The 72,089-nt window shown below is 35.9% G+C and overlaps 2 long non-coding RNA genes across 2 annotated transcripts; one reads left to right on the top strand and one right to left on the bottom strand.

Annotated features, from left to right (window-relative positions):
• Positions 1-25,543: 25,543 nt before the first annotated feature.
• LOC127552375 (uncharacterized) lies at positions 25,544-52,557 on the bottom strand. The gene is made up of 3 exons (XR_007951347.1): positions 52,168-52,557; positions 51,851-51,904; positions 25,544-26,156 (listed from the first exon to the last, which is right to left on the bottom strand). It is a non-coding gene; the product is annotated as an uncharacterized LOC127552375 (long non-coding RNA).
• A 926-nt stretch (positions 52,558-53,483) lies between these two features.
• On the top strand, positions 53,484-68,375 carry LOC127547993 (uncharacterized). The gene is made up of 4 exons (XR_007950300.1): positions 53,484-53,822; positions 55,544-55,762; positions 57,373-57,530; positions 68,119-68,375. It is a non-coding gene; the product is annotated as an uncharacterized LOC127547993 (long non-coding RNA).
• Positions 68,376-72,089: the final 3,714 nt, after the last annotated feature.

Genomic DNA, 72,089 nt, shown 5'->3' with positions numbered 1-72,089 from the left:
CTATCCATCATTGATCAATTGAAACTGAGTTAGATCTCTTTGTCAAAGAGATCCACTTCCATCAGAATACATCCTCAAACAGTATCGGTGTTGAGGTATATAATGATCTCCTGGTTCTGCTCATTTCACTTAGCATCAGTTCATGTAAGTCTCGCCAGTCCTCTCTGTATTCATCCTGCTGATCCTTTCTTACAGAACAATAATATTCCATAACATTCATATACCACAATTTACCCAACCATTCTCGAATTGATGGGCATCCATTCATTTTCCATTTTCTAGCCACTACAAACAGGGCTGCCACAAACATATTGGATGACCCATTTTTTAAAGGAAAAATATTTTCATGTGCTTTGTTTTTTTACATTACCTTTATTCATTTTTTTCTTTAAAAAGTCTTATTATCTTTTACCATTATCTTATATTCATTTCTGACTATACTACTATCTCATCAATCTAATATTCCCTTTAGCAAAGAAAAGAAAAGTTTAGCAAACCTCATTGAATTGACATCACATACAATATTCTACATCTACAATATTCTACATTCATCTCTTTAGTGAAAAAAGGGAGGTTCATTTACTCATCTCTTATTTGGGACCAAGCATGCTCTGTTTTTACAGAAGGTTTAGCTTTGTCATTGATTTCATTTCATAGTCTATATTTGGTGTGTATATTGTTTTCCTGTACAACTTTAGCAAGTGAAACTGATGTTTTACCATGCTTCTCTGAATTGTTCAAATTAGTCATTTCTACTTTTAAGATTTCTTTTTAAAGATGAATTCATTACCTCTGGATGTAGTGGTGATAGAACTCTAATCTTCTCAGTGGACCAGGCTGGGTCAGCAACATGGTATTTCCATGACTTTGTCTCATTCTGACAGATTATCTTTTTCCTATTCTTTCATCTTCCTTGAACTGGCCAGGTACCTGTTTTCAGCTTTTGGATAATTCTAGCTTCTTGATGTCTCTTCAGGCTTTCATCTAACTGCTTTGTTCTCTGTCTTCTGACAACTAGCAGGTCATTCAAGTGTTCTTTATCAAAAAGAAAAGTAGTTTACTATTTACACATATGCTGCCATGTTTTCATCATTTAGAGAACAGTGGTTTCCAAACTTCTTTAATTTGCCTATCAGCAAAACATTTTAAGAACAAACCTCTGATGTGTGCATGTTTACTTATTTATAAATTATATACATGTACTCATAACTGAAAGCATGATAAACTTACACAAATACACATTTAACAGAATGAGACAAAGATGAAATTAAATGCATAATAATAATACTAACTAGCATTTATATAGCACTTTAAGATTTGCAAAGCATTTTACATATGTTAGTTAATTCATTTAATTTTCACAATGACCCTCTGAGGAAGGTGCTATTGTTATGACCATGTTGCAGATGAAGAAACTGAGGGACAAAATGGTTAAATGATTTGTCCGAGTCACATGGCTAGTAAGTACTCTGACTCCAACTCTGGTACTCTTCTTACTATGTCATCTCTTATTGGCAATGGGAATGTTCCTGGAGTTTACTGAGTAGGAGAGTGACATAGTCACCCCAGTGTTTTAGGAAAAATCAATATGACAATTGTGTGGAGGATGAACTGGAGTGGGGAGATACTTGAGACAGGGAGCCCAATGAGGAGACTATTATAATAGTCCATGTTAGTGGTGATTAGGGATTGAACTCATGTGAGTAGAGAGAAGGGGATAATGAAAGAGATGTTATGGAGGTAGAAATGATGAAATTTGATAAATGGCCAGAAATGTGGAATGAGGGAAAACAAGAAGTCAAGGATAACCCCAACATTTTGAACCTGTGTGACTAGGAAAGATTGGAAGATTGTGTTTATTTTTTTTTTTAATTCTTAAAATTTGAGATTTATTTTTTATTATAATTCAAATTTCGATATATTTGTAACTTAAGAGTTAACTCAAGACATCCTAAGCATCTTAAGCATCAAAAAAAAAAAATTCTCTCCCCACTCTGTTTGGGGAAGATAATTCTTTTCAATATTATATTGCATTGTGAATTCCCTTTAGTTATATTTTCACCCATTCAATATTCAATGTTTAACATTCAATATAGCAAGAGTTATATCTTCTATTATTTTTACACACTGCCTATTACAAAATGGATATCATTAAGCACAAATTTTGAAATGTTACTGGATTTTTGTAATAGAAGAATTTCAGTTTTTGTTGTTTTGAGTTATGGGAGGCTGATTAGGTAGCGGATGTTAGTAATAATTGATACTGGAAGACCAAACAGAATGGTCATATGAACAAATTCTAATTTTTAAGGAATTATTTTCCTCAGTGAGCTTTTGTACCTCCTTTTCCAATTGGCCAATTTTACTTTTCAAGACATTCTTCTCCTCATTAGCTTTTTGCATTTCCTTTTACACTACTCTCAATTCTCTTCCTGATTTTTCCTCTATCTCTCTTCCTTGATTTTCAAAATTCAATTTTCCAGATCCCTTTTGAACTTTTCTATGGCCTGAGCCCAATTCTTATTTTTCTTGGAGGTTGTGGATGTAGGAGCTTTGACTTTGTTATCATCTTGAGTGTGTGTTTTGATCTTCCTTATCAGTATAATAATTTTCAATGGTCAGAAACTTTTTCTGTTGTCTGCTCGTTTTCCTAGTCTACTACTCAGTTTTTAACATTTTGTTAAAGTAGAGCTGTTTTTCAAGGCTGGAGGTTGCACTGTCCAAAGCTCAGAGATTTTGTGCAGCTGTTTTCAGAAATCCTTCTAGGGACTTAACCACAAGCTCCCTTTTCTGCTCTGGAATTGTTAAGAGTATCCCTCCCCTACTATGACTGTACAATCTAGTATATTAAAGCAACAGAGTTTTGTTTTGCTGATGCTGGGGAGGGGATATGCTGAGGTAGCTTATATTGAGACTGCATGCCAGACTCCCATCCCATTGGCACAGATCTTCTCTGCTGATCTTCCAAGTTCTCCTAGTCTCCAGACTGAGGTAGTCATACTACTTAGGAAGTGCTTGCAGGAACTATGCCAAGTCCCTGGGATTTAAAGCAAGACAAAACATAGATAGTCCTTTCCTCTCGAGGACTTCCCTTTCTAATGGGAAATTTGCATTCTCTGTCCATTATAATTTGGTTAGGATTATTGATGAGAGAAAGGATTTTTTCATTCTAGGCATTTCTATTTTCAGTGTCTCACACTGATTAGGAATGCCTTCTCATAGGAGATGGAACATAAATCACAATATTTAGAGTTAGAACTGACCATTCCAATTGACTTAGAATGCAAAGTGTCATCTATATCCAGAGAGAGAACTATGAATGTGGATCAAGGCAAGTATTTTTACCTTTTTTTGTAGTTGTTTGCTTGTTTTTTCCCCCTCATGTTTTTTTCCTTTTTAATCTGATTTTTCTTGTATAATATGATGAATATGGAAATATGTTTAGAAGAATTGCACATGTTTAACCTATATAAGATTGCTTGCTGTCTTGGGGAATGGGGAGAGGGAGAGGAGAAAAATTTGGAACACAAGATTTTGCAAAGGTGAATGTTGAAAACTATCTTTGCATGTATTTGGAAAAATAAAATACTATTAAAATAAACAAATTTTAAAAAAAGAATTAGAAGTGACCACAGCAATAGCAAAAAAAAAAAAATCCCAATAAGATACTTTACATGTCATGGAGCCATTATTTAGAGACTTCCATTAAAGAGGAACCTATTATCTTCAAGGACTGGAATGCATTATTTCCTTATCTCTGACCAATGAAATCTTTCTCTTGTTTCAAGGCTAAACTCAAGTACCCCTGCCTCTATCAAGCCTTCCTTGATTTACTTCCCCATTCACCAAATAAAGATGTCTTTTTTTTTCACAATCCCTCCTACTTCATTACCTTGTTCCATCATATTCAACCCTCAAATGAGATAACATAGTAAAGTACTTTGCAAACTTTACAAGACTAGCTATCATCAATTCCTATTGTTATTATTATCTTGTATCATACTTACTTGTATTTCTTTATCTTTTTATCCCCAGAATAGAACACAAAACTTCACACATAATAGGTCCCAAATAAATGTTTGGTTAACTGAATAACCTTGGATCTTAAAATTATTTGATTCTGTCCTTGACCTGAGAACATCATGCAAGCTAAAAAGATACACGGTAAGGAATAGAGGTAGTTCCTTCAGCATTTCTTTTTATCCCCTCGTTTTTATGTACTGCCCAAAGTTGACAATCCTAATCTCAATTGACCTCCATCTCTATTCAATAAACAGCATTTTACTCAATCTTATGACCCCATATCTTCCAGAGCCTTTTGCCACTGTCTCTGTTTTTACCCTCCAGATCAAAAAAAAGAAAAAAGAAAAAAAGAAAAGAAAAGAATGTAAAGTGCTTTAGCACAATGCCTGGCACATATTGGTGCTATGTATTTGTTATTCCTTTCTCTTGTCCTTCTATCTTCCCTTTTCTTTTCCCTTCTCTCCTTCCCCTTCCCTCAAGATTTGAGCTTGAATCCAGCCTCAGAGGATGGACAGCTGCTGTGGGACTCAGCCAAGTCCCTTATCCTTGCTCAGATGTATTTTCTTTATCTTTGAAATGGGGATAATAAAAACACCTAATCCCAAGGTTGTGGTGAGGATTAAATGAGATAACATATAAAGAACATTTTGCTAACCTTAAAGGACTATATAAATATCTATTTAAAAAGATTAATACTATTAGTTATAAGTGCATATGTATAATAAAATGCTATGGAAGGAAATTGTTCAGAAAGTTCAAAATTCAGCTTTCCAAATGATAACACAAGGATTTTTAAAAACCAAAACCAAAAATAATGAACATTTCATCTGCATTTACATTTTTGTCTTCTTCCCTCCCTCTCTCTTTTTCTATTTCTCTCTCCTTCTCTCCCTCTCCCTCTCTTTTCCTCTTTTTCTTTCTTCTTATTTCTCTCTCCTTTTCTCCTTCTTTCCCTTCTTCCCTCCCTCCCTCTCTCTTTATCTCTATCTTTTTCTTTCTATCTCTCTCTGTCTCTATTTGTTTCCATTTTCATCTCTCTCCTGTACTGATTTTGTAAGACTTTGTAGCAGTGAAGAAATTATCCTAATTGAAAGAAAATTCAGAACATTGTATCTAGTTAAGTTTCCTTGCTAAGAAAAGTCCATATTTCAAAAATTATGTAGTAGTCTTTTCTGAAGACTCTTTAGAAAAGGAATATTCTATAGCATAGAAGCATTCTTTAGTATCTTAGGACTTTGAGGTTATGGAGATAAGTTTGGGTGACATTTTGGTGTTTCAGAAAGCGTGGGAACAACAGCCTGGCAGAGAATTCCAGAATGACAGGCACTGGGCCAAGATAGCAGCTGTGTAAGATGAATCTTGAGTATTTGAACATCTTTGCCCTGTACCCTTCTGAATCCCCTGCTTCTGGGAATTGCTGGGATTCCTGGTATGGGGCAATGCCAAAAAATTCTATATATCAGAATATTAGCTAAAATTTATATGGCTCCTACAATGTGCTAGGTACTATTCTAGATGTTTCACATTTATTATCTCATTTGAGTCTCACAACAACTCTGGGAGGTAGCTATTACTGTTATCTCCATTTTACAATTGAGGAAACTGAGGCAGACAGAGATTGACTTGTCAGGGTCATATAACTAGGAAGTAAGTTCAGATTTTACTTCATACCTTTCTAACTCCAGGGCTAGATTGTATGCTTTGCATTCTCAGCTGTACTATATAACTTCTCTTACAAGTTGGAGGCCACAGGGAAACTAGGAAAGTTTTAAAAAACCACAGCTCATCCCTTAAGTACACTGTTAGAAGTTGTGGGGAATCTCTTAATCCTGGTATCCAAGGCATCTCTATTCACTCCCTTCAGTTTCCTATAACAACAAAAGTTAAAACAGAGGATGAAAAAACTATCCAGGAACGGTAGTCTGATGGTGCCTTCAGTTATAGCTTTCTCCCAGCCTAAGAGATGAGAAATGTGTGCCTTGACTCCCTCCCTTTAGCTCAGACCACCCTGTACAGAAGGTCATAACAGCACCCATGGGGCCAGCAAAGGCACGGACTGATAATGGTGATGACTGAGCTCTACCATTTATCATTTTTCAATGAAGAATTATGCCAGTGTTTGAAGCCTGAAATGAAAGTGTCAGATCTTCTGTGAATTATAGGTTTCATTATATAACTTCATTATTGTCCCCTAAGGCAATTTGAGATGCTGAAATCTTATAATCTCATACTTCCTAAAATTTATTACCAACTCTTGCCTTCCAACTTCCTTCCCGGCCCCAGTCCTCAACCACAGACCAATTTATAGACTCTAGCTTTTTTGTCTTTGTCACTGGATCCCCAGATGAACACAGTGCCTTGTATGTGGTAGGCTCTTAAATGCTTCTTAAAATGAATTGTGAAGTGTCTGTATTGCCATGAATTCTAATTACTCTGTAGAAATTTGTATCTGAGAATTTTTACTTCTCTGTTTAAAAGCCCTGGAGGGTGCTGGCAAATAATAGGTTGGAGAAATCATGTCTATTCCTATCCCTGCTCAAATACTGGGTGTAAATCTCGTATCTGACCTTAATGTACTTTCTCAGGAATCTGTGTGTCAGATTTGACTTTTTTTCCCTCCCTTCAGATGTATGGTTATTTAAATGTTGATGCAGTAATATTCCTCATCTGATTTACTTTAGGAACCAGTGTTACCACTGAAAATGTATTGGAGTCCAAGAAATAGTTATGATGTATGTATCACACACATATGTATGTCTGTATGTACACACATATAGTATTGTAATCTTATATGTGTGAATATATATATATGTAATTCCTGACCCCTAGTTTGGAACTCTGTCCCCTCCTAAGGTAACTCGGTTATGCTTATTCTTACCTCTTAGTTTATATTATATTCACTTGTTTATGTATCTTATCTATTTTATGTAAAACCTGAGCTTTGAAAGGGCCTTGACTATGCCATAATTTTTTTTTTTTTGTATCCCTAGCTCTCCAATACCTTATAGCAGTTTTCATAGAGTGGATGAAAAATAAAAATTTACCAAATTGAATCTGTTGAAATAACTACCCAATAGAACAGCACAGACCTACAGAAGAGAAATAGACAAATCACAAGAGGCTAAGATTTGGATGTGGAAAGATGGTGGGGATTTCCTGAAGCAATGATTTGATCTTGTTTCTAGCCCAGACCATTTTCTCTGGGGGTTGTACCTGCTGCTTGAGAAGAGCTGAAAGCAAAGGGACAAAACATTCCAAACATAGTTATTATATATGAGTAGAGTTTGAGACTCTAGCTAAAGGAGGGAAAATTTGACTGGAGACCAATTAAAAGCTATTTCCTTGACTGAAGATAGTAATATCAAGAGTGAGAAGGTTGTTTGTGTGTGTGTGTGTGTGTGTGTGTATGTGTGTCTGTTTTTTTTTTTTTTTTTTTGGGAGGGATGTTCAAAAGTCTACCTTGGGAGGTCATTCTTAATAATACAACAGTGAGAATAATAGGTTTGATCTGGATACTGTTAACTTTGGGATATTGCAAAAGAAAAAAGTGCCAATAAGAAAGGAAAAGAATAAGCACCTATTCTCTCCCCCTTCTCCCCCCATTTAATAGTAGTTTATTTTTTTCCAATTACATGTAAAGATAGTTTTCAACATTCATTTTTGTAAGATTTTGAGTTCCAATTTTTTCTCCCTCTCTTTCTCCTTCCCTTCTTCCCTCCCCAAGACAACAAGTAATCTGATATAGATTATACTTATACAATCATGTTAAACATATGTGCACATTCATCATGTAGAAGAATCAGAACCAAAGGGGAAAAAACCATAAGAAAGAAAAACCCAAAACCAAAAAAAAAAAAAAAGTATGCTTCAATTAGCATTCAGACTCCACAGATCTTTCTCTGGATTTGAAGCATTTTCCATCATTAGTTTTTTGGAATTGTCTTGGATTATTGTAGTGCTGAGTAAAGCTAAGTCTACTATAGTTGATCATCGTACAATGTTGCTATTTCTGTGAACATGTTCTTTTGATTCTACTCACTTTACTCAGTATCTGTTCATGTAAGTCTTTCAAAGTTTTTCTAAAATCTGCCTGCTCATCATTTCTTATAGCAAATAACACTCTATTATATTCATATATTACAAAATGTTCAGCTATTCCCCAACTTGGGAACTTTTCCTCAATTTCCAATTTTTTGCCTCCACAAAAAGTGTAATAAGTATTTTCACACATGTGGATCCTTTTACTTTTTTATGATCTCTTTGAGATACAGACCTAGTAGTGATATTGCTGGATCAATGGATATATACAATTCTATAACCTTTTGGGTGTAGTTCCAAATTGTTCTCTAGGATAGTTGGATCAATTCATAACGCCACTGATAATACATTATTGTTTCAATTTTTCTACAATCCTCCAACATTTGTCATTTTCCTTTTCATTCATATTTGATAGTACTTAAAAGTTGTTTTGACTTGTATTTCTCTAATCAGTAGTGATTTTTGAGCTTTTTTTTCCCCATAAAATTGTAGATAGCTTTAATTTTTTCATCTGAAAATTGCCTGTTCATATCCCTTGACCATTTATTAATTGGGGAATGTCTTGTATTCTTATAAATTTGACTCCATTCAATATATATTTGAGAAATGATACTTTTATCAGAAATGTTGGCTGTAAAAATTGTTTCCCATCTTTCTGCTTTCCTTCTAATCTTATTGCCTTGGTCATTTGTGCAAAATCTCTTTAATTTAAAATAACCAAAATTATTCATTTTGCATTTCATAATGTTCTTTCTTTCTTGTTTGGTTATAATTTCTTCCCTTCAGAGATCTGATAGGTGAACTATTCTCTGCTCTTCTAATTTGTGATATTATCCTTAATGTCTAAATTATGTACCCATTTTGACCTTATCTTGGTATACAGTGTGAGATGGTGGTCTATGCCTCGTTTCTGCCATACTATTTTTCAATTTTCCCATCCATTTTTGTCAAATAGTGAATTCTTACCCCAGAAGCTGGAGTCTTTTGAGTTTATCAAACAGTAGATTACTACCAGCATTTATTACTGTGTCTTGTATACCTAATCTATTCCATTGATTCACTTGATTTCTTTTTAAAATTTTAAAATAATAGCTTTTATTTTCAAAATATGTATAAAGGTAGTTTTCAACATTCATCCTTGCAAAACCTTGTGTTCCAAATTTTTATCCCTCCCTTTTCCCCATCCCTTCCCCTGGACACTAAATAATCCAATATAGGTTAAACATATGCGGTTCTTCTAAACATATTTCTATATCATGTTGCCCAAGAAAAATCAGATCAAAAAGGAAAAGAAATGAAAAAGAAAAAGAAAGCAAACAACAACAACAAAAGGTAAAAATACTATGTGATCCACATTCAGTCCCTATAGTCCTCTTTCTGGATGCAGGTGCCTATTTCTCCTATGCTGCCCCAGGAAGCAAATTCAAAGATATTTTTGTATTGTTAATAAGACAGAAAAGATGGCATAGTGTATAGAGTGCCTAGCCTATGGCCTCAGGCACTGACTAGCTGTGTGATTCTGGGCAAGTCATTTACCTTGTTTGTTTCAGTTTCCTCATCTGTAAAATGAGCTGGAGAAGGAAATGGCAAACGATTCCCAGTATTTATGCCAAGAAAACTCCAAATGGGGTCACAAAGAGTAGAATAAGACTGAACTGACTGAACAACAACAACAGTATATAGAAATCTCAACAACCATTTGAAAGAGACTTTCACAGATCTCCCTCTCTCTCTCTCTCTCTCTCTCTCTCTCTCTCTCTCTCTCTCTCTCTCTCTCTCTCTCTCTCTCTCTCCATCTCTCTGTCTTTATTAGTATTTAATTGTTCCAAATACATGCAGAGAGTTTTAAACATTTGCATTTGCAAAAATCTTTTGTTCCAAATTTTTCTTCCTCCCCCTTCTGCAAGACAGCAAGCAATCTGATGTAGATTAAACATATACAATTCTTTTAAACATATATCCATATTTGTCATGCTGTGCAAGAAAAATCAGATCAAAAAGGGAAAAAATATGAGAAAGAAAAAACAATAGGCAAGCAAACAAACAACAACAAAAGTTGAAATACTATGCTTTGATCTACATTTAGTTTCAATAGTTCTCTCTTTGGGTATGGATGTACTTTTCATCAGATCCCTATCTCTACACAAATAATTTGTTTCTTTTTGGTACATTTGCAGAACAAATAATTTTTTATTCCTCCATTTGATAAGTTCTACCTTTTTCTCTCTGAGCATGTGCATTATGGAGCCTGGCTATACTTCCAGACCTTAATTTCTGAGCTGTTGTAGTGGGGAATATTATGTATTTTGTCAATTGTGATCATTCCTTCATGTGGTTTTATCTAATTTTTGTTGATGTGGAAGGATTGTTTTTTGGGTGCTATGGTGGGGAGAAAAGGGTAGACTATTGGAAGGTGATTGTGGTGTCAAACACATAATCTACTAATAAAGCATATTCTCCCCAATTATAAAGAAAAACCATTTATCAAAATTTTTAGGAACTAACAAATTGACCTTTTTATAATCCTCAAGTTTCTAATTTAGTATTTTTTTGAGAGAGTTGGACATTTTAATTTTCTTTTCATCACTTTGTTACAATAGTAATTTGAATCATAGAATCTTAATGTTGGGATGGGACCTTTAAGGCTATTCAGTTCAATCTATCTTTGGAGCATCAATCTCCCTTTTAAGTGGCCAAACCTCTGCTTAGGTATATGAAGTAACAGAGAGTCTCATCTCTAAAGCATTTCTTTCTGATGCAGTTTGAACGGTCTCAATTTCTGGTGGTCAAGAGGTTAGTGGCAATAAGAGTTGGTAAATATCCCCTTTAAATTGGCCACAGGTTTAGGAGTGAAGGAATTCACTCATTCCTGAATTATTAATTGCAAACTGAAAGTTTATTATTGGATAGAAATCAGTTTACAAGGGACTGACTTCTGTAGTGACAGAGATCTATTAAGGAAATAGAGTTTTGGCACTGAGAATGCTTTCTCAGTGGGCAGAAAAGTCCTGGCATATGAGCAAGCCACCTAAAGCCATTTGCAAAGACTTAGTTGAGGGAAGCTGTTATACTGGGTATCTTGATGGGGGCTGAGACAGCCTGAGCTGACCAGATCAGGATTCTTCAATTGAATGAGAATTTAGAATTTCTATGGGAATTGATTAGTCCCTGAATAGTATTGCTTCTCTTATCCTGGGAAGATGGGGCTCTGTCTCTGACTTCTTGGAGCCTGAGAGATCCTGATCTCTGAGATCAGAAAAGGAGACACAATCTCTAAAAGTGATAATCTTAAAGGGAACAGTTCCCTTCTCCTTCATTTCCACTTTTAGATAGGTTTGATCATTGGAAAGTTCTGCCTTACATTGAGCTCCAAATATGCCTCCCTCTAACTTATTCCTCATTTTGTTCTCTAGGTAACTAAGAAAAATAAGACTACTCTAAAGGTATGTTAGTAAATGTTTAACAATTAGTTCTCTGAAAAAAAAAGTATACATGACACAAATTTAAATTTCATTGTTCTTATAAACACTGAAAAAACACCCAAAGGTTCTAAATTTGATTCTTACACAAAGTCATTTATGAACTGTGAAGCATTGGTCATGTCACAATCTCTGTGAGCCTCAGCATTTTCATCTGCAAAATGGGCATAATAGAGTCTCTACTTTAGAGCTGTAATGAATTGTGCTGGTTGTGCCTAGATATTGTCTTGGGTTCTTGTTGTTTCACTGATGAGGACTTTGTTCTGGGTGATGTCTCTCCTTAAGCTCTCAAAATTCCTTTTGATTATATCAACACTTCTATAAGTTGAAAAATGATTTTTTTTCTGCCCTAAGTACTCTTTGAAATGACACTTTGATGCCAAACTTTGATTTCAAGGTTAGCTCATATACTTGAGCTATGTACATTCCTAGTTTTAAAAAGTTCTGAAAGTCCCAAATATCAAACAGAGATTAGAGGATTATTTCCTTGGAGAGAAGCTTGTGGAGCTGGGACCACAGAGATGCTTCAGGGAGCAAGTACCAGTGGGGATATCTAGGCAGCAAGATGTAACAATTCAATTCAATTCAATAAACATTTATTAAATGCTCATTATGTGCCAAACACTTTGCTAAGCACTGGGGATACAAAAAGAGACAAGAGACAGTTCCTGTCCCCAAGGAGTTTAATAGATTAGATAATATGCAAACAAATATTTAAAAAGGAAGTTTTATAAAGGATAAATAGGACATTATTAAAAGAGGGAAAACACTGGAGTAAAGAGAGTTTAGGAAAGATAGGATCTTAGTTGGGGTTAAAATGAAGCCTGGGAGGTCAGTAGTCAGAGCAGAGGAAGGAGAACATTTCAGGCATGGGAGACAGCCACAGAAAATGTTCAAAGAGTACCTGTCAGGGAGTAAGGTATAAGGAGACTAGAAAGATAGAGGAGTCTAAGTTACAAAATGCTTTAAAAGCCAAGCAGAAAATTTTGTATTTGATTCTGGAGTTGATTTGGAAGCTAATGGAATTTATTGAATAGAGAGATGACATAGACAGATCTATACTTTAAGAAAATCACTTTAGTGGTTGAAATGGAGAATGGGTTGGGTAGGGAAGAAGGTAGTGAGAATGATGAGGTACAAATGATGAGGCTAGTGGTATGAAGAGATGGGAGAATTGGGGTGAGGAATCCCCTTTGGTCAGCACCGGTCCAATGCAAAAAGTCTGTGTGACAAAAGAAGGGAATTTTATTGGCACTAAGAAGCCAGACTTCTTAGTGGATAAAAAGGTCAATAACAAAGGTTAACCCTGAGAAGAGAATATCTTCAAGTGGGCAAAAGTCCTGGCAGACAGCCTTGCCAAGAAGAGAGCTTCCTTGGCAAAGCAAATTCCTGTTTTGGACTTCTGCAAAGATTCAGGGTTTAGAGTTGTCTTTTATTAGCAGTCTGAGGCTTGGGCTTTCATTCAAAACTGAATGAGATTCCTTCAATGTTGTTGATATCCCAGGCCTAGATTTCCAGTTGAAAAGAGATTACTTATCTTGGAGTTTCCAGCCACTCAATCAGGCTGAGATCTCCAACTGAATGAGACCACTTAATTTGGGGAGGGCATTGTCTGGGAAAGGTATGCTTTTCCCAGGGAGAGTCTGAGACCCCGAATTTCCCTTCTTTTAAAGGGTACACAGTTTCAGGGTTCACCCTTATCAGTAAGAAGGCAGGCAGTCCCAGCAGCAAGCTATTACAATAGCCCAGGAGTGAGATGATGAGTGCCTGCATTAGGGTGGTTGCAGTTTCAGAAGAGAGAAGGAAGCCTATTTGCTTGATGTTTGAGAGATGTTCCAAAGATGAAATCAATAGGCTTTGGCAACAGCTTGGGTATGGGGGCTAAGAAACAGTGAATAATCCAGTACAACTCCTAGGTTGTAAACCCAGAGAATTGGGAGGGCGGTGTTGCCCTCTGCAGAAACAGGGAAAGTAGGAGAGCAGGATTTAGGGGGAAAGGTAGTGAGTGAGTTCTGGTTTGGACTTGATTAATTTAAGAAGTCATCTAGACATCTAGGTCAAGATGTCTGCAAAGCTGTTCAAGATGTGAGACTGGAAGAGGTCTGTGGAAAGGAGAAAGGAAAGGTGGATTTGAAAATCATAGGCATGGAGATGTTAATTAAATCCATGAGAGTTAGTCATTCTGAAGTGTGGGGAAAGAACAGACTCCTTTTCTTTTGACATTTCAAAATGATTAACCTGGAAATATCTCAAACTTAACATGTCAATAGGACATCTAAGATGCACAATACATGCCCTGGAGTCAGGAATGACTGAGTTCAAGTTTGACCTCAAATACTTGACACTTAATAGCAATGTAACTATGGGCAAGTCACTTATTCTTGGTTGTCTCTCCCCCACAAAACCAAAATTATAGAAAACTTAACATGTCCAAAAACTGAACTCATCTTTTCCCTAAACCTTTATAAGCCAGGAAATTATAAAGACCCAGAAATAGCAGTTGATGGGATAGTAGGAAGAAGGCAAGGATTTCTCTCTAGTGGTTGGACTTTTTATTTCAACATTTTCTCATCACTTTCTTAGGGATGTGTTAGTATAGCTTAAAAGTCTAACCAATTTCCCAGGAAAAGTATATGGAGGTAGTGTGTGTGTGTGTGTGTGGGGGGGGGGGGTTGGGGGGGGTAAAAACATCACTAGACACAATGTAAAACATGAATCAAACATAGAATGGGTGGTTATTATGTCCTTTGACAGAACGATTTAAACAGGATTCAGTAACTTAATTTATAGCTGCAGACACAGTTGTCTGGGAGACTGATACATCTTATCAGAACAAGTAACATTTGTTTGTTTTTTTAAGGTTGCTAATGAGGCAGTTTACCTCTGCTCTGGGCATTGATCAAACAACTAAGCTTAATCTTTCTGGGAGTCCCCTTCTCTAATGAAAACATTTCCCTTGATTTTGGCCCCATTCCTGCTACTGCAAACTTTATTACTTTAGTAGATGTTGCCACTACTATTCATGGACCGAATGGAGCTGTTGAAGCTCACATTTTGTTGTTTGCTTGTTTTCAGTGGTGGCTAATTCTTTGACTCTTTATGAATTCTTTCTTGGCAAAGATAATAGAATGGTTTGCCTTTTCCTTCTTCAGCTCATTTTCCACATGAAGAAATTGAAGCAAATAGGGTTGAATGACTTGCCATGGGTCACACAGCTAATAAGTATTTGGGGCTTAATTTGAACTCAGGTCTTCCTCACTCCAACCCTGGTGATTTATCCACTGTGCCACTTCACTGTCCTCAAACTCACAATGCTACTATTAAAGGCAGCTAGTAAAAAATACAGTAAATATTGTGTTAGGCTTGAAGTCAAGAAGACCTGCCTTCAAATCTAGCTTTAGACTAGTTGTGTGATCTTGGGTAAGTCACTTAAACCTTAGTATCCCCATCTGTAAAATGGGGATAATAATAGCAGCTAGCTCCCAAGGTTGTTGTGAGCTTGTATTAGAAATACAAGGACATGATATTTGTAAAGCGTGATTCATAGTTTGTGCTACATACACAAAGTTGTTATTATTATTACTTGTTGGTTTGTTTAGTTGTTGTCCTTTGTTCTCGAAGAGGATCAAAATGATATTACTATGTTAGAGTTAAGTTAGTGTGTCCAACTATGGTTGATTAGACCAATACAAGTTTGAAATGTTCTGTCACTGATCAGACACAAATTATTACAGTTAGCACAGTATCTGATGCACAGTACATTCTATACAACAAATGTTAGCTATTATTATAGGCAAGGAAACACAAAAGCAGAATAACCATGGTCTCCCTGTGTTGTCTGGTCTGATTAAGGTCCCTCAGGAAATCGCCATTGTGTGGGCTAGATCTGAGAATTGTATTCTTATATGATCCTTCATTGTTGTCACATATTGCTGCCCAGAGAATCATTTCTAAGAAGAGATCAGTTGGAAACCACCTTGTTTTTTAAAAGGTCCGCTGAGTCTTTAGCTCTCCCAGTTCTTCAGTTAATCAGAGAAAGCTCAGTGATGAGGCCCACAAGGCCAGAAAATTGCCTTTAGATTTCCTTAGTTGCTGATAAAAAGTAGACATTATCTGTGAGTATTCTAGGGGATGGTGACTAATTAGAGGAAGATTAGGGGAAAGGTTCCCATTTCTTTAGGACAACTCTGCTAGGTAGAGAATACAAAGATTGTAATCCCTGTTTTAATAAGGAAAAAACTGAGATTCTGATACTCCAAAGTATCTGAGGTAGAACTCATAACTTCTGACTCCAAGGCTTTTCTCCCCTCTGCTTTGCTTTTCGACCATACCATAAATTGCCATGTTATTGCTGAAATTTCTGTCGATTAATTTTTTAAAAAATTCTTTAAAATTTAATTTAACTTTAATTTGAAATTAATTTAATTTAATTTTAAATTGAGATGTTGCAGGGTAAGAACCATTCTTTTACTTTTCTTTATCTTCCAAGGAACCAAGCACATGAATGTCTGCCCTCTATATCCAGAGTAGGCTAGGGATAGACATGAGATTTGTGATTTCATCCATGTTGGGAATTCCTGGTAAGAAAGTTCTCTCCATCCATGCAGGTCAGAAAATTCTAGAAAATTTCCCTGAGTACTCAGAGATTAAAAGACTTGCTCAATATCATAAAGCTACTCTGTCACAAACAGAACTTGAACTCAGGTCTTCCTGACCTTAAGACCAGCTCTCTATCTACTCTGGAAGTGTCCTACACACTGCAACACTCCTGAGTGTGGTTAAAATCAGATTAAAATATAATTGAGAAATATTTAATAAAATAAGAAAATACAAGAAAATGTTGATAATATTACAATTCAAAACTGAGTAACTATGCAACACACTGGGATCCTTATATATGGATCAGTAGTCCCCATTTTGAGGGGTTTGACATTTGACATGACATATATGACCATGTTGACTTTCCTATGCTATGGACCTTTAATTCATATTCTAAATGACTTAATGTCCTCAATAAAAAACAAATCTGACTAAAACCCACCATGTCAATTCCATTGTCATTTGTTTGACAATTAAAAAACATGTCCTTGTATTTCTCAGCATTGGAATTTAGCAGTGTTTTTCACTCTCTTCCTCAGAAAATGGAATACTTTTTGAAGTTTACTGATTTTACAGAAGTCTAGGCTTTTAGTTTGTGAATTTGCAATACAAAATATGATATTGAATCCCAAATTTTCAATGTACCCAAAGCAATGCAAATGGACCTTTAAATTAGATCATTGACAAATTCATACATAATTGGAAAAGATTCCTTTTGGATTAAAAAAATAAAGTATCCATACTGCCCTTTGGGAGGTTTTCAGTGCAGCCACCTGGGGTCAGGATGTGTGTAGATGGGAACAGAGTTTGAAGGCACAAGCTGAGAATATTTCCAGTTTTAAATTTCAGTGAAAGGGCAATGAAGCCTGTTGTTTTCTTCCTATTCTATTGGGGCCGCCAAAGCACTATTAAAAAAAAAACAACAAACCAGGCTTGTATTTGGTTACAAGAAATGAGGAAAACAGAAGAGATTGCATTTCAGAAAGAAGGGAAAGGAAAAAGCTGAAGGTAATCTGAAGGACCCCTGTCTATATTATTCTGTTCAGGGAGTTCTCCCTTCTACTCCCCCAGAAAAAAAAAAAAAGGCTCTTTTTTAAGTCCAACAGGAGAAGTGCGGATTGGTCCTTCTAGGCAAGAAAGCACAATAACTGTTGTTTAACAAAATTTTCTTTTAAATTATGTAAAATTTGCATTTATATTTTTATGATTAGATCACTTTCAACTCCAAAAATATCTTTTCCTCCTTCCTTTACCCTATAAGCCATGGATTGTCATCAAGAATTTTTTTAAAAGAGGAAAAAAATCAATTAAGTTAAACCAATCAACATATCAACATATCAGCATAGTCTAACTGTATGCAGCTTTACATATCTATTGTCTTCCACCTCCTCAAAGAAGAAGTAGGAGGGGAGGGGATTTTCTCAATTCTTATCTAGGACCAGGTTTCTTGGTCATTATAATTATACAGTGCTCTGGTGAACACTTTCCTTTAAAAAAAAAAAAAAGAAGAAAAAATTCACACACAACAAAACAAATGACATATAATTATATATAAATATAGTTATGCTAAAATTGATAATAGGATAACAGGTAGCTGGGATAAAATGAGAAAAGGAAATGGGACACCATGTGAGACACAGTTTGATGTGATCTAGAAAAGAGTGTTGTCTTTAAATCACACAGGAGGATATACTCCTCAATTCTTTTGAAAATTAAGAAACTCTTCTCTGGTGTGTCTCGGGATCTCTGAGGACTACCGCTTGTTATTCAGTTGTGATTGACTCTTCTTGTTGTTCTTTGGGGTTTTCTTGGCAAGATATTAGAAGGGTTTAGCGTTTCTTTTTCCAACTGTTATACAGCTGAGAAAACAGAAGCAAACAGGGTTTCATGACTTGCCCAGGGTCACATGGCTAGTAAGAGTCTGAGGACAGCTTTGAATTCAGAAAGATGCACAGTCTTGATTCCAGGTCCAGCACTCTATACAAAAGGGAAACCAGCTACCCCACCTGGCACATAAATGCTTTATCTCTCTGTTAAACAAGACTGAGAGAAGAGACATACTGGTCATTTGGCTTCCAATTGCTAAAGAGAAATTGTGCCATTACAAACTCTCTTCAGGTTTCTGAAAGAAAAGAAAAATTGAAAAGTTGACACATAAGGAGCTACCAACCTGTATCATGCTCCTAATTTCAGCTTGTACCCTTGAAATTTTGGGGAATTTCCCCTTGGATGAGATATGAAACTCCCAGTTGAACTGAGTTGTATCATTCCCAATGGAAGAGCATATTCACTCTGTAATATCTGGAGCACACACACACACACACACACACACACACACACACACACACATATTTCATATGCATACTTCCTTTGATTTCTGTTTGTGAAACTAACTAAATATTTGCTATTACTATACTGGTGCATTGTAGAACTGGTATCAGGTGGGAACAGAGTCAAGCTTTTGATATATGGCTTGGGACCCTCCTTCCCCATTAAGAGATACGGATTAGCAGTGCAGTTTGAAACTAAAACAGAAAATAGGTATATCTATAGATAATGATTTAAGGCAATAAAGAGATTTCATTTTAGCCTAGTACATTTTCTCTGAGGAGAGCAAAGTGGCCAGTTTCTGTCTGCAACCTTCTATGGAGAAGGGGAGGGGAAACTCTAGATAGAAACTCTTGCTTCCCTATAAGCTGCATCTAGAGAAAGCCAGGTGCATATTCATAACCTATGTGGGCAAAAATAACACAGTCCCACCACCCACCCCCTATATATGTATATAGAGCACTGAGCTGGATGAGAGAGCAAATACAAAGTCAAGTTAAGATATGTTCCCTGCCCTTTCATTATGTTAGTAGAAAAACCAGGACTACTCAGGTAAAAATTCCCTATTAGGTCATAGGATATTAGATTTGCAGTTGGAAGGGGCCTTAGGTGCCAAGGACCATGCTAGGTGCTGTACATATAAAGGCAAAAATGAAACAGTTCCTGTCCTCAAAGATTTTATAGCCACTGGGGAATATAACATGTACATGTTTAAATATATGATATAAATACTTTCTGGCCTATTAAAATGAAAAACCTAAGACTTTTGGGCCATCTTACATGAATAGCTATAAGTATTGATACATATATGTAACATGTATATTTTATATCTACAGATCTCTATAGGTTAAACAGGAGATAATTCAAGGGTCCCTGTCCTTAAAGACTGTACAGTTGATCTAAGGAAACAACATGCAAATGTTTTGTTGCTGATTCTGTGACTTTCTTAGGGTTTTTCTTGGCAGAGATACTAGAGTTGGCCATTTCCTCCTCCAGCTCATTTTACAGATGAAGAAACTGAGGCAAACAGGATTGTGACTTGCCCAGTGTCACACAGCTAGTCTTAGACCAAATTTGAACTCAGGACCTTCTGACTCCAAGGCTGGTGCTTTAGCCATTGGTATGACCTAATTGCCCCATCAACATTTAAGAATGTAACATTTAAGTATATACTATATAGGAGAAAGAAGATATTTCACAAAATGTACAGTGTATATAGAGATTAAAAATACATATTTATTTTAAAAAAAGGTAATTACAAGGAGGGGTAGGCACTAGTAGCTGATGCCATTATAAAAGACCTCATGGAACAAAGAATTCAGAAGATCTGAGGATGTTGACTTCAAGGGCAGCTTCTGTGGACAGACTACTACTGAATCCTTTTCTCCTGCTCTAGCCTGGCAACCAGGGCATATATTTCCTTCTTTGGCATCTCTGATCTCTTGGAATCCAGCTCTAGTTGATTCATTTTAGGTCTTGAGCCTCTCCCTATGTAAATTGAAACATGCCATAATAAAAGACCAATTGTGTTCTGATTCTTTTGTGAGATACCCTCCTTCTCCCATAACACCAACTCATGCTTTCCTGCCTCAGTTCATTTTCTTTTTTACTTCCAGTTTAATTTCCTCTTTTCAGTCTTTGGTCTATGATAGTTCCTGCTATTTGTCATTTTGGCAAGCTAGAAAGAATCTCTGAACCAGTTTCCTTGGTTCAATTGCTATGCTGGTAAAACATGGTAGTTTGAAGTTCAGAAGGCTTGTTGCTGACCATAAAGGAGGCAAGAATGTTGGCAGAAGATGGAGGATAATGTTCTAATATCTTCTGCTTTAACTTTTTGGGCTCAAATTCCTTTGTGTGCTATGCCACAGTGAATCTTGGGACTTCTAATTCTAAATCGGATAGTTGTTTGGAACAAAGGACTGCGATTTAACCCTAGAGACCAAGCTTTCAAGGGACAGACTTATCTTAGCCTGGGGCTATCCTGTTTTAGTCCTAAATTGGGTATGGTGACTCAGCCTCAGTTATAATTGAAGAGCTATCAAATAGGCCTTTATCAGAGAAAAATTTTCTATATGGTCAAAGCACCTCAGCAGACATAAACTGGATGATCAAGACGTACCCTTTTGAGATGAGGTCCAGAAATTGAGAGTAGAAAGAAGCTCAGCAGCCAGGAGACCAGTGAAAACACAAAACTACAAGTCTAAGGGACCCTCATTTAATAGGTACCATACAAGCCTAAAGATGATCAAGGAGGAAGTCTATAAGACTATGAGTCTGGAAGATAATAGTAGTCATGGTTGACAGAGACTATATGTCCTACCCAGTGAGGAGCATGATGATATTGCCAGAAGATACTGATAGCTTTGCAGCAGGCAGAGATGCGTCATCTCTGCAAGAATGAGTCCTATGTACATGCTCTTTCACAAGTATGCACTGAAGATCCATGTTTCCTGCCTGCACACCTACCCAGACCTTTTTCTTAGGCATTTCTATCCTTAGTAATACTGTGTAACTACAGAGCAAATATTTTATCAATATTTGTCTTTCCCATTTTATTAAATGCTTCAGTTTTTAACTAATGGTATCCTCTGGCTGACTCAGAAGTAAACCAACCACTGGAGGCTTGGGATTTTTTTTCCCTATTTTTTAGTTCATATAGATTTCTAGAGTACTTTGACCCTGAAGTAGTTTTCTTGGTACATTCTATACTTGAGTGGGTAGGGTGCTCCAGAAGCTACAATAATAATCAATAGGGGGTAAATTTATGATGTAATTGGCATTGGGAATTCCCAGATGAAGAAACTTTCTTCCAATGCAGGTTGGTGCCTTCTATGCAACTTGTAGTCCTAGAAAGTTCCTTAGAGCATTGATAGACTTAAGTGATTGGCCCACGACAGATAGTATGTATTGGAAGCAATATTTCAATGTAGGTCTTTTTGTTTGTGAGACCACCTTTCTACAATAATAACAATAATGCTAATAGTAAGAATAATAGTTAATATTTAGAAAGCTCTGTTTCTTTATATACATTATCTTCCTTAATCTTCACAATAACCTTGTCAGGCAGGTGCCACAAGAGTAATTATTCTCATTGAGGTGTAGTGACTTGCCTATAGTCACATAACTAGCAAGCATCAGAGACTTGCTTCATACTAAAATCTTTCCAGCTTCTCAGTCCAGAACACTTTCCATCATTGTACATTGCATCTTATAGAAGTGTCTACTTTCTTTCCTTTATCATCCATGTAATTGAAGGGAAGAAATGATAGGGGAAAGCATGGTGAGAGATGGAATTATTCACATTCATGACCACACTGCCCATTTGGGAATTACCAGTCCCCAGGAGGCTCTCTTGAGTGGGAAAGGTGCTGAAGATATGTAAAGCCCAAACTATATAAATAGTTATTTCTCTCCTCCTCCTCCTCCTTCTCCTCCTTCTCTTCTTCTTCCTTTTCTTTCTTTTTCTTCTTTTCCTCCTCCTCCTCCTCACTCTCTATCCAACTTTCTGAAGAACTATTTGGTCCAGGATGCAAAGAGTCTCTTGGGATGGAACAGGGAGAGATTAGAGAGGAGGGAAATGGGAGTGTATGTGTAAAAAACCCAGATTCAGTACTTTCTCTGATCTGAAGCCAGCAGGCTACCTCATGCCATCAAGTGGTTTGTATAAACACCTGCTGTGCCAACATTTTTATGTGCATACATCCTAACCCAGGTACTGCAGGTTTCTGTGAAAACCTATGATTTCCTGAGTTATGAGGATGGGGGAAGAAGAATATGGGGGAATAAGCATCCATCAGGCATCTCCAATGTGTTTGGAACTGTGCTTTGCAATTCTTATCTCATTTATATGCTTTAAAATTATTATCTCATTTAATCCTCTCAGTAACTTTGGGAGTGGATAGACAAGTTACTTGTCTCCAACCAAACCAAGTTACATTAGACCAGAGGTCATGATTCACACTAGCATCACCTAACAGCTCCTAAAGCAGCTTGCCTTTGTGATATTCTGAGAAGTTCTGGGCTGGGCTGTATTACTGGAACCTGTTGGCCTCTTGGGCCAATTTAATCATAATCTTTCACCCTTCTTATTCTCAGTTGCTTTCCACCTGCAACAGGAGTGACAGATTTCTGATTGTAGTTATTATCTTTGTGGTCATTTAGTCAGAGCTGTACAAAAACTTGAGTTTTTATATGTATTCTAGATATGAGTATAGGATTCTTCTGCTTAGATTCATAAGATTTCAAATGCAGAGCCTTGAAGGATTTCCATTAGGCAGCTTCATCTTGTCCTCATCAGAAATCCTTGTATTATAGTTTGTGGATTAGCTAGTTTCTTCATATTAATCTTTTGTTTTCCTCAAAGTTCTTAGACCACTCACTGTCTTACACATTAAAAAAGAATCTGGACTTATAAGAGGTCTTACTATTGTAGAAGACTCCTGGTAAGGAAATTTTCCCTCTTGATGAAGAGAAGTAACTTCTTTTTTCAATTTACATTCTTATAAATTGGCAGTGAGTTGGCTATGTAGCTGGTATTCGTCAGAGGCCAGCCTTGAACCCAAATCTCACCTAGGCCGCCTGTTTCCCCACATGAGGAGAATGGAAAATTTTTCTGTTCTCTATGTACCATATATAGCTGGGCTGTACATTATACTGATGGTTGTAATATAGTAATAATGGTAATGTCCTGGTGAGAAGTATGGAAGTACTTCCTAAGCCATCTGAGTTGCTGCAGATTGGAATGTGTTTTGCACATTTAGCAGTGAAATGTCCTCTGTAAGCTTCAAGCAAATAGCCTTCTTCCTGGAATGGATTAGATAGTTGGTCTAGGAGACAGGAAGAAAGACTTGAAGATAATTTAATTAAATCTGGGATTAATTCTCATCCTCCTAAATCTAGCATGCTAGATCCATGTGCAATCAAATTCTGCCCAACAGCAGATTCTTGTGAAGTTAGGATTTAAAAGTGGGATCATTTGGGATCAGTAACTTGGCAGGCCAGGTAGACGAATCTCAGCCAAGATTTAGTGGGAACTAAAAATCAAATTTAGCAAAAGCCACAGACTTCTACAAAGCCCATAAGCCAGCCCCATGCCCAGAAAAAAGAACAGAAGGAAGAACATAGCCTATATAAGGGTAGGAAATCAAATAGGACCTCAAGTTGGGGTGTATGTGGGTAAGGCAAAATGACATATATTTTAAGCAAAGCCAAGTACTGAGAAAAACATATCCAACTCTTGTCCAGGGTCAGATGTTCCTCAATTAAAAATGAGGAATCTAATTCACTCTCATTTTAGTCCTCTCCTCCTTGCCATAGCAATTGCACAATACTCTATGATTTCTGACTTGTCTCAGTCAGTTAAAAATATTCTCCTTTGCTATAAGCTTTGTGTCAGAAAGAATATTGACATAGCTGTGACCTAAGACCCAATATACTCACTCTCTCATTTTGCATTTTGATGTTTTGTAGATCCCAGATGGCTTGACTATGGCATCAGAAAAACTGTGCCCCTAACTACTATTGCAGCAGAACCAGGACTGAACCTTCTCTTACAGAAGGTTTGTGGAAAAACTAAATGAAGAAAGCATATTGCCAGACCTTGTTAGAGCCAAGGCCACACATTTACTCTGAGGGTAGGAAGTACTTCTCCACTGGGGGGAAAAGGTCTATTCTTGCTAGCTGGATGGCTGATATCTTGGCTCACCATAGCAATGGACCTCCCAGACATCCAGTGTGTCGTTTCCAAAGCCGTTAACTTTTTCTCCCTCAGCAGTATTATTGATCTGTCAACCTATGCTTTCAGGGACTATGGGTCTTGGTAAAATAAGGGTTTATAGGATTTTGAGAGTTGGAAGAAATTTTTGCATCCATCTATCTACTCCCAACTGAAAGGAGTTAGAAGCCTCTACAGTAACATATCCCAAAAGTGGTCACTCCATTTGAAAACTTCCATAAATGGTTTGGAGAACAGAATGACATCTTAAGACCTGTAGTTAGAAACACAGGCATTTCCTCTTGTTCTTGAAGATGATTGGTTGACCATATATATTGTTTTTTAATATGGAAGATAGAATTGAGTCAAAGCCAAGTGTCCTTACAGGAACACACACACACAATCTGGGAGACATGGACTGAGAAGATAAAGAGGAGCAGCAGTGGTAGGGAAGTAGCTTCCTCCATCTGATCCAAGACTTACTGAGTTGAGTCAGAAAGACTCAGCAAGGCAGGGGCAACAGGAGTAAGAAGAAAGTGAAAGTGGGGCTGAGCTATAGAAAAGAAGGGAGAAATTGGGAGATTAGTCTCCCCACCAGTGGCATTTTTAGACATCTCAGCACAAATGACTTGAGCTTAGTTGTTGAGTTATTTCAGTCATGACTGACTGTGATGTAATTTTGGGGTTTTCTTGGCAAAGACACTAGAGTTCTTTGCCATTTTCTTCTCTAGTCCATTTTACAAATGAGGAAATTGAAGCAAAGGGTTAAGTGGCTTGCTAAGGATCACACAATTAGTAAGTATCTGAGGCTAGTTTGGAACTCAGGTAATCCTGACTCTAGAAAGCCCTATCCATTATAGCACCTCACTTCCTTTAAGTTTTAAAATCATCTTCTTCAAAGATTTAAGTCTAGTTTTTCTCCAACTTCTCTTAATGACTTCCAGTAATAGACACTATAATAAGCTCTCCTCATTCATTTTACCTAAATATTTTCTATATTTTCTAGGTAAGGCAGAGGAGAGAGTGCTGCATCTGTAATTCCAAATATCTGAGTTCAAATTCAGTTTCAGATAGTTATTGGCTGTGTGACTCTGAGAAAATCATTTAATCTCTATCTGCCTCAGTTTCCTCAACCATAAAATGGGAAAAATGATAGCACTTATGTCTTAGGTTGTTGTGTAGATCCAGTGAGATAGTTTTTGTTAGACAGTTACTATAGTGCCCTGAAACATAATGGGTGCCCAGTAAATATCTGTTCCCTTCTCCTTCTGTATATCCTGATTTTTGCAAGAAGGCAATTTAAATTAATATAGAGAATCAAACCTCTAACAAAATATCAAGAACTTTATTCACTGGGGCTTTTTGTTACTGGGATTTCATTTTATATAAACTACATAAAAACAGTAGAATTGGTGATTTTGTGGATCTGAAGGACCACTATATTGCCTCTAAGCTAAAAAAGGAGTTGATTGTTGCAATATGACTTGATCAACTGACCAAATCTCCAGAGAGAGTGAGGGTAAGCAGAAAAAGATGATGACTGGAGTAAAGATTATACTATAAACCACATATTCTGAAACCTAAGATATGAAAAAACCTGGGAGAGATTCAATTTTGCTCTTATCCAGTAAGGATGAGGAAGCAGAAAGGATTTAATACCAAATGACTATTCTTCACAGTTATATTTATTATATATATTTCTATGTAGGAAAATAAGTTTTTTTTTTTTACAGATAAGTTCCCATCATTGCTAAGAAAAAAAATCAGTTTCTAATTGAGGTTTTAATATGCCATTGTCAATTCTTCCATCCGGCATTTAGAGATGAGGCTACAAATTCACCTTTTTCTTAGACTCCCAACTCCATCATAAGAGGAACCTGAAGAAGTCCAGGGCAGAACATTGTCTGGTACTGGTTTTCATTATAGTCAGCTGAAGCTGATACAGGATTAGGTATACATCTTCTATCTTTAAGGCCCTGGAATAGAAAGAGAATCATTTGATTTTTCCAAGATCCCTGCCTGGAGGAGCTAAATAATGATACACCATTATCAGTTAGCCTCCTCTGTTGATAGAATGAAAGAAAAAAAAAAGGCTTCTACCACTTGAGTAAGCCAAACCACAGATCTTGGCAATGACTTTCCTGAAAGACAACAAAAGACACATTCTAAGGACTTGGCCTCTTTCCTGGCACAATGTACCTTGAGTCAAAGAAATAGTCACGCTATGCTTGCTCTCTGGGTGAGCTGTGAAGCACACTAACAACTACCATGGGGATCTTTATAGAGTTTTTCCTTCCTAGGGATCGTCACCTCCCCCAGCTTGAGCCTGCTTTCCATCCATTGACTGATGAGATTCTCCTCCACTAAACTGGATTTCCAAGGGCCTTGCTCAATTGTGTTTGCTCTTCTATTTTATTACAGGGGAGGAACCTTTTTTTTTAATTGCTTGGGACATATTATTGGAACCTCTTTGATTGATTTATTTAGTCCATTATGAATTAGCTATTGACTCCAAACTTGTACTAATGCCATGCATGAGAAGGAACAATCAAATCACAAATGTCAAAGTTTTTATAGAAAAGGAAAACACATTAACAAGTGGGCAAACATTGGTGCACACACATTTCAATGAGGCACTTGTCCACTTACTCACCTTCTGGTGATTTTAGGGGATAGTTGTTTGCTTCATATAAGCTACAGTGGGAAAATGAAATGCAAATGCTAATAGGATCTTTAATTACATTAAGAGAATCACAAGAATCCAGAGCAAGGGAGATGATAGCTCTGCTGTCCTCTGACTTGGTCAGGCCATTTTTAGAATATTCTGTCTAGTGACATCTCAGGAAGGAAATTAAGCTGGAGTGCATTTGGAGTCGGGGCAATTGGAATGGAGAGGGATGTGAGATCAGGATATATAGTTGAAGGAGATGGCCATGTAAACATTTCTTCTTAGAGATGTGACTGAGGGAAGGCATATAGTTATCTTTAAGTATTATGGAAGAGGTTGGTCAATGAATCTAATCTTTATAAGCAATCTCAGCAAACCCAACTGGTGCAGTTCCCCATACGAAATTTAGAATATGGACATCCTATCATTGGTTTTTGATTCACTTGACTATAAGGTGAAACAAAGCCTTTTTGGGTAAGCTTTAGAGCTGAAATGGTGGAGTCATTAAAAGTCACTAGCCAGTTAAAGCATGTCTCTTGGTCTAGTTCTCTTTTGGTTCAAGTAACCTATGAGCAAAGAGCATTAGCTACTGCAGGCTTCTGCAATGAGGAGGGGTCTTATTTTGGTACATGAGCCTGTGTTGTTGCTTCTCTCTCTTTTATGTCTGCTGTTTCCTACTTTTCAGTGAAGGAGATTAAAGTGGTCAATCAGGAGAGTGAGCCTGGAGAAGAATGGGAATTGAAGTCCATATAGTCCAAATATTTGTGTTTCTCTTCTTGCTATAGCTTTACTCCTTTGTAAAAGCTAATTGATGTTACTGCTGAAATGAACCTGAGGTAGCAACCTTTAGTTTTTAAGAATTGGAAGAACATACCATAATAGGGTCTTGAATTGAAAGCAGCAGAGAAAGACAAGCAAAACCTTGGAAGGGTAGAACCTTATCACCCCCGAGAAGGAGATTTAGCTAGGTTTTCTCTGGAACACTGAGTTCAGAGTCTCACAACACATATATTTAAAAGATTTTAATATGATAAAGGAAATAGACTTGTTCTTCTTGACTCCAGAAAATGAAACACAGATTAATAAATAGAAAGTACATGGAGGCAGATTCAGGGTTTGATGTAAAAAAATTTTTTTCTCCATAGTTAAGAGTTATTCCAAAGTGGAATGTGTACCTTTAAGGGTAGTAGATTTCCTAATTCAAGAGTTCTCTACAAAGACCAACTTGTCAGTTATCAGGTGGAAAGGACCCTTGTATAGTTACATTTTTATTTCTTACAAGTTATATTTCTTAGGCCATTTTCTTTACACTGGCAGCATTCTATTCCTTTACCTCAACTCCTTTGGTGAACCAGTTCAACTTTACATTTGAGTTTCTTGTCTCCTTATCCTTTTGTCAATCAAGTCTTAACAAGCTTTACCCATTCATGATCTGCCAAAGAGAACTGTTAAAAAAAAAAACCACTATGCAGATAGATTTAGGCCAAATGTATTTTACATAATCTAAATTTGTTACTTAGCAAGACAATCCCCTCATACACTTCCAAATTGACCCACTGTCTCATTCATTATAGTCTTCCAAATCTTTTCATTCTTCTTCAAGTCTCTCATAGTTCCCCTCTTCCTACTTTCTCACCTGAGAACTTTATCTCATAATTTACTGGAAAAAAAGAGTGTATTTGCTGAGATTTCCCTCTTTATGCTCATCTTACATGACTCAGATGTTTTCTCTCACTATTGCCTTCCCTTCTGCTTCCAATAAAGAAGTGGGTCTCCTCTCTTCTACTCGTCCTTGTAATTCCCTTTTCATCTTGTTTCTTCATAAGAGTTACCATTTTAGCATCCTCACTCTTCATTAGTATTTAATTTTTCCTCATCCACTGACTGATCCTCTGCAATTTAGGAACAAGTCCACATTTCTCTCATCTTTAAAACAACAACAACAACAAAGACACCTCTCTCACTTGGTCCATCTTTTTTCACTAGTTATGATTCTCTATTTCTCCTCCCTTTAGTGGCTAAACTCCTTGGGAAAGCTTTCTATAGCTGGTTCCTCTACATCCTGTCTTTCTATTCTTTTCTAAACTCTCTATAGTCTGGCTTTTCACCTCAATATCTAAGCTCTCCAGAGTTACTTTTGATCTCTTAACTGTCAAATCCAGGGGAATTCTTCTTAATCCTCATCCTTCTTGAGTTCTTTTTGAAAGAAATTGACAATATCAAGTAACACCTACTCTTTGATACTCCCCTCCTATTTCTCTGACACTGCTCTCTCCAGATTCTCTTCCTACTTGTCTGGCCACACCTTCTCCTTTTGCACCTGCTTGTCTACTAACGGTGGAAGTCTTCCAAGGATCTGTCTTGAGGTCTCTTTTCTTCTCCTATTTTATTTTGCTTGGTGATCTTATCAACTCCCATGGATTTACTTATCACATCTATTCAGATCTATTATTTAGCTCTTACTTCTCTCTGGACTTTCCTTTTCAATTTTCTAACTGCTTATTGTGTAACTCATAGTAGATGTCCCATAGACATTAAATTCAAGATATCCATGACTGACCTCATTAATTTCCCCCTCAAAACCTGCCCTGTTCTGAAGTTTCCTATTATTGTTGAAAGCACTAACATCTTAGCAGACATCTAAATTTGCAATTTGAGGGTCCTTCTTAACTGCTCACTCTGGCTGGTCCTATCAATTCTGCTTTTGAAGCATCTGTTATATATGTATGCTTCTCTCTGATACAGATATAACCCTGATGCAAGCTTTCATCTCCAACCTAAGCAAAAGCCAGCTGATTGATCTCCCTGACAGAAATTTCTTCCCATTTTAATTTACCTTTCACTTGAGAATCATGGTAATTTTTATATCACTTCTTACCCAGCCTCCCAACTTAATATCTGCCAGTGACTCCCTATAAATGTGAAAATCCTCTGATTGCCTTTTTTTTGAATGCAGAAAAAAATTTATTTTACTTTCTTGCAAGAATGTGTGCTTAGATTAGTAGATACACTTTTGAAAATGCTAAGATAGTATTTTATTTCCTATCCTGAAGCGCAAACCCTTTCCTTGATTCCTCATTAATTGGATCTTACAGAAGTTACAGAATGTGAATCTCCACTTCTCATTACATAGCCATTCCTTAACCCTAAGGAACTTACATTCTAACATTCTTTTTGGGGAAGATAAATGAGGAGGAGGAAGGGGACAAAGTTCTGAGAGCTCCTGTTCTAATGTAAAACCTCCATGGCGATGGCATTCTTTGATGTCCTATTAGGTCCCTGCCTCCCATTTCTTAGGTTTCAGTTTTCTAATTTAAGTTTCTTTTCTCCAATTAATTTTTATAACTCTGTGGAAACTAAATCCTCATTCCATTCTCACAACATCTCCCCCTTTTTAATCCATAATTTGGTTTCCACATCTTTTTCTAATCCCTCAAATTTGGCTAATACTTTTTATATCCTCTTCATAAAAGTTTATTAACCTCTGCACAGATTTTTTTGTAGGATAGCCTCCTGCTACTGTTAATATCCTAGCAACTGCTGTTAAGAAGGTCAGGATGAGGATTGCTATTTCTTGCCATTTTCTAAACCATGATTCTAGCCTCTCAGTCAATGATAATTAATCCCTGAAATCTCTTCTCTTTCTTTGGATAGTGCTGTACTAGGAGTGAAACTATCTTCTAGCTTCTTCTACCTTTTTATCTTTTTACCCTATATTTTCTGCCATATATTCAATGATCCAAAAACACTATTCTCACTGCTATTTCTCACACAAGACATGCCATCTTCCTACCCTGTGCCTTTCCAAAGACTGTTCCCCATTTGCTAATGCCCTCCATCCTCTGCTGATTCCCTGGCTTCCTTGAAAGACTCAATTCAAATCTCTCCTTCTTTAAGTATTGTGCCACAGTTCTCCTTTTATCATCCTGACTTAGTTTCCCTAATTATCCTCACTCAGTTTTCCTGAATTGTCCTGCCTCAATTTCCCTGAATTGTTCAGCCTCAATTGTTCTGCTCAACCCTGCAAAACTATCCTTCCCTCTCAAACATCAGAATATTTGATAAGGATAAAAGATCTTATATTTTAGAATATCAGAATGCTTCTTTCCATCCCAATCTATCAGAATATCAGATACTGTCTTATCAAGATGCCTCCCCCTATTCTGTCAGAACCAGATTGATAATCCCTTCCTGCTCTCAGTGCTTTGACTCTGACCTCCCTCAATCTGCCCCCTGTGTCTGAGCCATGTATGTATATATATATATATATATATATATATATATATATATATGTCATTGAGAACTCACATTGTTTGCTGGATTCTTGGAGACGATAGTCTCATTCAGCCCTGTGACCAAACCATGGATCTATTTGGTTCTAGTAAATCTCTCCTTTTCAAATAAAATATTAAATACTCTCTAATCTCTATCTTGCCTCAGTTTCTCCATTATTACAAAGAAGCCTTTATTATGGTCTCTTTCAAAGCTAATGACTTCCTTTTGAGATTGACTCTAATTTATACTGTATGTATCTTGTCTGAATGTAGCTGTTTGTGCACATGAGCCTATTAGACTTTGTGCTGTGAAACAGCCAGGAGGTACAGTGAAAAGATTACTATATTTGAAGTAAGATTGAACTGAGTTCTAATCCAGCTTCACATATGTACTAATTGTGTGATCTTGTGAAGTCACTGAACTTCTGTCTGCCTCTATTTACTCATTTGTAAAATAGGGACAATAATAGCACAACTTCTGTTGTGAAGATCAAATGAGATAATATTTGAAAAGTGCTTACCACAATGTCTGGTTTCATAGTAGATGCTATATAAATGCTGGTTTTCTTCTTCTATTCCCTCTTTGAGAGCAGAGACTGTTTTTTGTAACCCTAAGATACAGTGCCTGAGATGCAGTCAATGCCAAATAAATGGTTATTGATGTTAGTTGACTTGCATAAAGTGGATTCTGCCATCTCTTCTACCTTTACCCATCTTTAGAAGCACTACAATGTCTGGCATTTGTTTCGGAGTTCTCTGCTATGCTTTGTTTTCTGTAACCACCTTAAAGGCTGGAAGGAGGGAGAGAGAAGAGAAATGAGTACCTCTTAACACTCTCCAGGGACACCCTGTGGCCAAGGGCAGGCAGCTGCATGATGCTGTAATTCTAGCTTGTGGAAACTTTCTTTTGGGAAGCTCTGTGTAGTTATCCACCTCATCTGGCCATACTCCTCAGGGATGGAGCCAGAATTTCACAACAATTCTGACTTGCTGGAATCTATTCCCTGATGCTTTTCACAGCTGGCTGGTGGGTAAAACTGGGTTCAAAACCCAAACCCCAATTCAGTCTTAGCCCTGTCTCACATCAGCATCTTTTTTGCTGCCCAGAAAGACTACTTCTCAGCCTTCTGAATATTTGTTACATTTTTTTTTTCTTTAGCTGGACTGCCTTCTTGTTATTTTCCATTTAGGGTCTACTTGATAGAATCATTGTTGGAGTGAGCTTGCATAAAAAAGGATTGTTAGATTTGGAAATAGGATAATTTTGGAGATCGTTTACTCTGACTCTCCCATTTTATTTATGAAGGAATAGAGACTCAGAAAGGCAAAATAACCTGTATATAGTGATACAGATAGTAAAAGAGCCAGGTCTTCCATTATTAAATTCAATGCCTTTTACTTTAAATTCAAGGCTTTTCCTTCCCCCTTCCCTCCCCCCTTCCTCTTTCCCTTCCCCCTTCCCCCTTCTCTTCCCCTTTCCCTTCCCCCTTCCCTTCCCTTCCCTTCCCTTCCTCCTGCCCTTCCCTTCCCTTCCCTTCCCTTCCCTCTCTCTTTCAAAAACCATTGATCAAGAACTTACTGTTTTCCAGACACTTTGTTATATGCAATAGATAAAAAGACACATATAAGACAGTCCTTGATCTCAAGGAGTTTGTATTCTATTGGGGTAGGAAGTTTGCACAGAAAGATAAGGGAAAATATGCATTTAGAAAGGCCCTCTCCCCTCCCACCCTCATGGTGTGAGGAGAAAAGATTTTTTTTTTTAATTATAACTTTTTATTTACAAGATATATGCATAGATAATTTTTCAGACTGATCCTTGCAAAACCTTCTGTTCCAACTTTTTCCCTCCTTCCCCTCACCCCCTGTGAGGGGAAAATTTTAAAAAGAAACTGAAACATCTTCCTATAAGAAGCAGACTTTAGCTGAGTCTTAAATGAAGAAGGAAGATAGGGATTTTAAGAGGTAGAAGGAGGAAGGAGAATATTAAAGCTATATAGAAATAGTATAAATAAATGCTTGCATAGTTGTGCCAGATCCAAATACAAGCAAAAATATGTCTCCTACCCTCAAATAGTGTCAACTGAGGGAAGATAACATGTGAAAAGGGAAGTGAAAAGTAGGGGTCAAGTTAGAGAATGAAGGTGTTGAGAGTCAGGCATGATCCATTCATGTTTACTGAAATGCATTGAATTTGGGCCTTCATTCAATTTTGTATCAAATATTCCACTCTTCAAGTGTTGCTCTGTTGAATAATTTGCAAGGTACTCTAGGGGCATACAGAAGAATTAAATACGCCCCATATCTTTAAAGAGCTAATACTCTAGGTGAAGACATAAGAATGAATGAATATAACATTGAATGAAATGAATATGATGATGAAACAGTAACAAGAAATATTTGCTCTGACATCATCATGAAAAGAAATTTAGAATAAAGGGGTATATTATAAAAAGAGCACAGAACTAAGATGAGATCCTATATCACATCTGCCTTTTACTAGCAATGTGACTTTGAATAAGTCATTTCACCAATAGAAGGGCTTCAATTTCTTTATCTGTGAAATGAAAGAATGAAACTAAATGATCTTAAAAATCTTTTGCAGCTTGAAAGAAAGTTTATGATTCTATATGTTAGGAAAGAGAGTGGGCAATAATGATTATTTATAAGATTTATATAGTACTTTGGGTTTATGAAGTGAATTATTTACAAGGTTCTCATTTAAGTTTCATACCAATTCCATGGAGGTAAAATGCTATTATTATTCCCATTTTACAGGAGAAAAAACTGAAGCTGAGAGTGGTTAAATATTCCACCTGTTGTCATACCGCTAGTAAGTATCTAAGGCAGGATTTGAACCCAAGGCTTTTCTTAATCCAAACGCAACACTGTATTCATTGTGCCACTAGCTTGGCAACAAATGTCATAAAAATAATACAATGGAATTTGAATCCAGGTCTTCTAACTACAAATTTCAGCACATAAAGTAATATATTGGTATTAAGTGGCAAATATTTGATAAAGAGTATTAAATTCTCTTCTGATAAATTTAAATTCAATCTAAAAGATGAAAAATTTGATGAGGTCCTAGGTAACTAGGTGGGGTTGGCAGAGAAAGGCTGAAGTAATAATTAATTATTAATGTTGTACTGATAAAATTATAATGCTCCCTAAGACAAGCAGCAAAAGGCGCTGATGGGGATCAGTTCAGCTATACAGTCCCATCCCTGTGGAGGTCTTGGGAAACTTCTTATTTTATTTAATCAGAAAGTCAAGTTATCATGTCAAACCCTCAAGTATTTCCCTTATAAATATGACTATCGCCTAGGCTATCTTTGCTGAATCTATTTTAGGTTAGTCTATTATTAACATTCTGTCTTCTAGTGTCTTTCTTTTCACCCCAACCCTTTCCTCACGGTGTCTTTTTCCTTTTTATATCTAAGGGTGCTAAACTCTTCTATTGATTCAGCCCATCAGTCAATGGCACACTCCCACCTCATGGCATAGTCCCTTTCTTGTGGTTAATTTCTTATGGTTCTAGGGAATTTGTCTTTTTGTTAATGATTAAGCCCCTTTTCTTGCTAATGGTATACTTTCCTTATACTATTTCACATTTACTACTCCTAGTGTCTGTTTTACCCCTTCATTTTGTCTGTAACCTCTTATTTGTTGTCAACCCCCACTAGAATATAAGCTCTTTGAGAGCAGGGACTGCCTTTCTGTTTATATTTCTATTCCTGGCAAAAATAAGAGGTTAACAAATGCCTGTTGATTTGACTTGACTTGATCTTAGTAGTTGTATACAATAGAAACAAACTAGAAACAATTCACACTTATAATTTGGAAGATTTTAAGGACAGACTGATATGCCATTTATGCCTCAGTACTAACTGAAGAAAATGGCCAGTGAGTTGGAAAATTGGATTGAATAATGTGCATCAAGCTAAATTTGTTTGATTTATGCTTTTATGTTGTAATTAGGGTTTGCCTTTATAAGACATATATATGTATTTAAAGTTCAAGATTATTATTAGCATTGGACTAGAGTTTAGGAGATGGAGATTTTGGTTTTAGTTTTGCCACTAGTTTTAAATATTCTATTTAAAAATTCTAATTGGCTAAATTAAAAGTCTTCTCAGACTTTTGGTTTCTTGCCTTTTTTTTTTTAAGAGAAAGTTGTATTTTTCCAAGACATGGAGATCATAATTTTTCTGAGCACTTGGATTTCAAATTTAGGCCTAAAAGAGTGTACATTTTCAGATAGGTTTTTACATTCCTAAATCATGACATCTTAATTAACCATCTCAGGTTATAGAGCAGACAGAGTTAGTTGCATGGTTGCCCAGTTGCACAATGAAAGAAATATGTTGATTATTTTCTTAAGTAAAAGGAACTAGCTAGGGTGATGATTGGAAAACAAAATAGATTAAAGACAATATCAAGGAATGAAAAATTTATAGATTTAGATGGCACAGTTCCAGTGACATTTCTTACATGAAATCTAGTTTATCTCTCAAAATAAAATTGTATATACTTTGCATTTAATTCTTTGTATACATGTAATGTCCTATCAATACACCATAAGTTTTTTTGAGGGCAGAGACTGTTCCATTTTTGTATTTGTAACTATCCTAAATGCTTAGCATAAAGTCTTGCAAATACGATATTAGGGAGTAGTTAGTGTTTGTTAAATAGAATTAAATTCATAGATCTAAACTCTCCCTCTGAGATCATCACTCTATCAACTCAAAATGGGCTAGATTCTTAGAAGATATGACTATTTCAACTTTCAGAATTTTAAAGATAATGGAAACTCAATTGGGCATTTTCTCATGAGCCCCTATCTGGTGTGCTTCTCATTGATGATCAGGCAGTCAGTATTAATTAGCTTTTTAGAAATGGAATTTACTTATGTAAATTAGAGCAGTTGGTAATAAACATTTCAGATGCTCCCCTACCTCCCTGCTCCCAGTAAATCTGTGACACATCTTCCTGAAAAAATATACTAATCCATAGGAAGAGCTGTCTTAAACTAGAGTCTAATGGTAGTGAAACTAGCAGACTAACTTATGGGTTACTAGAATTTTTCTCTCCTTTTCAGGCAGTCCTCATGAAATTCCCTCTAAATATATCTCCATTTTGGGCTCTGAAGATGGTTTCCCTGAAAGATCCTGAAGCTGCCTTCCCTCTATGTTTAGTTTGACTCTGGGTCTTTCACCTTCTGATGTAGAGGCTGCCATTAGCCAAGGATGCTGGGGCTCCAGTAAACACTGCTACCAATAATAACGTTTTGAGGTTCTCGAAGTGGTCATTTGAGAGTGAAGTGGGGAGTAGAAAGAGGTATAACAATAATAAAGAGGCTTATCACCCCTTTGTCTGTTCTACTACCCTCTGCTATGGGAACAAATGCTCTGAGACTGGAAATTCTAGATTTGTCTGCTTGACTGTTGATTTACATGCTTCCAAATTTGTTTTATATATAGACCAGAGGTACCTCTAAATCATTTCAGCCAAATACAAAATTATGTGATATCATCTGCATTCATTTAATGACATAAGTACTTCCAGCCTCCTCAAATAATTATGAACTTGTTCACACCTAGTTTAAACTTTTGATTGACTCAGTTGAGAAATTAGACCATTTGTGTTTAAATATTATTTTGGGGGTAGACTTTCCCATCATATTAAAAATTCACAGTATATCATATGTGGAAAGAACTTTAAAGATGATCTAATTCAACTTTCTCATTTTATATTTCAGAAAACTGAAGCCCCCAAGGAGAAATTAACTTGCTCATGGTTATAGGAGTCATTCCCTTAGACTAAGAACAATTTTGCTCAGGATGGGTCATTTTGCTCAGATGCTCTCCTGTTGCCCTAGCACTGTGTAATTTATGTGGAATGCAAACCCCCATTGGGGAGAGGTTATACTTTGGCTTCCATTACCCTGAGAGTAGTCCAAGTGGCCATTTTCTTCAAGTCATTCCCAACTTTCTCTCATGATGAAGGTTGAGTTTTGTGAAAAGGGGAGGGGGGACTGATTTTTTAGATTTTCATCAGAATAATTTTCCTTCAGGATTTTTCTCATTTCTGGCCTTTCCAAATGAGCCCCAAATATATGTATTGGAGAGTGACTCCTCTGCTGTCATCCAAAATCAACCAGAGAAGTGCTAAAACTGCTTGATCTGAGGCTGTGGGCCATGAAAGATGTCACAGTCCCTGCTGAAGGTATCTGTATTTCCCATCTTTTTCCAATTTGGCTGGTTCTGACCATAGCGTGACCAAACAGGGCCCTGGCACCACTGCACTGTTCCCAGTTGCTGTCTTAAGCAAATTCCGGGAACCAAAAGGCAATAGATGCAAAGGTACCACAGAAATTGGATGGCTCAGTGATTTTCATATTAAACCAATCAATCACTTTTCAGTGAAATGCATGGGTTTGGTGGAGATGTCACTGCATAGATTAAGAAGGGAAATGTTCTCATAGAGTCTCATGGCTAGTCTTGATGAAAGAGAAGGAAAGATATATCCCCAGTTCTTATTTTTGTGGGACCTTTCCTTAGTTTCACTGTCATATTCTATTTGTGATATCCGCTTTCTGGAGCAATTAAGCTACATTCACATATAACACAGAGCTTTAAGCTAGTATTTTTCTATTTTTCCTCTTTGTCCCCAGTTCAATCTATAGTCATATTTAAAACTGGTTTTAAAATTACTTTTATACTAGGAATAAGGGATAGGGGACAAGAAGTAGAACACTGAACTAGGATTCATTGAACTAGAAATTTAGTCTCAGACATGCCATTATATAATAATAGTCCTTTACCTATATGATCTCATTGTATTCCAATAATAAGCCTAAGTTAAGCTATTAAAGCTTAAGCACCCTAAGATTTTTGGGACACTAAGGACTCTTAGACATCCCCATTTTTTGTATGAGGAAACTGAGACTTCAGAGAGGTGAAGAGATTTCCCCATGTCCAAAGGCAAAATTCATACCCATGATACTCCTGATCCTTCTGTTTGCCTCAGTTTCCTCAAATACAAAATGGGACACCTTCATAAGATGATCAAATGAGATAATATTTGTAAAACAATAGCATGTGTCTAGCACATAAGAAATACTATATAAATGTCAGCTGTAATTATTATTATTTCCTCTCTGTAAGATGAAGGAGCTAGACTAGATAGTCCTATTCAAATATTCTTGTTTTATTCTAAACCCTTTTACTCTGTGCTCTTAAGCACCTGCTGTTTGCAATCTGTACTGCAAACTTTGTCTTTTTGCTGAAGCACAGAGCACAGAAATTAACTTCCTTTAGGTCATATGGACAATAAATGGCAGAACTGGGATTTGAGTAAAAATTATTTTATTTTAAATGCAGTACTCTTTTTGTCCTCTTACCCTGGGTAAAGGATGAAGAGCTGACCTTGTGAACTCAGAACTTTGGTTGTGGGACCAAATAATGCCATTTATATGATGCTGGAAAAACTACTTGACCTTGTGCTGCTTCAGGCAACCTTTTAAAATATACCTTACAGTTTGTTGATCTGCTGTGTGACCCTAGACAAGTCACTTAACCCTGTCTGCCTCAGTTTCTTCATTTGTCAAGTGAGCTGAAAAAGGAAATGGCAAACTATTCTAACATCTTTGCTAATAAAACCCCAAATGGGGTCATGAAAAGTCAGATATGACTAAAAAGACTGTTCTCTAGGTGTTTAAAAGTTGGTATATAAGACATCATAATTATGATGCAGAAGGAATTGGGGATGCTTAGTCTACATGAACATGATAAAGGGCTGCTGAATGGAAGAAGATTTAGACCTGATCTGTTTGGCTCCAGATGATACAACTAGGAGCAATAATTGGAAGCAATTTAAGCTCAGTGTTTGAAAACACCTAATAAAAAATGGAATGGACTGCCCTGAAAAGTAGTAGTTCTCTTTTGTTGGAGTCTGTGAAGCAGAAGTTATAGAAGGATTCCTTTCATCTATGGACTAGACAAAATGATAGCTCCAATCCCTTCCAATTCTCTATTTTGAAATGATCAAATAAAGTCATATAATTTGATCAAATTGATATAATTTGACTTATTCTCTAGTTAATTTAAAAAGGGAGGAGAGTCCCTTCTTTTTTGGGGAAAAGGGATCAGAGAAGAGATCAGAGAATGTAAAATGAGAAATAGAAAGAGTTTAATGGTAATAGTCTGAGACTGGGAGAGAACAATCCAGCTACAGAACTTAGCCTGTTAGAAATAAATGTAGCTCAAGTATCTCTTCTACTAGACTCAGTAGATACTAGATACTAGTAGATACAGATAGTAGTAGATACAGATACTAGAAGTATCTGAGGGCAGGATTGTATGTCATTCATTAAATCTCCTAAAAGTCTACCATGGTACCTTGTATGAAATATTTATTTATTTTAAGAATGAATACCTAGCATACTCTTTGATACAGTAATGTCTCTACTGGGCTTGTACCCCAAAGAGATCATGAAAAAGGGAAAAGGACCCACATGTGCAAAAATGTTTATAGCAGTCCTTTTTTGTAGAGACAAGAAACTGGAAACTGAGTAGATGTCCATCAGATGGAGAATGGCTGAATAAGTTATGGTCTATGAATGCTATGAAATACTATTTTTCTATAAGAAATTATCAGCAGAATGATTTCAGAAAGGCCTGGAGAGACCTACATAAATTGATGCTAAATGAAGTGAGTAGAACCAAGAGAATATTGTACATAACAACAACAAGATTATACAATAATCAATTTTGATGGACATGATGTATATCTATATCTATGTTTATATATACACACTTATATATACACATATATGTAAAATCATTCTATAATAGTAGTCCATTACTACCATATATTATAATTTATCCAGATATTCCTCAATTGATGTGTATCCCTGCACTTCCAGTTCTTATAATTACAAAAAAAGCTGCTATAAATATTAGTTTTTATATAAGAAAACTAAGACAGAGAGATGTTAAATGACTTGTCTAAGCTATCACAAACAGTAAGAATCTGGGCCAAGATTTAAATCCAACTCTTCCTAACTCCAAATCCAGTGCCCTATTCACTATGTCCAGCTGTCCCTCATGCTATTTTTTTTAACTGAATTGAAATCAAATTGATAAAAAATATTTAACAGATCTCCATAGTGGATTTCTTGAGTCCTCCTACTAGCTCAAGATCAATAAACTAATAAACATTTTAAGGCAATATTAGCAAGTAGTTCAACCACTATGAATCTACTTAACTGGACCATCATGCAGTCTTCATCTCTCCATCTTGATCACAAGGATATTGAAAAAAAAATGTAATTTTGTATGTATATTTTATATACTATGTCTACAGAATTTCCCTGATTTATTAGCGACTGATTTATCAGGATTTATCAGGAACTGAATCAAAAAAGGAAATGAGTTTTATTTTGCATGACTTGTACTTCACAAACTCATGCTAGAAATTTGAGCTGGTTATAAGTCCCTTAGAATAGAAGAAATGAACTCATTTAAAATGCTCAACTAAGTATTTAAAGAGTAAAAGCACCACAAAAGACACTAACTTGGACTCAGAGGTTCTGGATTTGAAGCTTAGCTTGAACATTTTTTCCCTGTGTGACACTGGCCAAATCACTCACTTTTTGGGGGAATGATGATTTTCTAAACTTTCCAGTAAAGGAATTGACTCACTATGCTTCTTTTCAGCTCTAAATCTATGGTCCTCTTCTAGATAACTTCAATTATATAAATCTTTACTACAACAGCATCTTTACTTCATAGCTCCCATCTTCCTTCATAGTTCAACTTGTGCAAATTCCTACATGAAGCTTTTCAATATTTGCCCAACTACAGGTCCCTCCCTTCTAAATTACCTTCAGTTTATTTGGCACAATTTTGCATTTTTCTAATTCCACATGTGTATATTATCTCTTTCATTAGACTGGAAACTCCTTGAGGGAAAGCACAATTTCAATTAGAATTTTACATTTCCAGTACCTAGCACATAGGAAGCATTGAATACACACTTGTTGATTGATTAAGCTGGTCTTTTAAAAGCAGAATATCTGATAATTACTATTCACAATTCACAATTGAAGACAACTTCATCCTTTCAAAAGTAATGGAAGGGACAAGTGAAAAGTGCTTGCTCCAAACATAATTCTGATTAATAAGAAAGATCTGGTGAAACAGCACTAGCCCCAGAGCAGTTTAAAATCCCTGTTTTTCTTCCTGTAGAGGAAGCTTGGAACAATCTCCCCTTTGCCCCAAGAACAAACTTCAACATTTAAAAATGAGCAAAAATGCAAAAAAGAGCTCTGACCATAGATAGCTATTATGGAAATAGGGAAGAATAGAACTCAAATTCTGAGGACACTAAAGGCAAAACATCTCTAGAAGAAGCTCAAAGGGTGATATGAATTGGTCTAAAAAGGCTGTTTTGGAAGAATTCAAAAAAACATCTTGAAAGAAAGTTAGAAGAAAAATAGGGAAAGGAAATGAGAGCTTCAAACAGAAATTGTTTGAAAAAAAAAACAACTCCTTTAAAAATACAATCAGTGAAATGGGAAAAAAATGCATACTGAAGAAAACAACTCAGGAAAAAAAGATTTGACAAAATGGAAAAAGAAATTGGTGAGTGAAATGGAAACAAGAGACTCTTGAGAAAAAGTGATAATGTTATCTGAATGCCCAAGGATGAAGAACATTGGGCATAATCAACCATGCATAAGGAAGGCAGATTTCAAAAAGTTTAGCAAAAGGATGGACAAGAGTTGAAAATATTAATAATAACAAAAGTTTTCTTTTAAAAATTATCTATGAATTCCATGCATTGGTAATTATTTAAATATCCTATTTCTATGATAGAATTTTTTAAAATGAAATTTTGTACAATAATTTGTACATTGTGGTCTTTACAAATTTAATAAGATTCTTCTGTAAATTCATCAGGATCAGGAATTTTTTCCTTTGTTCATTCCTTTATGGTTAGTTCTATTTTCTTTGTTGACACTGGATTATTTATGATATCGATTTGGGATTCTGTTGATTTATATATTCCTCTATTTTTTTGTGTCCTCAGTTTTGTGAGCATATAACCATATATAATCAGACAGTTACTACCTCTGTGATCCTAGGCAAATCAGTTCATCTTGTTTGACTCAGTTCCTCATCTGTAAAATGAGCTGGAAAAGAAAATAGGAAACCTCTTCAATATCTTTGTGAATAAAACTCAAATGGTCACAGTGAGACATGAATGAGATGATTGAACACTATCACTACCAACTGTGTTGAACAGGTTCTAATTATTAGTTTTTATTGTGAGTTCACTTTGCTCACTTGCTATTTTATTGATTTGATTTTCTGCCCTCTCCTTAATGAAACTAGCTAAAAGTTCATTAATTTTATTAGTTTTTTTTTTTAAAGAATCAGTTTTTAGTTTTCATCATTTCAATAGTTGGGATTTTTATTTCCATTTTATTACTCCTTTAAATTTTAATGCTCTTCTCTTTTGTATTTATTTTAGGTTTATTTGTTGGATTTTCTTGCCAACCAAATTGTGAATTTTTGGAACTGAGGAGCCATGACTTATACTTTGCTGTCACCCCCTTGGTAAGCCAAAAGAGTGTGGGTTCAGCCAATTCAGCAGTATTTGAAAACTCTGTTGGCAATCTATTCTGTCAAATCCCTTGTGATCCCAGTGGTGGCCGTAGGATAGTTGGATGAACTCTAATAAATGTCCCTGTATAGAACACTTTGGAAAACAGAGTACACCCCATACAGATATCTGACTTTGGGAACATTTTAGCCTAAAACAAATAAACAAATGTACCAAAATAGCTTCTATAGAAGAAGAAATTAGCTTTTAATAGGAGATCCTGAAAAATCTAGGCAAACATATAGTCACGGAAACCTTCAGATTCATCTAATACCCCCATTTTAACAAAAGCAAACATTTTACATAGAATTTCAAGGTCTGTAAAGTATTTTACATACATTATTTTATTTGATCCTTGCTAAAATCCCTGAAGTAAATGTTATTATCATCTCCAGTTAATAGATGAGAAAGCTCATCCTGAGAAAAGTTACTTACTTAATATGTCCAAAACAGAATTTGAACCCAGACCTTTTCACTTGAAGTTGGGCAATCACATTGACTTCAATACCCTGTCTCATTTTAAATGTTTTGTAATAATAATAGTTAGAATTTATGTTGAAATTTAAAGCATTTAATCAATATTATTTCATTTGATACTATTCTGTGAGCTGATATTATTAGCATTTTGTAGATGAGGTTCAGAGATCTTAAGTAATTTATTCAAGATCATATGGCTTAAATGTCTGAGGAAGGATCTGAATTCAGTACTTCCTGATTCTGGGACCTGTATTCTATCTACTGTGCCATATGACTTGATAATCAAGGACATATATCATAGGACTGGCATTTGAACCCAAGTCCTTGATTCCAAGTCCATCACACTTTCTACTGTAATACAATATTTATCAGAATTAAATAGAACTGTATTATATAATTCCCTTGTCTCTAGGCAGACAGCTACTTAAAGGTTGTCATCTTAAAGTAGTAACTCTACTAAGACTTGCAAGCTTCTACCACAGTTCTCTGATGGGCTGTAGAGATCCTTATCCCACAAAAATAGAGAGGGGATAGAAAAAAAGGCTTAGGAAAAGTACCCTGGCAAAGCAGTGATTCTAAGTGGAAAATCCACCTCTGTCTTTTCTGCCTTGCCAGAAAAAAGAATATTAGGTCCAGTTTTTATTACTTTTTGTCTCTAAGGATCATTATCTAAATGTTATATAGACACATGAGTTAAAAAACCTTTCCTACTCCTTGACCTACCCCTTCGACTATAGCAAAGGCTGAGGGAGATCCTGTCCCAGCAAAGCTAATGTCAAATAGCTGGAATTTCATCAGTATCCCTTATTTATGTGTAGCTACACTCACAGGCTGATTGATAATTTTTTTTTTCTTTGCCATTTTTGCATCCTGGAAAATAGGAGGTGCTCAGTCATCATTTCTGGACTAATTCTGATAAATAATGTGCAGCCAAAAATTCTAATTAATTGAGATCTGGTTAATTGAAGTTTTAAAAGTGAGAAAAAAGGGCAGTGCCTGATAACCCTTTGGGGATTTGAGCCAATAGCTAGGAGATCTAAATTATTTAATTTGGCCCAGCCACTTAATTTTGCTGATCTTCAGTATCTTCATCTCTATAATGTATGCATGCGTGTGCATGTGTATATGTATGTGGGGGAAAAGATATATTTGGATAATCTCTAACATCTCTTCCATGTTTGACACATGATCCAAGGATTTTCTTATGTTAATCTGATATTTAAAATTTCATTGATATATTTTGTTTTTAACATCAATTTATTTTTACCAATATATTCATCCCTTTTCCCACATCTAGAGAGTCAACTCTTAAAACAAAGGATAAAAAATAAATTTTTTTAAGTTTAGAAAAAAATATTTAATAACATCCACCGGGTATGACATTTTGTGCAATGTTCCACACCCACAGATCCCACTGCTTCAAGAAAAGAAGGGAAGGGAGATGCATTCTTGTGTATCTTCCTTGTTAGTTTGGCATTTTAATAAAATTGCCCATATTCCACTTGTGGGTTTAAGTACATAGGCTCATTCTGGTGGGCAAAGCTACTGAATTAAAATATTTTCTTTTTGGCTTTTTTTGAAACAAGCCTCAATTGTAATAACCACTGATGGGGATTCCCATTGGTCAGGAAGCTCTGTCTGTGTGTGGGATTGCTTATTTGCCTGTGACCTATCTCAGAAACAGGAACCATACGACTCAGGATGGGAACTTCAAATTAGGTCAGAATGTGAACATTCATAGCAGGAGCCAAGAAGAACGCCAACCAGATGGTTTCAATCATGAGTCTGAAATTATCAAGGGTCTCAGGGCAATCTTAGCAAAGCAAAGTGACACTATAGGGACCTGTGGCTCACTCTACTAACTTGCTTATGGGCTAGAGAGATAATCAGAGAATAGTCTGTTCATGGAAAAGAAGGATAATCTCCATGGAGGGACAATCTCCCACATCTTCCATTACCAGCTCTGGAATCCCAGGGTGAAAATGGTAAATTGTAGGAGCCAAGATGGTTAGGTTCACAGTTTGCTCAACACTGATTTGATATTCAAAAATGGAATTATTAGTAGCAAAAGTAGAAAGGAAGAATCAATGAATTAAGTATCAATTGAATTTTCTGCATTTGAGGATTTGAGGGAAATAGATAAATAAAACAAGTCCCCGTCCTTAAGGAGCTTATTATTCAACAGGAGACTCAAGATGTGTACAAATAAGTTGATTCATTTAAATAAAAGTAATAACATAAAATATAATAATTAAATGACTGGCACAAAACTGTGGTGGCCAAGGGAAGTCAAAAGACTTATTAAGTACTTAATTTGGCCAGGTAAAGGGCTAAAATAAATGCTGGGCTACAAATACAATAGAAGATAACATGTTAAAGAGGGAAGACATCACAGGAAAGCTAGCTGAGGAGGGTTTGAGGTAGGACTATGAAGTTACTGATGTAGGAGCTGGTTGTCAAAGTTTGCAAAGTTAAAAACACAGCCAAAAGGGGAATGAAAGGTGGTCAGCCTGAACCCCTCCACAAAATGGACACATCCAATAGGAAAAGATCCTTTTCTAGGATATACTAGAAAAATATTCTAGTATGAGAAGGCCAGGGAGAGGAGATATTCCAGGGAGAGGGTCTCAATTTCTGAGGGAAGTTCAAGAATGAGACAGCCCCTAAAGCATGGTGTGGTAAAATCTACAGTCAGGAGTAGAGCAAGAAGGGGAGTTCAGAAGAAATAAAGCTCAGTTCTGACTAGGAAGAGTCTTAAGGACATTTTCACGGAGTGGATAGTGATGTAATATAGCTTCTAGGGGAGACAGCAATGATTTCTGACCTTAGGGGGCTTCTGTTCTAACAATAAGTCAGTGAGTCCAAGTCCTCTAGCTTTGGAGTCCAGCCCTGGGGACTCCCAGACCCATTCTAAGAACATTATTGTTCTAACCATCTGTCTGGTTCTGAAGTCTTCTGACTTCAGGGTAGTCCCAGAAATCAAATTCCTGAGACAATAGTGAATAGAACACTATTCATTGCTGACTGTCAGATAGATAATCTGTTGGCCAGTGATAACCAGATTCCAGAGACTACTCCTTGGTTCTACCTATGGGCCATAAAATTAGCATATCTATAACCTGAAGAACTAGATAGATGTATCTCTGTTTCTGTTGCTTTGCTAAATTCTCTTGGAATTTAGACCACTTCAGTGTAATTACAATTACAATAAACTTTGCCCCTTGACTTGGAGATGGGTTCAAGCCTGCCAATTATTTTGAGACACCCCGTGACACTGGTCTGTGACCCCCAATCTTTTGGGATCCCTTCCTGACCTCAACAGTACCATTTGAGCAGAAGTTTGAAACATAGACAGGATTTCAAGAAGCAGAGGAGGGTGTTGAGCAGTTTTGTGGGGAAGAAGGTTTCCAAAGTACACAGAATATGGAAGATGATGGACAAATCTAGGGAATGATGAGTAGTCCAGCTTGGTTAGGGTATAATGCCTCAAAGGGACAACAAAAAAAGAAAAAAATATGAAAAAAATAGAATAGAATTTTAATCTGTGTCAGAAAATTCATTGGCTCACAGACTTAAGAGCTAAAGGTCATCTTGTCCACTCCTCTGTTTTACAGATGAGGAAAGAGAAGCTTGGAGAAAGAATTTATTTATGTTCTACTTTTTTCACAGCTAGGTCTAGGGGCCTATACATTGTTGATACTAAAAAGTGTAGTGATCTGGGGTTTGGTTCAATCACTGTCCCAGCTAAGGTCTCTGTTTCCTCAGGACCACAATTCTCTCCTCTCACCATAGGAGAGAATAAGGAGAATAAAAAGGAGAATAGATTAAGGGAGACAATGATTAGAAACAAAATAGATTTTTGAAGAGGGACAGGACAAAAAATGAGCAAAGAACTAGAGAAAAACGGGAATGAAAGGAAACACAGTTCATGATTATAATATGAGTGTCAATAGTTTGAGCAAACTCATAAAACACAAGTGGATAGCAGAATGAATTAGAAATCAGAATCCAACAATAAATTGCTTACAAGTGATTCATTTAAAACAATAATATGCCAAGTTAAAAGAAAGAGCAAAATCTAATAAGTTTCAGATGAAGTAAAAAAGGCAGGGGTAGCAATCATGATTTCAGACAAAACACATGCAAAAACAGACCTAATTAAAAAAAATAATCTGGAAAACCACAACATTTTGCTATAATGTACCATAGACAATGAAGTGATAGCAAATATTTTTTCAGCAAGTTTCTTAGATAAAAGCTTCATTTCTTAAATATTTACTAAGTCAAATTTATAAAAAATATGAACCATCCACAACAGATAAATAATCAAAGGCAGTTGATATTTATCATAGGCAGTTTTCAGATAAATAATCAAAGGCAGTTGATATTTATCACAGGCAGTTTTCAGAAGAAATCAAAGCTATCTATAGTTATTTTTAGAAAATACTCTAAATGACTATTTCTTAGAGAAATGCAGATTAAAACATTTCTGAGGTACCAGCTTACATCTATTGGAAATGACAAATGCTGGAGGAGAGGAGAGAAAATAGATACATTAATGAACTATTGGTTTATTACCAAAACCAGAATGGTATTTTAACCATTCTAGAGAACAATGTAGGACTATGCTCAAAGATAAAACTATGCATCTCTTTTGACCCAGCTATACTACTTTGCTAGATCTGTATTACAAAGAGATAAGAGAAAAGGAAAAGGACCTATAAGTATAAAAATATTTTATATTTGCTCTTTTTGTGGTGGTATCGAATTGGAAATTGAAGGGATGTGCATAAATTAGGGAATAGCTGAACAAGTTGTAGCAATGATGATGATGGAATATTGTTTAGTCATTTTTCAATCATGTCCAGTTTTTTGTGACTTCTTTTTTTTTTTTTTTTTTTTTTAAAGATACAATAGCATTTCCTTCTCCAGCTCATTTTTCGGATGAGGAAACTGAGGTAAATAGGATTAAGTGACTTGTCCAGATTCTAAGGTCAGAATTGAACTCAGGCAGGCAAATTTTCCTTACTCTTAGGCTCTATCTATCCATTGAGCCATCTTGCTGCCTGTGTGATGACTACTATTGTGCTATAAGAAAAAATGAAAGAGGGACTTTCAGAAAAACATAATAAGAGCTATATGGGCTGATGGAAAGTGAAGTGAGAACAAGGATATCATTGTGTATAGTAACCATAATGTTGTAATGATGATCTGTGAAATCCTTGGCTACTCTGATCAATATGATGATCCAAGACAATGCCAAAGGACTCATGTTGAAAAAATGCTATCCATTTTCAGAGAAATCAGATGATCCTAAGTGCAAATAATTTTCTCACTTTCTTTTTTTCTTGCTTTATTTTGAAATATGGCTAATAAGGGACTATTTTTCATGATTTCATGTGAATAATTGATATCATATTGCTTGTCTCTCAGTGGGTGGGGAAGGGAGTGAGAATTTGGAACTCAAAATTTAAAAAGAATTTAAAATATTAATCAATTACAAAAAATATAAAAATATATACATGGCATACTTTTAAGTTTAATCTGCATTAACACTTTCTCCATTACTTTGTTAAATATAGAAATAAAGTAATAAATCAAGCCCTGATTTATAGGATTTTCCAATTTTTAGAGTGTAAATCCTCATATTAAAATTTGTACAGCAGTAGGGCTCAATCTGGCTCCAGCACATCTCTGGCTACAAAGGACTTCTGAGGTCTTCTATTTCATTTGCTTATTTCACTGGTCACTAAACTTGCCAGAAAGATGATACGACTTACTGGGATTTCAGCCTAGGTCCTTATGACTCCAAGTTCAGCCCCTTTTCCATTATCCCATTATGAACTGCACCACATTCAGCACCATAGAAACAAGAGATACTAGTACTTGATTAGCTAGAATCATTAATACAAGTAGGAAGTATCAGGTGATGGATTAGTGTGTAAGCTTCTCCCTTGCCCTGCTTGCTCCCTCCTATCCCTTATTTCTCCAGACAAGCCCCTTAACGTGTGTCCCCTCAATTCAGGGTAAGTTTTGTGTTCTCCTTTCTTCCCCTCATGATTTGTTATGCTTATCTCAGACTGAGAAATTCCTAGTCTATGCCTGTGGTGTCCTATCTTGGGATTGTTTTTTTTTTTTTTTTAATTTGGTCGTTTCAGTCATTTCCAGCTCTTTGTGACTCTTTTTGGAGTTTTCTTAGCAAAAACACTGGAGTGATTTACCATTTTCTTCTCCATCTCATTTTATAGATGAAAAAGCTGAGGCAAACAGAGTTAAGTGACTTACTTGTCCAAGATCACAGAGCTAATAAATGTCTGAAGCTGGATTTGAATTTACAAAGAAAAATTTTCCTGATTCCAAGCCCAGTGCCCTATGCACTGCAATACCTAGCTGCCCCAGGACTGGTTTTAGGGAAATGTAAATTTTCCCATGAATCAGCAGGATGATGGGGCAGCCAAAAAGGCTAATGTAATTTTAGGTTGTATAAAGAGAATCACAGCTTACTGAGAAGATAATGACCCATTGTTTTATGTTCTGGTCTTGGTTCATTGTTTTCAGTTCTGGGGTTTAAGACAGACTTTGAGAAGCTGCAGAGTATCCAAGGAAGTGCAACCAGGATATTGAAGAGCCTTAAGGCCTTAAGGACTACTTGAACACACTGGGAATGCTTAATTTGGAGAAGAGAAGACTCAGAAGGAATGGGATATCATTGAATAATAACCTATAGCAAATATATTTGAACCCTGAATAAAAAAATATGGCCACTCTCTCCCTTTCTTGCCGTTAGGACTGGGAGGATTGAGTCAGGAAAAACCTTGGAGCTCTGATCACTTTTCCATGCCATTGTGTCATAAAATCCAGGTGCATTATCTTGATCCTTGCTCAGATAATTCTCCCTCTGTTTGAATACTGCCCCTCACCTCACTGTCTCCTGCTCTCAACCTTCTTATCTTGACCCCTATCCTGTCAAGATTAAGTTATGATCCTTTACTGGAATTACAGCTTGTCTGCACATCCAGTGTCCTTGCCTCCCCACCTGCTTTTGTTTCCCCTATAAGATTGTATACTTACGTTATGTATTCTGTTTGCAAACCCTAGTTAGCTAAAACCCTATATAAATTCCCGACCTCAGTTCCTTGAGGCTGAATGATTTGAACAAGAGTCCCATTTCAGTTGGCTAGTCTCAATTCTTCTCATTAAAGATTAAAAACCAATCTCTCTCTTGCCTCAGTTTCTCTGGTATTAGAACAACTACATATATGACTGTATTACTGAGCCTGTAACTTTTGGAGGCACCAGGAACTAACACCAGAGTGTTTTTTTTTTAAATAATGGCTTTGTATTTTTCCAAATAACATGCAAAGATAGTTTTCAACATTCACCTTTGCAAAACCTCGTGTTCCTATTTTTTCTCCCTGAGAGGGTTTTTTCTTTCTCATTTTGGGGTTTACTGTTGTTTTTGTGGTCCAAGATTCATTGGCTAATTGAAGCATCAATAAATCACAATTTTACCATGGTGGCTATTCATTATCTTTACTATTGCTGTTACATTATACCACCACCACCATCACCATCACCACCATCACCATCATCATTATCACCATCACCAATAGCAACAACATATTGTGAACTCCTTGAAGACAGGAATTGACTTTTATCTCTTTTTGTATCTTCACTTGCAGAATTGTTGAAGTTGGGAAGGGGATCCATAAAGTTTGGGGTCACAGATTGGTTATCACGAGATGTCTCAAAAGAATTTGCAGGCTTGAACTCATTCCAGGTCAAGGAGCAAAGTTTTATTGTAATTGTAACATCAATTGAAGTGGGCTAAATCCAGAAGAGACTAGCAAGGAGTGGAGAGAGAAGGTAGATTTATAGAACAGAGTTGGATCAGAGCTTCATGTTACTTATTTGCTAATTTTATAACTTGCAGGTAGATTTGAGGGGTAATATTATTCATTAATGTCTCAAGAATTTAGTTATCATTAACCAATAGATTATCTATCTGTTAGTCAGTAATGTTTGTAGGACTATTCTAAGGTCAGAAGACTTTAGAACCATTGACAGATTGTCAGAACAATAGCATTCTAAGATTAGAGAGTCTCAGAATCATCAATATATCTTCCCTAAAATATAAGGGAAGAAACATTACTACAGTCCTAGGTCAGAAAACCCTTACAATCATTGACAGATTGTGAGAACAATAGCAGTCCAAGGTAGGAGGACCTCAAAATCATTGATGTCTCTCTCCCCTAGAAGCATTACATCAGAATGATTGGCATTTAGTAGACAATAAATATTTATTGACTGACTAATAGTAATAATAATAAGTTACATTTATATAGGGTAGCTAGGTGGTTCATTGGAATACCTATTTTTCAGGATTATTGTGAGGATCAAAAAAAATAATATTTGTAAAGTGCTTAGCAGAGTGTCTGGCACATAGTAGACATTTAATAAATGATACCTCTTTTCTTTTTGCCTAATATCAATGTTATCCAGTTAATATTTACTTCAACTTGAAATATTTAGCTAACTTTAACATAGAAATAAAAAATATATGTAGATAGACACTTACTAGCTGTGTGATCCTGGGCAAGTCACTTAACCTTCTTTATCTCAGTTTCCTCATCTGTAAAATAAATTGGCAAGTTACTCTAGTATCTTTATCAAGAAACCCTGAAAGGAATTATCAAGAGTCAGACATGACCTGAACAACATTTATATTGAACTTTTAAGGTTTAAAAGTACTTTACAAATATTTTCTTGTTTTACCTTCATGATAACCCTGATTACCCCACTTCACAGATGAGAAGCTGAAACAGAGGTTAAGAGACTTGTACATTAGATTTTAAACTTCTTGGTGGGAGTGTGAGGGATGTAGAAGACCCTTACCCAAAATGACTACTCAGAGATCACTCAGTAGAAGACAGAAACGTTGTTTATTGAAAACCTCTGGAGGATGAGCCATCCCATGGCAAGATAAGAAAGAGAAAGCTCCCGGTAGGAGGGCTAAAGAAGTAGTAAAGATACATAGCTTTTATACAAGAAATTACATTACAAGTAAGAAAGCTTTGAAAAGGGGAGGGGAGGCATCTAATTGGTTGTTGCTATTTGGGGAGATTGGAATGGAAGGTTTTTGTTTCCCTGAAATTTCCTGATTTCTAGGAAACAGAAAGTCAGGCCTTCAGGCTTAATCAAGCAGACAGTGGTCCAGCTAATAGAATAAATATCGATAAATGTCAAATACCAATAAATGTCATCAGCTCAGGTTAAGTAAATATGTTTCTAGCTGGCCAAGGCTCAAGTAAATATGAGCCTGCACATATTATACAGGTCATAGGGAAGACACAGAAATAATAAAATACAGAAAAAGAATTCATACATTCCTGTAAGTTCTTCACCTTATCTATTCCTCACAGAAGGAACTATCTTTTGCTTCTTTTTATTGCCCTGACACTTTGCATAATGCCTGGTTTTATAAATACTTAATAAATGTCAATTATCGGTTGCCTGAGTCAGTTTTGAAATGGTGTTGAACTCAAATCTTCTTGAATCCATGTCATCTTACTATCTCGTGGGTATAAAAACTATGAATTGACTTTACATGGATTTGATCTGAGTTTGCTGCATATCAGCCACTGAAGGGAAATTAGTTTGACCTTTTTAATAATTTTCTAATTTATGGAAAAGCCCTGAATTATGCTTTTGGATCATTTTTTTTTGGCTCTGACAGTAATTTATGCACATAAAAGGTTTTTTGGGCAATTGTTATCATTAAATTTTCAAAGTCAAGATTTTAAAGGAGTGAATGAAAATGCAGAGCCATCATTCTGGTACGCAGCTGCAGCCTTTGCCCCAGACAGTACAAAAGTAGTCCTGCGTAAAGCATAGGTACCTATTTCTGGCTTGATTGAATTGCTTTGGTGGAATCTGTTGTTGGTATCCCTATGACTACCCATGAATCATACCAGTGACTTTGCCAAGCACGAAGGCAGGGACCATGATGTACAGACTGTACTGGCATGAGTTCAGGGAAAGGGCAACAGTTTTTCTTATCCCTCTTTAAAAGAACAGAAAAGAGGAGAAGCTAGAATTTAACATCCTCTCCCTTTGTGGCTCAAGGAAGTCTAGTCTATAATTTGGTTTGACATAATTAAAAGCTTTATTTTGGGACACTTCCAACACACAAATTGGGCTTTGGGGTCACCATGCATTTCCTAATTGATGACTGATTCATTTCCAGGCTCAGAGAATGTTTTATCCTTTGGGGGGAATAGAGAGGAAAACAATGAAATTAATAACTTCCTCACTTCTGGAGAATCAAAGAAATCAGCGGAATGATGGCAGCCTGTCAGTCCTGATTGTCCTGACTCACCTGTACCAACAGCCCTTTCCAAACTGAAATCTGACTAGCAGAAAAAGGGATTATGTTTAGATGTATACACGTAAGTTTGGGTACAGGCTGTGCTATCAAGTCTGGCCCTACCTAGAGAAAGAGCAGTCCAGAGATTCCATTGGTGAGACTGGAAGGCACCAAGACATCTGAGGTAGGAACTTTCTTTACATTCCTGATTTTATACCTTTGCTCTTTCTGTTCCTCAACCTGGAGAGCCTTCTCATTGTCCATCAAAACTGCCCTTCAAAGACCCAGTTCAAATGCTCCCTTTCCAAGAAACCTTCCCTAAGCCCCTGGAAAGCAAATGATCTCTCCTTGCTTTAAACACCCCTTTACTGAGATTTACAATAAAAAAATCACATTCAGAGAGTGTTTTGGGATTTTCTTCAAGGTAACTTTGTGAGGTTGGTCATGTAAGTATTATCATTGCCATTTTATAAATGAGGAATCTGAATCTCAGAGAAGTTTATATATATAGATACTTAGTCTAGCTATAGGGAGTTTGGTAGAATACAAAAGGATCTGGCACTGGGAGAGCTGGATACAAATCTTGCCAAATTTAGAACTACATTACTAAGGATAAGTGAGAAACTACATTTCCTCATCTATGAAGTGGGACAATAATATTTCCACTGCCCATCTCATGGGGTCATTGTGAGGAAAATGCTTTGCAAATTTAAGTGATATATTCAGAGATATTACTTAGAATTAGTAATAATTAGTATTAGAACCAGGATTTAAACTCAATTCTCCAAATTGTAGTTCTAGGCTCTTTTCACTATGGCACACTGTTTTCATCTAATTATTGTGTCTTATCTCTCCTTCTAGACTATAAACCTCTTGAGGGCAGGGACTTTGTCTTTTGAGACTTTGTAGGACATAGGGTCTTATAAAAAGTCAATATTTAACCAGCATTTTTTGACCAAATAAGTAGATGAATTAAAGGAGTCAATAATCAAATTCTGCAGTTGCTTCTCCTGTCTTCAATATAGAGTACCAGCCCTTGATAGCTAATAGAAAACAATTGCTCCTCACTTTGCAAATGTAGTAAAACATGCTTCCGGTACATGTGGGTCTCTCTGGTGTTCCACATTTTGGTAAAATGTGCCTTCACTTACCACCATATGCTTTCTATGGAGGGACCTTCTCTTACAATTGCAAGCAGGCAAACATCTCTCCCCAACACCAGATAAGTAAGGGAAGATTACTCCCCAAATAACAGTAGCGTGAGAGCAGAGTTTACAATCACATGTAATTCAGTGTGAACAATACTGCGTGTGGATTCAAACCACGGAGTCAGTCAGCAATAATAAGTTCCCTCAGGAAATGTGGCAGCTGCGTGTGAGGGCTGTTTTTGGCTCTGGGATAGCATATGGAACATTGGAAGGGCTGTCCAGATTGCAGATGTGTCCCTAGCCAAAAATCACGAAAACCTCTCAGGAAATGTATGTGGAATCATTTGGGACTGGCAAAATTTTGACTTATCTTCACGCTCCCCTGCCTTCTCCTTCTCCATCCCACCCTTCTCTTCTTTCAGAACTCATTCCCTTCCCTTGATACCCTTACCCATCAAACCCCTGGCATCAGATGCCCCAATCCTTTCCTGGATTTCCTTTTGATGGACTTGGGAATCAGAAAGTCCTGGGTTTGGAAACTGCTGTAATGTGCACATATAACAGTGGGCAAGACATTGTACTGCCTCAGTTTCCTCATCTATAAAATAAATATAAGAATGCCTGTAGCAATTACTTGGCAAGGTTGTTTTGACAATCAAAAAATATAATGTAAATAAAAGCATTTCATCAACTTTAAACCAACCAACCAACCAACCAACCATCAATCAGTATTTCTGAAACTCTTACTCTGTTCTAGGTTCTGGTCAAGATTCTGAGGATATGAAAATAAAGACTGAAATCATCCTATTCTCAAAGGAGATCATATTCAAATAGAAGAGGACAACAAATAAACATATATAAATATATGTAGACCTAATATAGAGTATAAAATAAATACAAGGTATTTATTTTATTATATAAGGTTTGCAAGATGCTTTACAAATATCTCATTTAGACCTCATAACAATTCTGGGAGGTAAGTGCTATGATTATCCCAATTTTACAGATAAGGAAACTGAGGCAAACAGAGGCTAAGTGATTTGTCTATTTAGATATATAAATGTTAGTTATTGTTATTTGATGACCTATTTAATACTGTCTTCCCTTTGAAAGCACCCTATGATGCTAAACTTCCTTATCCCATCTATTGCCATTAAAATATACCTGTCCTGTGAATAATTCTTCCTGGTCCCTGCCCTAGGTAAAAGTCAGATTGAGTGTGTGTTAATAAGCTAATGTGTATAAGGGAGTACTATTGGTTTTATTTTCACTACTTTCAGGTGACATTTGACATATAAAGAGGGATTCTTCTATTCCCCCAACTTAGTAGCATTTTATTTTTTCCAATTACATGTAAGGATAGTTGGTGTAAATTGTCTGCCATAAAAAAAAAAAAGAGGCCATAAAAAACTTTTACGATGGAGGGGAAGAGAGGGAGAAGACTTGGTATGAGTGAATCTTACTCTCATAATTGTCTTAAAGAGGAAATAACATACACCCTTAATATGGGTAGAGATATCTATCTTATCCCGTAGCATTTACTTTTACAAGATTTTGATTTCCATTCTCCTATCTCCTCTCTGTCTCCTCAAAATGGCAAGCAATCTGATATAGATTAAACATATATAATTATGTTAAACATTTTTCCACATTGGTCATGTTGTGAAAAAAAAATCGAAACAAAAGGGAAAAATCAAGAGAATAATAAAAAAAATAACAAAGTGTATATATTATGTTTAATCTTCATCCAGACTCAGTCATTATTTCTCTGGATATGGTTAGCATTTTTCAGCATTTTAAAGAATTGCCTTAAATCATTATATTGCTGAGAAGAGCTAAGTCTATCAAAGTTCATCATTATAAAATATTGCTATTATTGTGTACAGTGTTCTCCTGATTCTGCTTACTTCACTCAACATCAGTTCATGTAAGTTTTTCTAGGTTTTTCTGAAGTCCACATGCTCATCATTTCTTATAAAACAATAGCATTTCATAACATTAATATTCCACAATTTGTTTAGCCATTTTCCAATTGATGGTTCTCTCATCAATTTCCAAGGGGTATTCTTCTGGAGACAATTTCCCAGTCCAGAGAAATAAGTAATAAAAGCAATTGCAGCCGCTATGTTAGGTCAGTGAGGAAGATGACTAGGGAAGAGGTACTTTGCTGATATACTTCAAATCACAACATGATATTTCCCCTAATAGAATATAAGCTTGTTGAGGTCAGGGATTTTTGTTCTTGTGTCCCTAATGTTTAATCCAGTGTTTTGAACACAGTAGATACTTAATCAATGCTTTTTGATTGTTTAACTCATGAGCAGATGCCAATTTTACCCACAGTCTTACAGCTATGGGGTCATTTGTGTCACTTGGATTGTGGAGTTTCAACATCTGCTGTTGTCTCAGTTAGATTCTGTAAGATATGCTTCATAAAGTCTACTTCTTTTCTCTTTCAGTAAAAAAAAAAATATTTCCAACTAACAAGTATTTAAAAGCTTAAAGAATTACATGCTGATTTCAGGGACAGATGAACAAGGAAGAGGTTTAAGAAACCACAACATTATTCTTTATCTTTTTATGCAGGAAATTGGCAAGCAGAACCTTGAAAAGCACAGAGCTAGGGATGGAGAGAAATAAGCAGAAATAGCTACTAGGAGTAAAAATAATAGTTGTTTCCACTGATACTTCACTTTAAAATGGATAAATATTGCTTCTGTTGGTCCTTATGGTAATTATGGGAGGTAAGTCATGTAAGTACTATTCTCCCCATTAAAAAAAAAATATGATTAAATAAGAGCTCAGTTCCATTTTGTTACCTCAAACAATAAGATATGTACAAAACAAAGCAAAATAATAACAAAAAAATGCTCTTCCTTTCTGGTCATAATTTTCAGGTATTACAATGACATTTCTTTTGAAATTATTTTTATTTATATTTATTTATATATTTACATATTTGTTTTTTATATATTTTATTTTTATTATTTTTGTTTTTTAAATTTTTATTTATTTTATTAAAAACAGAATAAAATAAATTAAAACAGAAAAGGAAAACAAAACAAAATAAGACAAAATGAAGCAGAACATCAGGGAGGATTCAACATATATAACAATAAGTTACCAGTTCAAGAAATAATATATAATGGTAGAAGAAGTTACATTCATGAGTGTCCATTTTTTTCTTTCCTTCCTTATAAGTAGTTCTCTTGTCTTCTGCTGTACAACTTTTTGCTTTATTTTTTTTCCTTTTTGATGCTCCCCATCACTTCAAGCAGGCTATGGTTAAGCAAGGATATATTTATGTATACATATATAGATACACACATACACACACACACACACACACACTCCACATATACATACATATCTTTCCTATCCCTATTAACTCTTTGCTTTAATTTTACTCCTTAACTTGCCTTAGTATTATTTAACCTCCTCCACCCATGGATTCCTCCCTGGTCTTCTTCCTCCACCCTTTGCTTTCCCCTCTATTCATCCTTCCCCTCCTTATTTTTTAAAAATAGATTTTGGAGGGTGTTATACCCTTCTTGGTATATATGTAGTGTTATCTATTCAACTCATTTCCAATGTGAGTAGATTTTCAAAACTGAGTCCTCCTTCCCTTCTAATGCCTCTGTGTCTATTACTCCTCTGTATCTCATTTGTATAACATAATTACTCTTTTTACCTTCTCTGTCCCAATCTGTCTTTTAAGCTGCTCTATTGCTGATGTCAATCTAAACATATGGTATACATTTCTATGTAAAAACATAAACATTTTGTTCATGTTAAGTTCCTTGAAATTAATCTTTGATAATGGCCCTTATATGTTAAATTTTCTATTGAATTTAAGTTTGGTTGATAGAAAGTCCTAAAAATCTGCAAGTTTGTTGAATATCCATTTTTTTCATTCAACATTATGGATAATGTTGCTGGATATGATAGTTTTGACTTCAGGCTTAATTCTTTAGATTGTCGATATATATGATTCCAGGACTGTTTTTTGTGGCATCTACTAAGCCTTGTATAATTCTAATTGTAACTCCAGTGTATTTGATTTTTTTTCTTGTTTCTTGAAAAATTTTCTCTTTGACCTGGAGGTTTCAAAGTTTGGCAATAATATTCCTATGTGTTTTCCACAAAATATCTCTTTCAGATCATGATGGGTGGATTTTTTTCTATTTCAACTTCCCCTTCTAATTCTACCATTCCAGGACAATTTTCTTAGATTATTTCTTTGATATTGTGGTGATTCTTTTTTTATTCACAGCTTTCAGGTAGTCTAATTATTCTAATATCTAAAAAGAGAATTTTGATCTGTTCTTTAGATTTGTTGTTTTTCTTGTTTCACATTCTCTTCTATTTTTTCATTCTTCACACTCTGTTTTATTATTTCTTAGTTTCATAAAGCTGCCCTGGTTTCCCCTTGCTCAATTCTAATTTTCAAAGAGTTATTTTCATTTTTGAGTCTTTGTATTTCCTCTTCTAGTTGGTTAACTTTCCCCCATATTCTTGTTTTTCTTGGATGATTTTTATTTTTTATTTTTCCCTCAGTGTCTCTCATTTGATTTTTAAATTGTTTTTTTGAGTTCTTTTACAGATTACCTCTGGGCAGGGAGCCATCTAAAGTCACTTTTTGGAGTAGAAGAAGCTTTTTTTTTACTTCAATGTCCTCTTCTGAAGATGAACCCTGGTCTACACTGTATAGTAACTTTTTACAGTTGGGTTCTTTTTTCTTTGCCAATTCATTTTTAAAATTGAGAACTATTAATACAAATTACCTCTAATTCTGGGTTGGTGAAGTTGCCTCTGATTTTACTTCAGCTCTTCCCCTGACCTGGAACTCTAAATCAAGAGCTCCACCCTCTTGCTGATGTCCAAAGCCAGCAGTATCCCTGCCCCACTGCTTCTGCTATGTTCACTCTAAAGTGCAAATTTGTTCTGTTTGTGGGAAAAATCTGGAGAGCTTGAAACTTACCTACCTACCTAGGAAGATAGATCATCTTCCCAGAATCCTCCCTCTATTCTCCCCATTTCAAAGATGAGGAAACAGAGTTCAAGTTCAGTGAGCTAGTACCAGAATTGAAATCTAAGCCTTTTTACTCCCATGAGTTTTCTTACATAAAGTGTGTGTGTGTGTGTGTGTGTGTGTGTGTGTGTGTGTGTGTGTGGTTTTGGGAATATAGCAGGGGGCATTCAATCAACACCCTCTTATTAAGACATTACTATGAGTCAGGCATTGTGTTGTGTTAGGAATACAATGAACAATCAAAACCAATTTTTGCCATCAGAGAGCTCCCATTCTAATGGAGAAGGAAATATGTAAAAAACTGGACATATGAGGTGTGAATGGTCTAAGTAGAAGGAAATATGAGAGGAAAGGTAGAACATCAGGGATGTTCCATTGATTCATGGGACTGGTCTTCCAGTTTAGAATATTTGATTCAGCCAAATGGCCACATGAATTTCCTCTCTGGATATTCACTTATCCAGGAAATTATAGAGATTATTTAATGCTGTAGGCAGAGGCTGGACTATATGACCTTGAAGATCTCTTTCTTTTCTTTTAAAACTCAATATTAGTGTGAGAAGTTTCTACACAGAATTTCCCAAGATTTAAGCTATCTGATTTAAGAGCTCTTGGATACCTCATTATAGCATTAATATGACTAGCAGTCTCCATCAGCAGAGTACAAGCTTAGACATGACCTATCAGTCCTGGCAGGACTTTGTTTCAGGTCCAGTGAGAGCATCCATGTATGACGTTTGTGAGTCACCGTAGGGAAGCCTGAATAGCTTCCTGTCATTGAAATATACTGTGTACAGCATACTCAAATATGTATGTATGTGTTTTCTCCTCCAACTGGACTATATAATCCTTAAGGGTATAATGCCTACTACAATGCAACTGCTTGATAAATATTTATTTATTTATCATTTTGGTTGGTGCAGAAAATACCTTTCCTGATAAAATCACTGATACTTGAAGTATTTGGATCAGAGGTTCTTAATTTGGGGTCAGTGTCCTTGAACAGATTTCAGAAGAAGCTTCAGAAGCTTGGGTATAAAGAAAAAAATATACCTTTATTTTCATGATCTTTTTATTTCCTTTGTAATTCTTGGCATTTTATTTTTTATATTTTTTAAGACATTATGCTGAGAAGGGAAAGAAGGCTTCACTGCCTATGATGTTGTGATGTAAAAAAAGATAGAAATCCTTAATCTGGGTACTTTTAAGAACAACTTCTGGGCATTTATAATTAGTTTTCTGCTGACAAAAACTTAAAAAAATGAGTTTTACCCTTTTATTCTTTTGAACATTTTCATTGCATTTAAATAGAATGAATCAAATTTAAAATAGTGTTTCCCTCAAAAGTGGTAAGAAAAAAATATGGCTGGATGTCTTTTGTTTTTGTTTTTTTTTTTAAATTAGACAAACCCAAGTTGGAGCCAAGGTAGCAGAGTAAAGGCAGGAACTTGCCCAACCTCTCCCCCAAACTGCTCCAAATTCTTTTTAATGATGATTCCTTTAGAGCATCAGAACACCCAAAAAAGTAGAATAGAATATTTTCCTGCCAAAGGCAACTTAGACGCTTAGCAGAAAAAGTCTGTGGCACCATGGTGGGAGTTCAGCATGCAGTCCTGGTGCAGGGTGCACATGCTCAGTCCTGGACCCAGACCCAGTCCCCATCTCTGAATCACCAGGAGTACTGGTAACTTCCAGACCTCTCAGCCCAGAGACACCAAAAAGGACCCAAAAGATCAGCAGACAAGGTCTGTGGAATCAGCTCCAGCTCCTGTACAGCCCCCAGTGTCAGGAAGGCTCCCACTTCTGAATTAGCAGTAGTGCTAGAGGCTTCTGGACCTTTTAGCTTGGGAAAACCAGTTAGAAGGAATATAATATAGACAGAGGGAATGAGTGTGAGTTGAATATGAAGGGATAATCTCTCTTTTTTTAAATGATGAAATCAAAGGGGGAGAGAGGAATATACCAGAAGAAAGGGAAAGGGAGAAGTGGAATAGTGCAAAATATCTGCAATTAAAAAAAAAAGAGGCAAGAAAAAGCTTTAACAGTGGAGGGGAAAAGGGAAAGGAGATGGTGAGTGAGTGAAGCTTACTCTCATCAGAATTGACTTAAAGAGGAAATAACATCCATACTCAATAAGGGTATAAAAATCTATCGTATCCTGCAGGAAAATAGCAGAGGAATGGGATATGGGAAAGGGTGAAGGGTGGTGATAAAAGAGAGGGCATATTGAGGGAGGGAGTGCTTGCTAGCAAAACACTTTTAAGGAGGGGCAGGATAAAAGGAGACAGAGAATAAATAGGGGGAAATACAATTAGCAGTAGTAAGTATAAAAAAATTTTGAAGCAAGTTTCTCTGGTAAGGCCTCATTTTATCAGAGGAAACTGAGTCAAATTTATAAAAAAAATAAGAGCCATGTCCCAATTGATAAATGATCAAAAGATATAAGTGCCCCAAGGGCACATTCATTCATATCTTTTGATCTAACAAGACCACTAGTAGGCATGAATACCAGAAGAGATTTGGAAAAAACAGAAAAGAAAAAAAAAGAAAAATTGCCTATATGTGCAAAAAAATTTTCATAATAGCTCTCTTCTCAAGATAAAAAAAATTAGAAATTGAGAGGATGCCCATCAATTGGGGAATGGCTCAATAAACTGTGGTATAGGTTTGTGATGAAATATTATTGTTCTCTGAGAAATGCTGAGCAGGATGCTCTCAAGAAAAAACCAACAACTTGGAAAGTCCTCCAGGAACAAAATGAAATATACTGTATACAAAGTAACAGCAATGTTCTAGGATGACCAGCTGTAAATGACTTTGTTATTTTCAGTAGTATAATCATCCACAACTACTCTGAAGGACTTATAATGAAAAATCCTATTCATACCCAGAGAAGGATCTGATTGTGTCTGAATACAGATTGAATCATTCTTTATTTCTCTCTGTATTTTTCTCTTTCTTTTTAACTTAATTTTTCCTTGAGTTTTTATTTTTGTTAGGGTGAGAGATCTATGTTTTCTTTTACAACTTGACTTTTATGTAAATGTTTTGCAAAACTTCATATGTGGTTTCTTAATTGTGGATAGGGATAAGGGAGAGAACCTAGAACTCAAACATCTTAAAGACAAACATTAAAAAAAAATAACTAGACAAGCCTAGAATACTTTTTGTTTCGTTCTGTTTTTTTCCACCAAAAAGGGGTAGAGTAGTTTAAATTTTTGCCTAATTGTGGTCTTTATGAATTGTCATTTTGTTATTTATATAATTTCTTTAAGAAGTGGTTGTTAAGGAAAGTTGTAAATAAATCTGGTCAGAAAGATAACTATTGCTGAAAGGATTCTTATTAAATATAATCATAATATTTATATATTATCCTGGAATCCTAGATTTAGAACCGTTAGGTTATTTGGTCAATACCATTTTGTAGATAGGAAACTAAGGCACAGAGAGGTTAAATAAATTTGAATTCTGATCTTCCTCACTTAAGTCCAGTACTTTATTCCCTCTCCATGTTCTTTCACTGATGCAGATCACAAATCTTGGATACCTTCCCATCTCATGTGACTCTTTTCTATATCTATCTATAGAGCATCCATCAAACATGACAGAGCTTTTCTTTGGCTCCCTTAATATATTATAATATACAATGGAAACTCCAAAAAAGCCCTCTTTTGATGCCTCATCTTGATATGAAGGTGCATCTGAATTTTCAAAGGCTCTATTGGTAGAATCTAAACCCTGGGAGGACCTACTGAGTTAGAAAAACTTCTAGCATGGGACAATTGACAAATTGGGTTTCCTGTTAATGACCAGTTTAGATAGGTGCTGAAAAAAGTTGACTACTACTAGATAATGAATTATCCAATGCATTGTTATTGTCGTTGTTTGTTCTTGAAGAGGATCATGACATCAGAGAGGTGATGCCATGACATGCAAGTGACTTGGATTATATAATGGCCACCTCCTTTTGTAAGACAGGACAAGAGAAGGAGATAATGGCAGAAGGAATCTAAGTAGTGCAAGGTGAGGAGAAGAAAAAATAGATTTCTTGGTCAATGGCCTTAATTTTTTCAGCAAAATATAAAACAAGGTTCTCAACTGAAGGGGTTGAGGAAGAAAGGGCCATGGAAAGTTTAAGAAGGGATGAAAAGGGTTAGAAGAGATGTTTTAGTCCCTACTGGTTAATTCATTATCCTATTCACTACAACATCTCTTCTAAGAAAATGAATATTTTAGTCATGTAGATAGAAGAGACAGAGAAAAATGTAAACCAGCCCTTAATTCTGTGTGGTCCTGCTTCCATTCATAGTGATACTGGAAAAGTAGTAGAGAAGGAAGCTGAGGATACAAGGAATCACATAATTCTTAGATTGTCTATTCATATTAAATATTGATTTTCTATATGTGTGATCTTTGTACAAAAAGCAACCCATAATTAATGTATCCCCGGAGGCAATGGAACATAGCCATATTAGCATTTTTGCTTTAAATGAAACCAGAAAACTTAAAGAACTTGCAACTTGCTCACAAGCTCTTCTCTATGAAGCAAAGAAGTTCATGGAATAGCTTTTGTCATATGCTCAAATGCAACAAAAAATTAATTTCATTGAGCATTTGGAAATCTTGTTTTGTTGTATTCCTTATGAGTTAAAAATGATATCATGGAACTTAGGTATTAAATATCTGTTACAGAGGATGAAGAAATTGAAAAAGTCTACAAATCACTTGACAAATTCTTGCAAATTAAATCAGTACATACTTTGATACTTAGTGACTTAAATCCAAGGGAAGCATTACCAAATATGAGATATCTCCAGTGTCTTAGTTATAACCCTTGAAAACTGCATTATGTTTTCTGAGATGCCCTGTATATGTTGGAAAATACAATTGGAGATAAAGAAATGAAAGTAGTCAACAACATGGAGATTTATCAGAAGCTTGATGTCTGTTTTTCACAATTTTTTGAGAAGTAGGTGTTAGATATGGTAAACATTGAATAGCATTACTAAGAATAAAATTGACTATATGACAAGTTTATTAGGAGAATTGGTGATAAATGGTCAAAGGATATGAACAGACAACTTTCAGATGAAGAAATTGAAATTATTTATAGTCATATGAAGAAGTGCCCCAATCATTATTGATGAGAGAAATGCAAATTAAGACAACTCTGAGATACCACTACATACCTGTCAGATTGGCTAAGATGATAGGAAATGATAATGACCAATGTTGGAGGGGATGTGGGAAAACTGGGACACTGATACATTGTTGGTGGAATTGTGAATACATCCAGCCATTCTGGAGAACAATTTGGAACTATTCTCAAAAAGTTATCAAACTGTGCATACCCTTTGAGCCAGCAGTGTTTCTACTGGGCTTATATCCCAAAGAGATACTAAAGAAGGGAAAGGGACCTGTCTGTACAAAAATGTTTGTGGTAGACCTTTTTGTAGTGGCTAGAAACTGGAAAGTTTTTTTTTTTAAGTTAAGTTAATTTAATTTTTTAAAATAACTTTTTATTGACAGAACCCATGCCAGGGTAATTTTTTACAGCATTATCCCTTGCACTCTCTTCTGTTCCTGTTTTTCCCTCCCTCCCTCCACCCCCTCCCCCAGATGGCAAGCAGTCCTTTACATGTTAAATAAGTTACAGTATATCCTAGATATATGTGTGCAGAACCGAACAGTTTTCTAATTGCACAGGGAGAATTGGATTCAGAAGGTATAAATAACCCGGGAAGAAAAACAAAAATGCAAGCAGTTTATATTCATTTCCCAGTGTTCTTTCTTTGGGTGTAACTGCTTCTGCCCATCCTTGATCACTTGAAACTGAATTAGCTCTCTCTATCGAAGAGATCCACTTCCATCAGAATACATCCTCAAACAGTATCGTTGTTGAGATATATAATGATCTCCTGGTTCTGCTCATTTCACTTAGCATCAGTTCATGTAAGTCTCTCCCAACCTCTCTGTATTCATCCTGCTGGTCATTCCTTACAGAACAATAATATTCCATAATGTTCATATACCACAATTTACTCAACCATTCTCCAATTGATGGACATCCTTTCATTTTCCAGCTTCTAGCCACTACAAACAGGGCTGCCACAAACATTTTGACACATACAGGTCCCTTTCCATTCTTTAGTATCTCTTTGGGGTATAAGCCCAGTAGAAACACTGCTGGATCAAAGGGTATGCACAATTTGATAACTTTTTGAGCATAGTTCCAAATTGCTCTCCAGAATGGCTGGATGTGTTCACAAAGCAACCACATTTTAAAAGATGGTCAGGTATTGATTTCCAAAATATTTGGAGGAGGTAAAGATTTCAAAATTAGAAAAAAATTTTGGTTAGCTTTTTTTTCTTTAATTTTTATTCCCTGAACTCAACACAGTGCCTAGCACACAGTTAAGACCTTAATAAAATTTTGTGGACTGATTTTTAAAAAAATTGCTAAGAAGACAGAGTGGCTATATTCATATCAGTAAAATCTTTATGAGCATTTTCTATGCCTGCATGGAAAGTGTCCTTGATTAAAATATGAGAAGGGAACAGATACATATTTATATAATGCATATTATATATATATTATGTATGTATAATGAAGTTAACTTCTTTACCTCCTTAAAATATTTTGTGTGTGTATATATATATATATATATATATATATATATATAACATAACATGCATTTATTTATATATATAATATTTTATAGCAGAACACATCTTTTCAGTTATACAATTGATATAGCTATTTATAGAGTGTAAGATTTTCTTGTGTCTATTGCTTGTTACTAATAAATAGCGTTTAATTTGATAGAAAAAGACAAAGCCTTAAAGGCATTCCTCAAACACTATATTCTAGTATCTGTGGAATGTTATGAGAATTGGAGGAAAGTATATAGTGCAAATCCATTCTGGAGGATTAATGGAAAAACATACAAAAATTGGGCAGAATAACATGGATTGGTTGTTTTCTGCCTCGATGGAGGGAGATCACAGAGTCATCAAAATATGGAAGCACTCATGCTTCTGTGCTTTTGCTACTTGACTGATTTCCTACTTTTCTCAGGCAAACAGATATTTAATATTATTTTTTATCCTGGTTCTGTGAAAATTTTATTGGTATATATTTTTTAAAATTATTTTTATTTTATTAAATATTTCCCAGTTATATATATTTATGTATATGTACTTTATGTATATTTTTTCATCTTCATTAAATTTTTTTTTGAGTTTCACATTCTCTACCCTTTCTTGAGAAAGCAAACAATTTGATATCAACTGTACATGTGAAGTCATGCAAGACATTTTCATTTTAGGCATATTACAAAAGAAAATAGACAACAAACCCCACAAAAAATTTAAAAAGTGAAAAATTATGATTTTTATCAGCATTCAGGATTCATGAATTCTTTGGTGGTGGATAGCATCTTTCATCATGAATCCTTTGGAATTTCTTTGATCAGAATAGATTAGACTTTTTAACAGTTGATCATCCTCACAATAAAAGTATTACTTGGTACAATATTCTCCAGGTTCTGCTTATTTCACTTTGCATATAAGCCTTCCCCTGTTTTTCTGAAACCATCCTGCTTGTCATTTCTTATTGCAAGATTCCATTGCAATCATACCTAAACTCCTGGTAATATGTTGTACACTAATACCTACTGCGTATCTTTCCATTACCTATGAGCATTCTACAATTTTTATTCTTCTGAAATCATGATTCCTCACTATTTGTGTAAGAATTTAGGAATCAAGGTGATGAGAAACTTGGTAAAAGTATTTGAGGACTCTTTATAGAAGGTACAATTAAATACAAGGACTTTGAACTAAGGATCTTTTAAAAATTAGTATTTTATCTGTCAAAACAATTTTGACATTTTTCGACAGTTTCAAATTTTAACTTTTATCCTTCCATTTCTTCCCCTCTCCCTGAGATGGCAAGCAATGTAATATAAGTTCTATATTTGGAATTATAAGAAATATTTCCATATTAGTAATTTTGTGCAAGAAGACTCAAACAAAAAACAAAAGAAAGAAAAAGAAGGAAGGAAGAATAGGAAGAAAGAAAAAAGAAATGAAAAATGGAATACTTTAGTTTGTATTCTGAAAATATGAGTTCTTTCTCTGCAAGTAGATAGTATTTTTCATCATGAACCCCATGGAATTATATTGGATCATTGTATTGCTGAGAATAGCTATGTTGTTCACAATTCTTCTTCAAACAATATTGCTGTTTCTATGTATTGTTCTCCTGATTCTGATCACTCTGTTTTGTATCAATTCAGGTGAGTCTTTCCAGTGAACTACAGATCTTAAAGGACCAAGCAAGGATTTGAATTTGAATATTTCCTCTGCTACTTATTACCTGTGTGACCTTGAGCACATTTGTCCTATCCCTCTGGCTTCAGTTTTCTCGTCTTAAAAATGAGAGAGTTAGAGAAGATGATCTCCAAGAGCTCTCACAGCTTTAAATATATGGTTCTATGAAACATTTGTGTTATGTCACAAACTGATCAAAATACTTCTGTGAATGTGATCTCTACAGAACAGACTAAGTATATGTATATGCATATATATATAATATAATATGTATAGAATAATATAAGTATATAAGTATATGTATATATACTTATGCAAATATATGTATAATATAATAAGTATATATGTGTACTATAATATGTATAATAGGACTCTGAATATAACTCTCCCAATCCACATGTGTACTAGTAGGTTGGATTTCAAGAGCTATTTTCTGCTATCCCCTTAAGGTTTTAGAGATGTTCCTCATTCCCTCAACAGCGTCTTTCTCTAAAGCTATCAGCTTGGGTTGTCACTGTGGTATGTTTTCCCCAGTATTAATCATGAGTGATTGATGATTCTACTTAACTAATTAATATCAATTAGCTTTTAAGAGGGATATTTACTATGAAGATTCCCAATGAGAGGGATGGAGAGAGGTCACTTTCTTCCATCTACCACTTCAGTCTCTGAGAAGAGTGTTTTAAATTGTTATAATTTGTAATAAAGCATTTATCCCACCAATTTTACTTCTAAATTTGACATCTGATGGATGGACAAGTCTATGTCTCTTACTGCTGGGCTGAGTCAGTTGGTCACTTTCAAGGCCACTGTGAATACCTCAGTAATACTTAGCCTGGTATTTACCTTATTTTCCCAGATTCTTTGGCATTCACTCTAAATAGTGGAATTCACAAGACTACAGCTATCGCTAATACTCCTTTACCTAAAATCAGGAAGAGTATCTAGGTAGTATAATGGATAGAGTGCAGGATCTGAAGCCAAGAAGACTCATCTTCTTGAATTCAAATCTGGCCTCAGACATTTACTGTCTACATGACCCTGGGCAAGTCACTTAACCCCACTTACCTGAATTTCCTCATCTGGAAAATGAGCTTTTGAAGTCCTGTATCAGTCTTATCAATTCCACTGAGTTAGCATCTTGTAAGAATCCTTGTTTCAGAGTTCAGAGTTCGGGCCCATATATATATGTTTTTTTTTTTCCTTATTGGAAATAGATTCCCCAAGATTTTCCAAATAGTCTAGCATTTTGCTCATACTCTAAAAATCCATGTCTATTGCTCAGATGAAATTATCTATATTATAGATTTGTTCAACAAATAAGGAAACTGAGGCAGAGAGTGCTAAAGTTGAACATTATTTTCAGTAGTAAAGACAGGGCTCTGTTTGAACCGAGTCTCCTGACTTCCAGCTGCAAAAACTGTAAACAATGCTGGTGTGTGTGTGTGTGTGTGTGTGTGTGTGTGTGTGTGTGTGTGTGTATTTAAAACGTTAAAAATGAGAAATTCTATGTGAAAACCATAAAGTTATCTAGATAAGAATATGTGACCAGGGTTTTAGGAGGTTTGTTGTCTGGGACTGTGTCTTCACTGAGCCTGGTATTAGTTCCTGGTTTGGGATTTTGTTTACAGCACTAATCACCAGCGAACAAGTGAGAGAAATTGCTTTTGGCCAAAATACACCCAGTTGCTAGAAAACAATGTCCCAACAGCAAAAGTATTTTGATGTTGTTAGAGAACTCTTGTCCTTGAAACCCCACAGAAGCCAACGTTAGCCAAGATGTCCTCCTCCTTAAAATGCTTTTCGGAACCAGCCCTCCCCAAACAGTCTCAGAAACAAAGTGGATTTCTCAGGGAATGCTGTGGTGCCTCTCGTTTGGTCCTGACATGAAGTGACATAAGTTTATTAGACAAAGAAATTCCTTTATGTTCCCTCTGTTTAATCAGTATGGACAGAAAAGCAGCAGATGTTCTAAGTGGCTGTTTCCTGGCTGCCTTTGGAGGTGCCCATTTGTTCAGGGACATGGTTGGCTGATTCCTTGTGTGTCTTGCAGGAGCCAGCCCACGGAGGAGCTGCTGCTCAGTGTCTGCCCATCATCATTAAGCTGCCCAAAAAACAAAAGCTATGGAAAGAGTCTAGCAGGGGCTTCGCCTGTGTTCCTGGGAAACGTGACCCTGGCCTTCGTTCGGGGTGACTGATAGAGAAAGAAGAAAAGTCAAGCTCCAATAACTTCTAATGGCAGATCTTGTTAGGGTTAAAACAACAGCTCTGGCTTCCCACTGGGATTTCATCAGAAAAGGGCCCCAGAGGCCCAGTTCTGGTAGACAAGGTCATGGTGAGGAGTCTCATTAGGTTTCTCAAGTCATCATTCAGAGCCTCGGCACACTGAGGCTTGCTATTGCTTCTATCATTGCTTCTGGAGAGGGCTTGATCAAGTACTTCTTACTCATCGTGCCCATCCCTCCTCAGACCAAAGCTTCCTTCTCTGCCCCAAACTATGTGTGCTGGGATGTAGACTCCCTGAGAGCAGTACTTTTTGTATTTATACTTCTAGTGCTTGATTTCTTGTTGCTGTTTGTCCATTTTTTCTTTTCTTTTCTTTTTAAATTATTATAGCTTTTTATTTACAAGATATATGCATGGGTAATTTTTCAGCACTTACAATTTTAAAACCCTTTGTTCCAATTTTTCCCCTCCTTCTCCCCACTCCCCCAAATTGTCCATTTTTCTTAAAGAGGATCTTGACATGGGAGATGATAAAATGAAATGCAAGTAGATTGGATTTAAATGAGATGGGGCTGTGCAAAGTCACCAGTCTTACCTTTTTTCGTTGGAGCCATCTACATCGAGTGGCAAAATATAGACCTTACAATTCTTGGCCCTTAGGTCCTCAATAAATGATTTTTCATCGTATTTAATCATTCATGAAAACACGATTTAATTAATTAATTCATATGCCAGCCTTAGTTCCTGACCACAAGGATTCCTAAACTTGGTGATTCTCTGCCATCCTTCCAGACATCCTCTGTCTCATCATTCAACATCTAGCATTCTCTTATCACTTCTGGCTTCAATTCTCTACATTAGAGTTTTAGGATTCTACTTCCCTTCTTAGAAATCCCAGAAAGGAAGAACTATTCAGATTTTACTCTTTCTTTGACTCCTGCAGCTGTATGAGTAACATAAATATTCAAGGGACATCTTGTAAATAATCCTGACTGTAAATGAATCTGTCTTCCTAACGTCTAGGCTAAGGAAATAATTCCAGTTTTTCAACATTAGGATTGTAAAGCTAAAACATTCTAAAGAAGGTAGAAATAGCAGAAGAGCTATTGAAATTCCAAAGAGACATGACTTCATTTATTCATTCATTCATTAACATGCTAGCCTCAGCCATCAAGCTACCTGACCACAAGGATTCCTAAACTTGGTGATTCTCTCCCATCCCTTCAGACATCCTCTATCTCACCATTCAACATTTAGCATTCTGGCTTTGATTCTCTACATTAGAATTTTCGGATTCCTCCCATTCTTAGAGATCCAGAAAGGAAGAATTATTCAGATTTCACTCTTTGATTCCTGCAGCTATGTGGATAACATAGATATGCAAGGGAATCTTGTATTTGTAAATGTAACTGTAAATGAATCTGTCTTCCCAGTATTTAGCTATGAAAATAAATCCAGTTTTTCAACATTAGGAGTAAAGCTAAAATATTCTAAAGAAGGTAGAAACAGCAGAGGAACTATTGAAATTCCAAAGAAACCTTATTAAGTGTGTGCTGAAAAGGGTAAATTACTTCCTAGGAGATAAATCTCTGACAGTTTGCAGAAAAGTAAAAAAAAAAAATATTGGGGAAATGTAGCAAGTTTGGTTTAGAAATAGCTTTCTTGAAAAAAGCAGTAAAAAAGTTCTTTTCAAATATTAAGATGGAATCAC

This window comes from Antechinus flavipes, chromosome 2, assembly GCF_016432865.1.
Source record: "Antechinus flavipes isolate AdamAnt ecotype Samford, QLD, Australia chromosome 2, AdamAnt_v2, whole genome shotgun sequence".
NCBI lineage: Eukaryota > Metazoa > Chordata > Mammalia > Dasyuromorphia > Dasyuridae > Antechinus > Antechinus flavipes.
This window is presented reverse-complemented; position numbering and strand designations above follow the sequence as displayed.